Below are 69,179 nucleotides of genomic sequence, written 5' to 3'. Positions count from 1 at the left end.
ATTGAAGAAGTATCGCATATTTTAAGTAAATAAAACCAATTTTACTTCCAATGTAAAATGAAGGCTACTGCAAAAATGCTACGGCTACGGTAAACAAAAAACGAGTCTTGCATTGAGTTGCCAATTTAGAATTGAAAATTTTCAACAATAACATTCCATTAATTCTAAAATCAACTTTGCATTCAAAACAGACGCCATTGATGTTTTTCTGCACTTGCGAGAGATTTTCCAGACTTACAAGAGCTCGAGAGCAATTGCAAATTTTGCGAGGGAATTGGGTCTGAAGACAATCGCAATGTTACACTTGAATTCAAATTGGGGAAATAGCGATCGCAGCGGTGCATTGCGATCGGCCGTGTTTCACTTGAATCCCTGTGAATATCAATTGAGCACCTTTCCAACTCTAGAGTTCGTGCTTATATACGTAGAAAAACAACTACGCCACCTAGGTAATTTACATATTGTCGCACTTTCAGTTCGAATACTGTCATTCGGCCCCATCGGACTGAAAACTAAAAAAATAAATAACAGAACATAACACAAATTATAACTGTTCACCATACAACATGGTCAAGAATTTTTTATTACCTTTGATTTGTAAACGGCTTCGTAAAATAATCTGCACAATTTTTATCTGTTGATACAAATTTCAACTGAAAATATTTTTCCTTTAATAAATCTCTAAAGAAATGATACTTAATGTCAATATGACGAGTTCGTTTGTTTTCGATTGGAGAGTTTGCAAAATCAATCGCAGCAGTATTATCACAAAATAAAAGCGATTCATCAAATTGAATGTCCAAATTCGAAAGTTCCCTGCAAATTCTCGTAAACCACAATATTTCTTTAGCTGCTTCTACTAGAGCAATGTATTCCGACTCCATCGAGCTAGTAGCCACACATTTTTGTTTAGCAGTTCGCCAATTAACTGGTACATTATCCAAAAATATTATGTTACCACTGATTGATTTTCTATCATTTAAACATTGTGCATGTGCTGCGTCAGAATAACAACTTAAACGAAATTTTCTAGCTCTAGCCAAATCTAATCCTAACGATTCTGTGTCTAAGACATAATTAAATAACTTAACTAAACTTTTCCAATGATCCATTAAAGGATTCTGTTGATATTGAGAAAGTACATTCACAGCATACATTATGTCCGGCCTTGTGCGAGTCGCTAAAAAAGCCAAACACCCTAACAAATTACGATAAGGCAAATTTAATGCAACTTGTTCATCCAAATTCTGTTGATTCTTCGACAAAAATTCCTTTACCATAGGTAAACTTACAAAACTTCTATTAATCCAACTAAATCGTTCTTTTAAAATTTTAATATAACTTCTTTGATGTAAGATTAACTTATCATTCCGCTCGAATTCAATTCCTAACAATTTAGAAGTTTTACCTAAGTAATTTAAATCAAATTTTTGTTTCAATACATTTACAACATTGATAATATTTGATTTGCATTCACCAAATATAATTATATCGTCTACATAAACAAGTAACAATATATTTTTACTCTTCAGCATGTAAACACAATTACACCAATTTAATTTAACAAATCCAAAAGAAAGTATAACTGCATCAAATGTTTGAAACCATGCCCTTCCAGATTGATGTAACCCATAAATAGCTTTATTAAGTTTGCAAACCCAATCTGGTCGTTTTGAATTTACAAAGCCTGGGGGCTGTTTCATATAAATTTCATGCTTTAAGTCCGCATATAAGTACGCACTTTTGACATCTAGCTGGACATCTTTCCATTTTAAAATTACTACAAATATTGTGAAAAATAAACGTATAAGGGATATGTCCAGTACTGGGGAGAATACTTCTTCGTACGTTTCAGACCCCTGTGAGTACCCAAGTGCGACCAACCTACTTTTGAAAGACTTTGTTTCACCTTTACAATTAAACTTTTTAGTGTACACCCACCTACAACCAATTATTTTTACATTTTTATCTGGTGGTGGTACTAAGTCGTAAACTTTACGTTTTTCCATAATTTCAAGTTCATGCTGCATTGAACGTTCCCAATCTGCAGATTCTAGACAGTTTCTCGCTTCAATTACATTTTTAGGAATAAAAACTAAATTGACCTCTACTTCGTCTAAATTTCCAGTTGGCTTAAAATTAAAAAATTCTTTATCAAATAATATGTTATTTGTTTTACAAAATTTCCTCACATTTTTGATACAATTGAACTTATGATTATCATTTTCAAGTTTGTAAAACACATCTATTCGCGAATTATCTTTTCTAGGCTGTTCGAAACGGATCCATTTCCCCTTTACTTGATTTTTCAATTTCGATCTTTTTCGATTTTCTGAATCACCTGTACTTTCACTTTCCGATTCTTCAGAAGTTTGTTCCCGACTAGATAAATCTTCTGACTTAAATTTTGATTGTGAATGTTTTAATTCAATTTTTTCACTCTCACTATCACTTGAACAATCCGATTCATAATCGTTAAGTTTTATTTTTACATTAGTAACATTCTTTAAAGGTACAGAGTTTTTTATGCCCAGTATCGCGTCCATTGCTATTTTAGTCTCATCAAAGTTAACATGAATTGTCTCGATAACTTTACCATTAGAAGGAAAATAAATTCGATACCCCCTTGTGTTTACGGCATAACCAACCATAACACCCGGTTTTCCCTTAGGTGATAATTTATCCCTTTTTTGCTTAGGAATGTGAGCGTAAGCCAAACTACCAAATACTCTAAAATGTTTGACTGAAGGTACATTTCCATACCATAATTCAATAGGACTTTTGACTCTTTTTCCTACAGGAATTCGATTTCTTACATGAACGTAATGAAAAAGCGCTTCAAGCCAAAATTTCTTCGGTAACTTAGATTCGATTAACATTGCCCGAACGGCATCCATTGCGTAACCATTAAAGCTTTCGGCAAATGGATTCATTTCTGGCGTCATGATAACAGTTCTTTCATGTCTAATCCCTCTTTCTTCAAGAAATTTCCCAAATTCAATATGACAGAATTCAAGTCCGTTATCACTACGAACGCATTTTAATTTACAGTCAGATTGTTTTTCCGCTAATGAAATAAATAACTTAAACTTAGAAAACACCTCTGATTTTGCTTTTAAAGGATAGATCCACACACGACCTGAATATTCATCAATTATCGAAAGATAGTACACATACCCATTTTCTGTTTTAACAGGCGACTTTCCCCATACATCAGTGTGAACTCTTTCTAACACCTTTTGAGCCTTCACTGTGTTTGATTTTTTAAAAGATGAACGTTTAGATTTTGCTTCCTGACATACATCACAGATACTTATAAATTGGTATCTCTGGTAAATCCCTCACGGCCCCACTCTTTGAGATCTGGTTCAGTTTATGATAATTACAGTGTGCAAAACGTCTGTGCCAAAGTTCAATTTTCTCACTAGAAGTTACGTTTGCTGTAGGGTTTCTCAGACTATTTTCTTGCCAAATTGGTTCAATTTCATAGAATTGATCCCCTAATTTAAATTCAAACCACTTGCTACGATCCGCAGAATAAACGGTAGCTTTACCATTTCCACAAACAGTTTTATAACCATACTTATCTAGCATAAGTCCTGAAAATAAATTTCGCCTCAGATCTGGAGCATATAACACGTCTCTCAAATTAACTTCTACAAATTCCCCATCACATTTCACATGAAATTTTAACGTACCAACGCCTTTAATCGGCGCATGAGAATTTCTAGTTGCAACAGACATATTTTGTTCTTTAATTTCACGAAAGTCATTTAAATGAGTTTTATCGTTTACGAAGTGATTTGTGGCTCCAGAATCCAGGACAAAACCTGTTTTCAAGTCTTTTACAAATCCTACATTACAATCAGAATCTGAACATTTGTTATCATTTGATATTACACTCAGATTTACGTTAGATTCAGTAATGCAACCTTTAAAATTCGGTTTCAGACTTTTGTTCGATTTGTTTTTAGATTTAAATTTAAAACAATTTCGCTTTAAATGTCCATAAAGACCACATTCATGACATGGGCCTATTTTTAAAACATTATCTCGTTTTAAATTATTTTTCTCAAAAGTTAACTTTTGTGCGCTATTTTTACGGTTCTCATATTTTGTTACAAAAACAGAATTTTCATTTTTACCCTTGTCATAATCGATTAAATTTAACCTACTATTTTCTAGCAGCAAAGCTTCGGAGATTTTTTCAACAGTAAAATCTTTATCATCTACAGTATACAATTTCTGAACAATACCATTAAATTCATCAGGCAAGTCTCTTATTAATTGAAAGCATATGTATAAATCATCTATTTTATGATTACTTTCATTACAACGAGTAGCAGATTGTTTAACCCTCCTAATAAACATTCCAATATTTTCATTTTCGGAATTAAACTTAATACGAAAAAATTCGTCTAAATTTCTCACCAATCTTGCTCGGGACTGCATGTCGAAATTGTCCTTCAGAACTTTCCACGCTTCGTGTGAGCTTTCTGTGTCATCAATAAGTTCTTGGTATCTTTCTTCCAAACAACTGTAGATCAGAGAATACGCTTTCTCGTCTAGTCGCTGAAACTTGGCCATTTCCTTCGGATCCTTTCCATCAGGTTTCACTGAATCTCCTGTAACAATTTGCCAGCTTCCAACTCCCATAAGCGCCGCCCTCATTTTAGCTGCCCAACGTCTGTATTCACATCCGTTGAATTTCTCAACCTTTATCCGGATGTCTTCCGTGTCTCCAGCGAAGTCAGCCATTTTCCTTTTTTGACAAAACGGCAATAAAAAGTTCCAAGTAGATGTTTTTATTCTCGTCAATCTACTACTTTTGTCTCTGCTTGAAGATAACTATTATTGCGTTGCAATGGCCCCATAACCATTGGTAGATAACAGAGTAGCAAAGCAAGAGACATTAAGTTAAAAAACCATTTATTGGTTTATGTTACATTCAAAAATAAGAATATGCTCACTGAGCTGATAAATAAATCAAACTTATACATTTTGACCCTGCGTCAAATTTGACCAACAAACCATTAAATCAATTGAGCACCTTTCCAACTCTAGAGTTCGTGCTTATATACGTAGAAAAACAACTACGCCACCTAGGTAATTTACATATTGTCGCACTTTCAGTTCGAATACTGTCACGTTTTTTAGATTATCTATAACTGTTCTTTGTAACGTTACCTATAGCTATGGATATCGTCTATTATTGATCTAATTCCACCATTTTCCATCCATAGTAGTCGTCTTTTCGACGTGTACAAGACGATTTTCGACTGTTCTGAGGGGACGTTTCGACGAGTTAGAGATGGTTTTTAGATCAGTTATAGACGAGTGTTTGGACCAGATTCGACGACTTTTCAACGTCTATTCCACCAGTTTATGTTGGGTGGGCACCGATCATCCCGTGGCGTCGTTCGGTAGCGTGAACCGATGTCAGCCCTTCGGCTAATTACATTATCCCCGGGCCATCTTTTTCAAATACGCATCACAGTTGAGGCCAGGTTTCCCAGTAGATACAGATATATACTATACTTGTATTTGGCATTACATTGAATGCCTATGTTATAGATTAGATAAAATTCGATGGACTATTTCACACTTATGTGAAAGATTTTCCAGGAAATAATTCAATCGTCACCCCTTCCGAAAGACTCATATGACTTTCCTATTTTCCTTTTATTTTCTGCTAGCCCCCAGATAGGTTTTCTCTGTGTAATACCCATGAGAGCATATATGAAATCCGTTGAGAAACACTGATCTAGATAGCAGTATATAAATCATAAGATTTTCACTATGGGGGTTGGGGGAGGTAAAGGATATACTTAATGCAATTGAAGTTGCATATGTTAAATATATCCTTGGCTCACCCGCTCCCTTCGAAAAATTCGAAATAACTGTTTAGATAGGTTTTCTACCTTAGAAACCCCCGAAGAGCAACTCCTCCGGCTCAAGGGCGGATACAGAATAACACGAGGGCAAGGTTATTAAATAAACCCATAACTCACTTAATTTTTTTTAAAATTAGTTTATAAAGAAAATCATAACTTCATAACATATAAGTTTTACTGAAGAATTCACAAACTATTTCTGTTTGAATATCAAAACAGTTGCTGATTTGTTTTAAAGTCATACAGTTGAGAAAAAACATATTGATACTACATGCTATTTCCATTAAAAATCATGGTTTTTCCATGAAAGTACCATTTGATTTCTTTCATTTTGCATTTTTTTCTAAGCTGAAAAAGAAATCTATTATTTCGCAATTAGGTTCCTGGATCAAAATTACTCTCTTTTAGGTGCACTTACACATAAAAAAAAAAAAAAATGTTACTTATTGATTCCATCAACGAAGAATTAGTGGTCGAATCGCGATACGGTTCGTTGAATTCTAAACATGTGAGTTAAATGTATTCTGAAACTCTGGACCTCTGACTCCAGTAATACTTCTTTAGCAAACAAAAATGATTTTATTCAAAATATGCTGTGTGCTTTGTGTTCTTTTTAATTAATTACGTTACAAAAATGCAAAAGAAAGGTCAATTAAAAAGTAAAAAGTAAAACAGGGAAATTAATTCGGCCTTTTGGAGGGGGACACTATACTGCTCCCTCTTAGAAATTTCAGTGGCGCAGTCTGCGCCGTGACCCTCCTTCTGGTCCTTTGGTGACCACGCATCTCTAACGCCCTTTATTATACCAGTCTAGGAAGATTAGGCGCCGCATATTGGGCGCCGGTAACTTTGGGCGCCGAGCATTTTTGGCGCCAGGAACTTTGGGCGCCGGGAACTTTGGGCGCCGAGCATTTTGGGCGCCGGGAACTTTCGGCGCCGAGCATTTTGAGCGCCGGGAACTTTGGGCGCCGAGCACTTTGGGCGCCGGGAACTTTGGGCGCCGAGCATATTGTGCCCAGTATTCCCGGGGCCTAAAATGCTCGGGGCCCAGTGTTTCCGGCGTCCAAAATGTTCGGCGCCCAATGTTCCCGGCGGTGAATTTTGAAACGCTCTCAATGCTTACATTACGGTAGCTACCGGTTAGTTAACCACGTGACAGCTAATGATCACGTGCTCCAATCAACTGCTTAGAATGGTAACCGGTTGATCATAGAACGCTGGGGTTAGTAACCGGTCGACCGGTGAGGTTCGTCGAACGCAAGGAATGCTTGCGTTCGTCGAGCTCAACTGGTAGCTAACGGTTAATTTATCACGTGAATGCAGCGGTTAGCAACCGGTTACTCAGTGGTCGACCGGTTAGGATCGCCGAACAAAACCAATTACAGTACATTGGCGAAATGAGAAATAAAAACGAGCGCGTTCTATTAAACAGCATGGTAACCTGGATACGTTAAAGCAACCCCGAGTAAAATGTAAACAGAGCCACCCCTTTAAATTGTGAGGTAGAAATTGCAATGCGAAATATTGCTGTTTAAAGTTTTAGTTCGTTTTAATTTCACGATTTACTGTTTTTTGTGTTGTGAAATATTTCCGGTTTTGTAGGGTTTCTTCTGAATCTTAATTTACGTCTGTATTGTTTGTTATGTTTGGAAAATTCTGCTTTCTGTAAACATTCGCAATAAACTCACATTGAAAGAGACGCGGCAGAACAGATTTTAACAAGGTAGGTAATACATGCTGTTTCAAAATGAGTTTCATTGACTGTTGATTTTTTTTTATATCTTGAGAATAGTAATTGAAATACGATCTGAATGAGCTTCTCTTATGTTGTTGATGTTTTAATTTATTGGTTTTCTCTGAACAATATGTTGAAGATTTTGGTTAGTTCATAAAGTTTTTTAACAATAAAAATGTCGTGAGAAAATCTGTAAAAAATACTACCATTTAATGATCTAAGAAATACATTTTATCTTAGGAAAGAATATAATCCTTTTCATTTAATTTAATTTCACCTTCATCTGTCTCAGTTTTTAGTTTTATAAAAAAAATAATAAAAAGGGGAAAGGATGGGTGGGAAGATGTTGAGTCACTGCTCCTATGCTCTGTGGGGCTGGTGAGAATTTGAGCGACCAGTGTCAGCCTTTGCAACTCCCCCCCCCCCATTTCCTAGAAAAAATTAAAATGACACGTTTGGCTACCACCAACTACTCGCAATCAGTAGTCATTGGCCCCAGGAACTGTAAGCTTTTCCATTTCGATTGTTTTATGCTCCGAGCTTGTGTCACTCCATAACTGTACTAAATCATTATAGTCTAATAGGTGTGAGTTCATTTGTATGCTAATGATAATAATATATTCAGAGCTCTAAATTTTTTTTTTTTTTGGCCTTGTTAATTTTGCCTGAATGAACTGCTAATTGATAACAATTTGCAGATTGCACCAAAATCTTAATTATATTAAAATGTTCCCTATCAAAGAAGTTTACAGCAAATATTGTATAATTGACTTTGAATTCATAGCACCTGTGATAGTTAAGTTAGAGGGGGGAGGGGAGCCAAAGTGAGTACCCTTGGCTAGTGCATTCTTGCACCCTTTGAACTTATTCGTTTCCGTTTTTTTCCCTTAAATTCATGGCATGCGAAAAATCCGGAAAACTTGCAGAAGGAGTTGCTATTCACATTGTATTGTAATTAACTCTGAATTTGGAGCACTTCAGAAGTGATTGGTAGTTGGGGGAAAGGGTTCCAAACATAACAACAATACTGACGTAAATTAAGATTCAGAAGAAACCCTACGAAAACAGAAATATTTCACAACACAAAAAACAGTAAATTGTGAAATTAAAACGAACTAAAACTTTAAACAGCAATATTTTGCATTGCAATTTCTACCTCAGAATTTAAAGGGGCGGTTCTGTTTACATTTTACTCGGGGTTGCTTTAATGTATCCAGGTCACCATGCTGTTTATTAGAACGCGCTCGTTTTTATTTCTCATTTCGCCAATGTACTGTAATAGGGAAGTTTTCGATTTTCCAATTTTATTTTTATATGATAGAGTAACATGTATGAACATCATAGGTGAAAAAAATTTTGCGGTACGATAAGTAGTTTTTTTTTAAATTAATTTTTAAATATTTTAAGTTCATATGCTTGTGACGTCAAATGGCATAGGAAGTGACGTCATGCCCTCTTCCGATAGGGGAGAAGCCGAAGGTCAAGCATTCGACTTCGAAGGCGAAACGTAAAAGGCTTATCTCCTCGCATTTAACTCCTCGCCTTTCTGGAACATTAAACCTCTCATCCTCTCGGAAACATTCGAATATCATCATTGATGTTACATGAGGAAGATTATTTAGATTGTGCTTTAACGAATCCGATCTCCATAGTGTGTTCAAAAGGATTATTGAATTTCTAAAAAATTAAAATATCAGTGCGCTCAAAATGTCCCTAGCGAAGACAAGGGATCTTCGGCGGATGGCTTCACATTCGCGCCCTGTGACGTAGGCTCGTGACGTTTCAGAAGCGCGCACTTTTGCGCGTGGATTTTTAAAAATTCATTAAAAATCAACCACGGTGTTTTAAAATTCGGCGATGGTGAATTTTTTAGTTTTGAGGGTCAATTAACAATATCCAATAGCCAAAATATGAACATTTAATAGGTTGCAACTTCCCTATTGGTTTTGTTCGGCTATCCTAACCGGTCGACCACTGAGTAACCGCTTGCTAACCGCTGCGTGATCATTAGATGTCACGTGATCGATTAAACGGTAGCTACCAGTTGAGCTCGGCGAACGCAAGCATTCCTTGCGTTCGACGAACCTCACCGGTCGGCATGTTACTAACCGCAGCGTTCTATGATTAACCGGTTACCGTTCTAAGCAGTTGATTGGAGCACATGATCATTGGCTATCACTAGGTTAACTTAGAGTCCCTGAAAACTACGTTTTCATATAGGGACTCTAGGTTAACTAACCGGTAGCTACCGTAACGTAAGCATTGAGAGCGTTTGAAAATTCGCCGCCGGGAACATTATGGGCACCGAGCATTTTACGCCCCGGGAATACTGGGCACAATATGCTCGGGCCCAAAGTTCCCGGCGCCCAAAGTGCTCGGCGCCCAAAGTTCCCGGCGTCCAAAATGCTCGGCGCCCAAAGTTCCTGGCGCCCAAAATGCTCGGCGCCCAAAGTTCCTGGCGCCCAAAATGCTCGGCGCCCAAAGTTCCTGGCGCCCAATCTTCCCGTTTCGTTATTATACAACGCTACAAAGCAGTCGTTAACATTGAACATGAAATATCAAAGGCTCGTTGCCATACCGTAAGAACAAATGTTCCTCTAATTGAAATAGGCAAAGCCTACCTGACAGCAACCACAATATAAACAAATATGGGAACCACGTACCATTCGTCGTACAAACTCAAAAATAAATTAAATTAAAGAGTCTATTCAACTTTTTATTTACACAATATTCGAATGCATAAAATAATTCATGTTTTTCTTCTAGTCCTGTTCTTAAATAATGTCTCTGCATTCATTTAGACATCTATTTTTCACGACTTGGATTCTTGTTTACTTTTTCTGTGCGTTACATCTTTCTTTCGCTGTTTCACCAGAATTTGACGATAAAAATCGACGTAATTTTTTCAAACCTGCCGAAAATCTTACTTTCGGCCTTCAAAATGTACCTAGACGTAACAGGCAACTCGATGTTGATGTTGAAAGTAAATTTCGTATCAGTGCTAATACAATTATTCGTACCGGCGAGTCCAGATCCTTGGGTGCGAGATACATAAATGAAACCGTTCTTTCGTCAAATCGAGATTGTTTAACATGGTGTCTGGAAACCCCGAATTGCAATGCAGCTGTTTTTGAAGAACAGGTTATTTTTATACTATCCGATTATATAAACAGATTGAATTTCATTAATAGTTCTTCAAAGTTCTAAGTGTTTTTCATATAAACTCTTATTTTTTCCCTGTATTATTTTCACACATTTGTGATTTCTGTTCATTAGAGATTCATTGCTAAATCTGCTTTGTTTTCACAGAAAGTTCATAGCTGCTATCTCTTTGATTGTGGATCACCTGTTAACTTCTTGTGCAAGTTTACTAGTCATAATTTCTTCATCAGTTCTGTTTTGAGAGTCACACAACATTCCTATGAGCTCAGTCAATGGGGGAATCAGGTAAAGCATGAAAAAGAGCTCCAAGACCTGAGAAGTAACATTATTAGCTCCAGCAGCTCTACACCAGCCCTCCCAGTAGATTTGAAAACAGTTTCTGAAGTATCTGTCACACCATCTGCAATTACAAAACCAGGTATTTGTAAAATGGCATTTTTTTTCTTATGTCAGTGTTGTAACAGTTCACCATCAACAGGCTATAGCCTGTCTTTTCTGCTCCCTTGCGAAATTCAGTTATCCAATAGGAAACTTCATCCCACCATTCTCTCATCAGACAATGTTAAAATCAGTTGCATATTGTGCTTATACTACATTTGTTGTTTCCAAAATTTGTTATCTAAATAAGTTAAATATTTTCAGGGCTCGTTGGTTGCAGGAGACAAGTTGAACCGGTCTCAATAATTTTAATCCTATTAATATTTTTTATTTTAATTTATGGCTATCAAATAGCCCCCATAGTCCTATAAATTCTAATAAAATCACGCGGTAATGTTACATTCATACCTGCCAACCTCCGAGAAAAAAAATCCGGAAGATTTTTTTATTTTTATCCACAAGATTTTAACGCAAAATAAAATCAAACAGGACACCTACCCTCTTTACATAATTTAACAATATATTAGTTATGAATTTCATATCAATTGAAATTACTTTCGTTTAGTAAATATTACTTTTATTGCTTTCTTTAAAAGTTTGGAAATAACATTTGTTACTCATCTTAAAAAAAGAACAAAGCAAAAACAGCTCGAATTGAGAGAATGAGAAGATAATTGGCGCCGAAATTGTGCCCCTAGTTGCTCGCCGCGATGCTTGCTTTGATTGGATCCCGATGAAGTCATGCGCTGTATCACTCAGTGACGTCATAATCTTGCCTCGCTTCTTCTCGTGCCATTCTCTTACAGCAACCTTTCCTTGGCTACTTGGCCTAAAACGTGGTGCCGCGTTCCACAAAAGTATCGTTAGCGCCAAAATTGGCGAGATAATTATTTTTCCTACAAAACGTGAAAAATCCGGAAGATTTTGCTCATAACCGGAAAAACGGAAAAGGACATAAAAATCCATAAAACTTCCGGGAAATCCGGAAGGGTTGGCAGGTATGTACATTGAACAAATATTATTTCAATAATACATTTTGTTGTTATTTTTTCTGTTTAGTAATTTTCATGAGTCTGCAACTTTATTTTCTTAAATCATTTTTATGAAAAATTAAATAAAATTAACTACTCTCTTAAGGGGGTATTCTAGTCTAGAGGCTTAATTTTAAGGTGATTTTACAGGCGTAATAGGAAAAAAAAAAACAGCTAATTTCACTATCCATTTTTATCACTTCCTGGTTGATGTGATTCCAATCCTCCAGGTGATCTGAAACATAAAGTCAAGGTTAATTCTTATCAAACAATAATGTAGAATTGTCTGCACGTAGCCGATTTGAAAATATTTTTTTAAACAAAATGGCGTCTTTTTGAAAAAAAAGTTCATTTTTTGGCTCCTTTTTTCAACTTTTGGTATTTTTTTAAATAATAAAACTCAAAATTTTCAAAAATCCTTACATGGGGACAATTTTGATAGTACTAAGAAAGTCTGTATCGAATTTCAAGTAAATCGGTGTATTAGAACTTGAAATCTTGTCAACCGTATCAAAAAAAACTAGTTTTGAGAAAAACGCTTTTAAAGTTTGCAGTCTCATTTCAACAAAAGAGTTTATTTCAACTGCATTAACTGTAACTCCAAAAATAATTTGAATTTCCATAAATCCTCTTAGAAACTTATTCTTTAAGGTCTAAACTCTGAGAATATGAAGTCAATTTTCTTGAATTTCTAGACTAGAATACCCCCTTAAAGTAAGTTCTTTTAGTTCGTAATTATTTGTAGTTCCTCTATTTTTTGTTATAAAGAAAAAGGTTTTTGACAGCATTTCTTCAGACTAGGAACCCTAGTACTTTGGTCCACTATTAGAAAACCTTCAAAACATGAAAACTTATAGATGAATAATAAATGCAAAATTCTATTAATAGCAACAATGAAAACAGTGAAGTTGATTTGATGTTCTGATTCTTGAGAAAAGTAGATGGTAGATAAACCATCTCTCTATAAAACTCTGAATGAAAGAGTAAAGCTAGGACAAAGAAGATTTGTAATTACTATAGATAAAATAATCCAAGAAATGCATGGAATGTGCAACACAATAGTCATGTCTTCTTTTCTCCTGTTTCATATATTGGTGTAAAGAGTCAGGCTTGCATTTTTAAAGATTTATCTTTAATGTGCTTTTTATTGTTCTATTTTAGTGGTTACATGACCAGTAGGGTGGATCGAAAAAAAACGAAATTTTGAATCTTAATTTGGAATACCTGCCAAAAGCTGTGCATGTGTAAGTACAACACACATGTAAAATATTATCAAGTTTGAACAACTCTTTGAGGGTCCTACCAAGGCTTGAATTTCTCCAAAAATGGAAAAAAAGTTCAATTTTCCAAAATTTTTATGAAAATACTAGTGTTTAAAATTTTTGTTATAATACGGTTAAAATGCTTCCTTTGAACACTCTTTTCATGTATCTTCACAATTATTTACAGTGTTTGCACCACTAAGTTCACACATAAGCCGTTAAGTTTTGAGAAATTAACCAAAAATTGACTTTTTAAAAGCTTTTTTGCACATTGCAATATTTCTTCTTTTAAAGTTCAGTTTTCTTTTTTAAAACACCTGTACAGAATGCAGTTTTAAACGGAAGTGAAGTTAAACTATATTACATTAACAGTCCAGCATCCACTAAAAACAGGTGGCTGCATTTCAAGTTCCATTCTAACTTTTCCATCTGCTGAGCCACATGTATTAAGTATAACTTTATTACTCATTTTACGTTAGAAGTAAAGTATCAAAATGATTTAGTTATATTAACTAAAAAAATATAATTAGTTAATATACTGACAATATTAGTTAATATTGTCTGTACTAACCAATAGACAGAAGTACATTGGTTACAAAGAATGTATATTTACTCACACACAGTCGCTCTGACATATAAGCATCAATATTTCACAAAATGAGGGACTTGAAAAGTATCAGTCAGTTAAAGCCACAGAAAATATTCAGTTCATCACATCTATTCATGAAGCCTCTTTGAAATCATTTTTTGATTCAAACGATGACTTGATACTTCGATATTTGATTTTTTCCCTTATGAAGTCATCTCTTGCCGATTGACTAATCACAAACAAAAAAGCTTCTGTCACCATATTAGTGCAGCGTTCCACCACCTGAGTGTGACAAGAGAACTAAACGAACGCAAAATTGGCGTTGGTGTTTTTAATCTGTTGAAGACTTTCATTAGATATGCCAACTAAAATAGGAGAGGGGTGGCAGTTTTTGCACATTCTTGCCAGTTGATAACATCAGACTAGTCTGATGCATTAAAGTTAGTACTTGAATTATAAAATGCTCTGCCAACGTTATCAAGAGTGTGCTACCAGTACGGCATTTCTGACAGATGTGCGATGTGCTACAGCAATTGCTTCAGAAACATTACAGGATTTTGGTACTGTGTCAAATAATTGCCGATCTAAAGTTGTTGATAGGAATAAAATTCGAAGACAGCGACAGAAGTGTCACAGGTGTCACGAGACAAAGTACGTGCTTCTCTTCAAAACCTTCAACCTAGAAGTGAAAGGGTTTAAGTACATTTTTCGATAGCAGAAAAGACAATATTATGACAAAGAGAAATGGTTGGATACAGATACCAACCAAGAACCATAAGCGAGGAATCCATGGTTGAAAAATCCAATTCTCTTTATTTGGGTCATGTGACGCCAACTTCTGGAACAGGAAAACATGTCGCGACAGCAATGTGATTTTTGAACTGAAAATTTCTTTAAGCCTTAGGGATCTTTTAGCTTTTGGCTGTGATGGCACAGCCACGAATATACCAGAAAAAAGAACAGTGCAATTGCGGCCATAGAGAATAAAATTGGACATCCTGTCCCATGGTTAATTTGCGAACTGCATACGAGAAGCCTTCGCGTCACCTGTTCACATTACTTGATGGTGAAAATGCTGGTCCATGTGAATTTTCGCAGAACTATTAGGAAAATTGCTAGAGAGGTGCGACAATTTACCACTGGTCCAGTTTGAAGCAATTACGCTCCTTGTCGTAATTGCTGGGCTGTTAACATAATAAAGTATAATTTCATTTCCATTTAAAACTGCATTCTGAACAGTCATTGCAAAAAAAAAATTGAACTTTAAAAGAAAAATATTGCAATGTGTAAAAAGGCTTGAAAAAGTCAGTTTTTGGAAATTTTACGAACTTACGTGCGAACCTAATACTGCAAAGAATGTAAATATTTTTGGAGATACATGAAAAGTGTGTTAAAAGGAAACATTTTAATGGTATTAGAACAAAAATTTTGAACCTTATTATTTTCATAAAAATTTTGGAAAATTGACCTTTTTTCCTATTTTTGGAGAAATTCAAGCCTTGGTAGGACCCTCAAGGAGTTTTTCAAACTTGATAATATTTTACATGTGTATTGTTCTTACACATGCACAGCTTTTGGTGGGTATTCCAAATTAAGATTCAAAATTTCATTTTTTTCGATCCACCCTAATGACCAGGCCCATCACAGTTAATTGATGAATTGTTTAAATTAAAGTAAACAAAAAGTAACTTGAAGCTAAATACTTCTTTTTCATGATTAATTAATGCATAATATGTGGTGTTTGATCTATTGTATGTAGTGTGGATTTGTATAGTGAACAGGCCTGCACCAACTCAATCTATTATATTCAACTACCCAACTCATAAACTTAAAATAATAGCCTAAACTAACAAATGAACAGAGCCAAAGCAGCAAGCATGCAGATTTGGTTATCAATCAACATTTTTTTTGTAACATTTGCAAGATAAATTTTTTACAAAGAAAATAAATAGTAATATAATAATAATAAAAATTCTTAAAATTTTAATGTATTTACCTAGTTCTTATTTTGGTGACATTTTCTCCATCTTGAATGTCTTAGAGCTTATTGAATTCAGTTAACATAAATAAATAGAGTGCTAAAAGAATAAATTTGTTTAATAAATAAAACTTAAAAGACAAAATAATGAACTTATTAATATTGGTTTCAAAGTTTATCTATTGTTTTTTCCCCTTTTAACTTTTATCAATCAAACAAGTGCACATGTTTTTTATTCTATTTTCTTGTTGAAGGAAAGTTGATGTCTTATCTATGACATTCTGTTTAATGCATTAAAATGTTTTTCATGATGTATAATTTTAGCTTATTTTATTTTTTAAAAATGTGTAATGTGATTGCCTTAATGTGCTATTGAATAAAACTTTTAGATGTTATTGATCTAAAATTTATAAATATTAAAATTACTAATTATCCATTAAGTCAATAAAAGAAAAGAAAACAAGTATTTTTCATAACTTTTGGAAATTCTGTCTTTACTTTGTTAAAGTATGATAGATTATCTTAATGAGTAATATGAAATAAATTTTCTCCTAAAATTAAATTTTTTGTATTTTACTAAAACTTGTTCAGCATTTTATTTCAAATGTATGAAATGTTTCTTTTTTAAGGATTAATTATTGGTAAGGTAAATAATTCTCCATACTGTAAACAAATATTTTGAAACTGCAATGCATTGAAGCCTAATTATGTTTAATTTTTTTCAGTGAAAAATTAAAAAAGAAAATGTTTTCTGTTTAGTTATGAAATAAATAACAATATATTAGCATTTCATACTTCAGTGTTAAATGTTCACTAAATATGTCATTGATAAAAATTATATCATTTTCATTGAATGAACATTACAAATTTTAAGTTTTAATAATAAAGCTAGCTTTGCTGTATAATTGCTTCAGTAAAGGATGATTTTAAAGAAATTTATCATTTAGTACAGTCAAATCTTTTAACTCTTAATTAAAATGTAAATGAATTCTTAAAAAAGACAATCAAAATAATGATAATGAAATAAAATAAAAGTAAATAAATTTTATAAAATGCATTTTTGGAACAGGAAAATTAGAAGGTGCTAACCTGTGGTGACCTGTGAATATTATAATTAGTTCATGAATTTGTCATTCCTAATGAAATATTAATTGCACAGCAGTGAGTTATATTATATAGTGAGTTATATGTTCTTTTGTGAAATATTTATCAGTTGTGAATTTTACATTAAATACAGGGGCAAATCAAAAAGTCTTTGCGAATATTTTTATTCCCCAAAAACGGGTACATATAGGTATTTACAAATATACGTAGTGTACTACGTACCTTACATTATTTCTCCACATAGTCACCACATCAGTTCAGACATTTGTCCCATCACAGCACTAAATTCGAGATCCCCCTGTGATTAGTGATGTGGATTGGGTAAATACCCAGTGGGTAGGTAAATATTTTTTGGGTATTTACCCGGGTATTTACCCAAGGCCTGGGTAAATACCCAAAAACTGGGTATTTTACAAAAAAATGCAAAAAGTGAATGATAATTTTTTTTTAAATCTAAATATGAAATAATTGGTAAAACTGATACATACATATGTATTACACAGTTTATAATATTTTTTATCGAAAGATTTAATGAAATTATGAAAGAAACATATCACGAACCAAAGAATCTTTCTTTTCAATGCCATAATTGAAGATGTTTGCTTTTTTTTTTTGTAACCAGTTAAGCTTTTTACTTTTTGTAGACTTGCTTTTTATATGTGAAATTTGGCTATCAACATTGATTAGGCATATCCAACCAGGGTTGGCTTTTTGCCGGCAGAAACTGGTTTTTGCCCTGCCGGTGGCAGAAACTGGTTATAACCAGGGGCGGCAAATAGGGGGGTCAAGAGGGGGCGGTCGCACCCCCAAATTTTTTAAGCAGAATGATAGAAAATGGGTGAATTCAATTTATGTAAGTCGGAAATCAATGTTCATTAAAAAAATCTCGCTGGTTCTCAGTAACTATTTGATGAAGCTCGACACATTCCCAGACTAGAAAAGTGTTTTTCGTTATTTGGATGATAACTTAGAAATTCACGAAGTATTTTTCGGCCTTTTCTCGGCTAAATATTTCATACTTGTATGCCCAGTGTAATGATGGTATGTCCAATATGAGAGGCTCGTGTAAAGTGGTGTGGCTGCATGGTTTTCTCAAGAAAATTCCTTGATATTTTACATTCACTTTTACGCTCATTTTTTAAGTGTATATTTATTTAATGAGTGTTCATCGCTTTATTTTGCTAGAAACACGTTTCAGCTGCTCAATGCATTATCTGCTTTCATAGAAACTTCTTAAAAATGCATGTGCTTATTGAATTTTTAAAAAAAAACATATCAACAAATACCTTTTATGGGACTCAATAGTTATGCAATCTCGAAGTGACACAAGATGGTCTTCAAGAGTTAAAATCATAAAAACCTTTCTCTATAACTTCAAAGCAGTGATTTGACGACTGTGAGAATTATTGCAAAACGATTCTTTCAAAAGCTCATGCCCTTCAGCATGTATGACTTCGTTTGAATTTTTATTCAATTTGTTTCTATTGCGGAAAGTGTTTTAAAAATGCTTTACTCTATCAAAACATCTTCAATCCGCCACACTTAATTTTCGGACTATTCAAGCCACAGTTCAATCTACAATTGATCTGTGCGTTCATACTACCATAGTTCAATCTGCAATTGAAATTGAAAATAGATTTTACATAGATGCATATTTCAAACAAATGGTGAAACGTTTTCAAAAAAATTCTTCCTCCGAGCCAATTTGAAAAAGGCGCTAAAAAAAGAAAAATCCACATGATGATGTGAAGTCAAACACTGATTTTTTAATATTTTGTATGAAGTAATAGATTGTTTTTCGAATAAAATTAACACAAGATTTGATGATAATTATTTTTCTGCATGGTTGGCTCTATATTATCTGGATTGGATTTTTTGAAAACGAAAAATAAAATGTTTCAATTATGAGTAAAATTTTTAGCACTAGGCAAGAAAAATTACAGGCAATATACCGACAGACCAGTTATTACATCCAGAGACTGCAGTTCCGTCCTTGTTGTGGACTCTTCAGCCTGGAATAGTGAATAACAGAGCTGGTGGTAGATGACATCTCATTGAAGCTGAGAGCGCCCACGAGACTAGATTATTCAATGATGAAAAATTAAGCTCCTTGCAATTTTTTAAGTTGCCTGTGTGATTTTGAAGAGCAAGACATAAAAAGTGTTTTCATACATAACTTTGTTACTTCAATTATTTTTCGACTATTCCAATCAGCTCAGCTGGTAGAGAAAATTTTTTGTTAGGTTAGAGAAATATTTTCGAAGCACAATGAGCAAAAGAAAAAAAAAAGAAAGAAAAAACCTTTTCTATTTAGCTGTACTGGCAAAACAGCACGACACTGGATACTGATAGTAAGACGATTCCCTGCTCTTCTGAATTCCAAAAAACATGCATTAAAACTTTTCCAAAAGATATAAAAACTTCAGTATCGAGATGTTTTGTATGATAACTTATTAAAAAATGAATCAGAATTTTAATTGCGTATAAGCACTAATTTTTATTCATATTAAACCGATTTTATGACCACTTCTTGTTAGCTAATGTGTGTTTGTTACCGCACTGTGGTAATACATATTTAAGAAACTCGACCCCCCAAATGAAAAGTTGAAATGCCGCCCCTGGTTATAACCGGTAAAAACCGGCAGAAACTGGCAAAAACTAGAAAACGTTTTTAATAGCTTTAGTAATTACTTAATGACAGGCAATTAAGTAAAATAAAATATATAACCCATTTCGTCATTGCAAAACTTAATATAATAGTTATTTAATAATTAGTGTAAAAATATGTTAAATAACAAGACTGACATTTCTAAAGCAAAGTAAAATTTATCGTAGTTGAAATTGCTATGTGTTGGAAATTTTAGCCTTGTAATGTTGTAAGTAACAAATTTTTCAGTTTGTTTATAATTATTTTGTTTGCTTTTAATATAAAGTGTGATATATCAAATATTTAAATAAATACAGATTTTTTTTTATTTCATTAAATTCTAAAATTCATAAACTTGTCATTTTACACTTAATAATAACTGAATAAAGCTATTCTCAAAGAACAAAGAGCTCCCCCCCCATTTTGATTTCTATGGAAAGCTAATAATCCAATTATATAAGTACTAACACAGTCTTCAACTTTGCTGTATGTAAGAAACAATATAATTGGTTAGATTCACTGACTCATAAATGTAAAGAGTTTTATTGGTTGAAACTAGGGGTGCAACATGGATGTCGATGTTTTGGAAACATCGATTTTTTTGTTAAAACATCGATGTTTTACTTTCAATGTTTTTGGACTATCGATGTTTTGGTTTCGATGTTTTTTCGATGCTAATGTTTTTGCATTTTAATTGAAAATTATCATAAAATTTTGCTCCAATCTTCTCGCTAGGTAATTAAGTTTACTTATGGAGTTGCCAAAAAAAAATCATTTTTTGCACCCGTTTTATAAGAACAATTTTTCTGCGTAGAGGATGATTTTTGGGAAGATCACTACAAGATAGTAAAAGATTAACTAGAGAGTAAAAAAGAGATCAAAGCTATTGGAAGAACCTGACACTGGTAGTCTGGTGCCAGAACTTGCAGTCTATTTCAAGGCTCCAGTTCTTAAACTAAAGGAAAATCCTGTACGCATTTGATAGTGATGGAAACTTCTGTTCCATCGAAAGAGATGTTTCTCAGACTGGTGGGATAGTCTGCAAAAAGAGAAATGCCCTTCTTGGGGGACAAAGTAAGGAAACTTCTTTTTCTCCAAACTGTCAACACCAATATTCGGGCTTACTTATCAATTTCCTCCAACAAGTCGTCCGTCTATTACCTTAAATTTGTGTTTAATTATTAACTAACAGTACAACACATATTTCTTACTCTTAAAAATTATTGTTAGAGTTAATTATGTATTTTTAAAATAATTAGCACAACTTTTTTTTCATCATTCAACTGACGGTAAGTGCATGATGCATTTTTTCTTAGATTCTTTTTTGATGTAAATTTACTTTTAGTTTAATTCAGTTTGAAAATATTTCCTTATTACTATAACTAGATTGTATTAACCGGTGCTTGTCTTATTATAAATTTTGCCCAACTATAATACCAAGCTGTTGCGAAATTATTCTTATTAAATTATATTCATGATTTGAGGTTCAGTATTTTCAATATATTCGTCGGATACGTATTCTTTTGTATTGCTTAAATTAGTGTAGTATATTCAAAAATGTATGTTATACATTGATAAAAAGATCGATGTTTTAATTTCTAACATCGATGTTTTGATGGGTTTGAAAGAATCTTCTCAAATTTCTCCTTTGTGCACAACAAATTAAGAAATTGTTTAGGTTTAGAAACAGCGTCAAAACTTGTATTTTGTTACAGGCTGCTGCAGTGTGAAAACAATGTAAAATTTGATTTTGAATGGTGATAGTGTTGTAAATAATTATTTAAACACTAATAATATTTAATTATTTTTTATTGGGTTAATATTTAATTATTTTTCTTATACATTTTCTATTGTATGTCAGGAATTGCATTTATGTCATTTTTTGAGTTTCTGCCATAAATGTGGCAGAAAGGGGTTTTTGCCATGCCGGTTTTAACCGGTTTCTACCAGTGGTTTTTACCGCCTTGGCAGAAACCTGCAAACCCTGTATCCAACACATTTAATGTGAATATCATATTAGATTGCTGAGTTGTTTACCACAATAATTCTTTAAATATGTGATCAAAATACAAATTTTAGGAAAAAATTTATTGTTTTGTATATAGTTGGTTACACAAGGTGTTTCGTTTTAACCTGCAAGACCTTTATTTTTGCAACCGTTAGTCCTAGATGCTTACTTCCAATTGCAAAAATATTCAGATCCAGAGTAAAGATATTGGAAGTTTGAAGCAAAAATAAAAATGAGTCAAAAACTACAAAATTTAACTTTTTATATGGCTCTAGGTCCCTAACTTATATTTAGAGAAATGATCTGAATTTAAAACTTACTGACACAAAAAAACTTGACATTTGTGCAATGAAAACTCAAGGAGATATTCCATTTGAAAGTTTTAAGGGACCATGCAGAAGATGAGATTAGAACTTATTACCCTTTCAGAATAATAACAGGTTGGCAAAGTAAAAAACAAGGTATTACATTTTTCATTTCTACTCAAAAATTCATGCAAATGTTATGCCGTGATACGCAAAAAACGCTGCAAAACCTTGAACAATTTGAAAAATCACTCTGGACACATATAATTTTATATAAACACTCATTAACTGCTATATTTTCCCCCAAAAGATGTTACTGACGGCGAGTGTAAAACGGTGTAAGTTAGAAAACGCTGCGTTTCATATCTCAATGAATATTGGTCGTACTAATGTCAAACTTTTTTTGTAATTGTTTTTCAGTGGAGATTATTTCCCTAAATATCAATAAATCAGAGGATCTGGGGCCGGTGTAAAAAGTTAAAATTTGTATTTTTTTACTCATTTTTATTTTTACTTCAAATTTTCAATATCTTAAGTCTGCATCTGATTTTGAACATTTTTGCAATTGTAAGTATGCATCTAGGACTAACGGTTGCAAAAATAGAGGTCTTGAAGGTTAAAACAAAACACTCTATATATACATAGTGGAATACATACAGAAAAGTATTTTAGTTGAATATAAATTTTTGAAATAAATACCCGGGTAAATACCCATTTTGGGTATTTACCCAGGTATATACCCTGGGTATTTACCCTTAAAAATAAATACCCGGGTATTTTACATCACTACCTGTGATAGAATTCTTCCGGCCGTCTGTGGAATCACACTGTTCTTGGCTTCTTCATCATATGTGAATCTCTGTCCTGCCAGAAACTTCTTCAGTGGACCGAAAACCTAAAAACACTAGGGGCAAGGTTTGTACTGTAAGGTGTCTGTTCCATGGAAAACGAGTAACATTTCGCTGCTCATAAGCTGTGGACGTCTGAAATACAACCGCCACTTTAAATGACTAATAGCAGCGCCGCTCATCAGAGGAAAAGGCAGATACGGCTGGTACGGTTCAAGAAACGTTCACTGTTGGAATTGTATATGTTCGTTTTGTATTCACAAGCGTATTTTGGCTTTAAAAAAAATAGGCGCAGAGACTTTTTGATTTGCTCTAGTAGTTGCCTTTTGATCTATATTTTTAATTTCAAGAATTTCACTTAAAATTGTGATTTTTTTTACAGGTAACAAATGCCATCACTACCAATTTATGTGCTTAAATAACAGTGAATGTATTGCAATTTATAATGTATGTGATGGGATTCCTCAGTGTCCAGATGCGAGTGATGAGAGCATTGATATGAATTGTCCCAGTAAAGGTAGAGTATTATGTTTGTGCATTTTAGGTTCAAAACTTTAAATGTAAAAATAAATTAGTTATTTTTCATTGAGCAGTTAACTTATAAAATTCTGTGTACATTTCAAAAGTGTCCAGACAAACCTTATTATTGCAACACACAGATTTTTTGCCACTCCTGATGTAACATCACTTTTTCAAAGTCCGGAACTTATGGCGTATTATCTTAATGTTTTGTTAAGTGGATCTGCAGGGCCGGATTTAGGGGAGGGCAGGCGGGACTACTGCCTCGGGGACTCCACAACAAAGGGACCCCCACAATAAATTTTTTACAAAATATCCTAACTTTCACGGGTCGAAAAAATCGGATATATACATATATATATCAAAATATTCGGATATATATCAAAGTATTGGACGCAGTCGAGTCCCGACTTACGTGAGGAATGCGTTCCAAGACTCCTCACGTAAGTCGAAATTTCACGTTGTGGAAAAATATATGCATACACATTTTTTAAAGCATACCAAATACTTTTAGATACTTACAAACACCCTTCAAACTGCGCTAAAGCATTCCTTAACCATACACTACAGTTTCTTGTATAAAGAATAGAACATTTACTGTATTTAAAAAATAAAAAACTGTTATTCAAAATGAAATACTTTAAGATGAACAAAATTAATGACCAATGGGAATGAAAGACATAAAATAAAAAAACACGGTACGCTCAGCATGTAGTAAAATTTAAATGATGCACTATAATAGTACAGTAGATACAGTAATTATATTTAAGAGTTGAAAAATGAAAATAGTGATGATTTATGCTCCATGATCAGATTGTTATTCTTATCTAATACATTTTTAAATACGTTTGCTTCGCCTTTATAACATTTCAATTTGTGGCAACATCTCCTCTTTCTGATCTCTTCATTAATCCACAATATAAGAGCAGCTTCCATTTTCATAATATTTATTGCTAGACTTCTCTGCAATCTTCAATATTGAAACTAAGTTATGAACTTTTACGGATATCTTTTTGTTTTGACTTTTAATTGTACGTATGGAAGTTTCACTCATACTTATTGTTGCGCTATACCGTCGACGTTTTGCAGTTGTTCAAGCATCTTGAGAATCTTAGATTTTTTTTTCTTTTTTTAAAAATCAAAAACTTTCTTTTTCTTCCTATATTCACAAAGTTTAGATGAAGGTGACACTAAGGTGCCATTATATTTCATCAAATTTTATATTTGAAACGAAAAAGATAAATAAATAAAAGATGCTGAGTGGTTATTTGATGCACTAGACTAGTTTGATGTGGGAACTTTGGCTGTCAGTGATGCTTAAAGGGATGTAATAACATTGATGAAATCAATATTTAGTAGCCAATAACGGAACTGATACTTCCTTCCAAAAAATTCGTGTAGTGGGCGAAAAATTCGCGTTAGCTCTAAGGGCAGTTCTCAAAAGGTGGGAACAAAAAAATTAACTTTGAGCAATTTCAAAAATTTTCGAATTTGATATCAATTTTTCTTTTATTCTATAGTATGCATACCTAGAACACAAAATATGAACATGAAAAGACAGCAGGTATTTGTAAAAATTGTTAATTAGCAAATTAAATCAGCAATCTGTAGGTAACAGATTTTGGACATTGTTGTCATGTAGGTAACGGATTTTGGACATCATCATAATGTAAGTTTCACCATTTTTGACAACTGTTAATCTGATTTTTAACTTTTCCAATGAAAATTTTATTTTCTACTTTTTGAATTTTGCAATTTAATGATAAAGAGGATATTAATGAAATACTTGAATGGCTATACATACTGCTCTTTACATATAATAAAGTTTTGGAATGATTTTGAAGAAGTTGATGAAAGGTAGAAAAAAGCTTCATGGAAATAATTATACAAACTTGTAGTTTGATTTATTGGGACAAATAAGGAATAAAAATAGAAACAAATAAATACGACATATATATTTTTAAAGGAAAAATAAACAAAATATTCTTTAAGAAAGAATGTAAAAAATGACATCAGTTTTAATAACGAATATTTTTTCTAATGTCATAAGAATTAAAACGATGTCTAAAAAAATTATTGAAAAAAGAAATTCGTATTTCTATTTCGAGATCGTTAAATTATGTTTAAAAGAAAGAGAAAAAAAAAATTCTAAAATAATAAAAGCGGCGGGAAAAAAAATTGCTAGCGCAGCTGATAACGTCGCCAAAACTGGTGCAGCTGACGATTAACTACATTTGTTAAACTGGAATCCCCCTGTGGTAACCTTGAGCGTATGGTATACTGTGTTGTCGCCAATGTCGCCAGCGGAAGTTTGCTTGGCGATGTTAGCGCAAAATGGCTTTCGTTCGATCATAGAAAGCCATGTTACTACTGTAATTTATGCATTGTTCAATGTGTAACGTATTAATTATGCAAAATACCAATGGATTAAAGAAGATAACATTATAATAACCTTTTTTATTGAGGTTAGAAGACAGTGGATCATCAAAAATTATGAATAAACGGACAGAATTATCGGCATCAAGATCGTTACGCCATTTGGACATCTCACATGTATGTTTAAGAAAAATCATTTTTCTTCTAAGATACTGCATAAAAGCTTATGAAAACACTTTTGAACAATTAAAAATTGATTCTGAGGATCGATAAATACCTTTTAAAATGAAAACATCATATACTTAGTTCTCAAATAATAGCATTTTAAAGATCGCAACTTTTGGACATACTTCAAATTTCAAAGTTACGTTTTTTTTAAATCGTTTACAAAGTAAATAATCTATCTTTATTTTTGTTATCTGTGTAAAATATTAACAAAAAGTTATTCAGTGTAAGATTCATACCTTTAATTTTTTTTTGAAACGTATGGAAATAATTTAAAAAAATTTTTTTTTAATGGTACATTTGCTCAGTTAACGTTTTGGTATGTCCAAAATTGTGCTTTTTAGCAAAGAAAATATTTTTTTAAGGGCATTTGAAGAGCTTTTTTTCCATAATTTATGTCAATTCTTGTCTCTATACAGCATTATAATTTACCTCAAAAATTTTAGAGTTAATTAAAATGAAAGTTATTTGGTGTTGAAGCTTCAAAGTTGAAGTCTGTGTTTGTTCCCACCTTTTGAGAACTGCCCCTAAAATTCTCGTGAAAAATTAGCATTATAACCATTTTGCGTAAGTCGAATTGCGTTGTAGCGGGAATCGACTGTATTTTCAAAAATATGATGATCTTTTGGAACCCTGATTAGGGGCCTCCACTCCTTTGTTGCCCCGGGGCATTCACACTTCCAAATCCGGCCTTGTATTTTAGGACTGTGTTATGGTTTCAAAGTTGCCCAGGGGCGGATATAGGATTTCCTTTTAGAGGGGTTGGGGTCATGCTCAAGAATTTAATAGCATGTACAACAATTTTCTTGAACTTTGGTTTCTCTAGGTGTCACCAAAAGCACGAAATCGGCCATTAGTTGGTTGGTTGCAAACTTAATTATTTTAACTATCATAAATTAAATACTTAAATTATTATTAATTAAAATTAATTAGTAATAGTTCAACACATTAAAATGACCTAGTTATGTCATATTCTAATCTGTTTAGGCCAGTATTCATTCCAGCCAAGGCAATACAATAAATAAATACTATAAAAATCTTTAAAAAATTAAACGTTTTATGAACATTTAATTTTTATGAAATTTAGATATTGATTAAATATTAGCATAATACTCGACACAGGACACATATCCATTATTGATTATAAATTTACATGATACTCGACACATCCATCTTGTATGCAGAAAAATACAATAAAAGTTTACTCAATATGATATTAATAAATGCGGTGGAAATCATTTTTAAAATTATATATCTTATGAATATAATTTGGACCATTGATGAATACTCACCGATTCTTTTCAATTGTGGAAAAATCAGAGGCAAATGAATACATCGCAGTCTCAGAGTCTGATACAAGAACTCCGAATATGTTTCCATTGGTTTTGGGTTCATAAGTTTCTTTTCAACTTTTCAAAAAAGACAGCAATGTTTTGTCATCCAAACGCTTCATTGTTCTTGTTACAGGTAGTCTTTTTTCTAACAAATGCGACTTTTTCAGCACAGTTTCTGTCTAATACGATGGGCTAATTTACAAGAACCCTCGTATGACAAGGTTTTGGGCAAACACAATTCAAAAATTTTACATTTTTTGACACTAAGTCCAAATCACAACAGAAAATAATTAAAATCTGCAGAAACTTTACATAATGTGTTCTGTGGAAAGCGATCGGGAGGCAAACACTTCTTTTTTTCATTATACTAGTGCCTGAAGACAGACTGTCTCAAGCAAAGCTATGTTACTGTCTACTTATTAATAGAAAAGAGACATGTTATACCCCCAAAAAAGGGAATTCAAAAATTATTTATTACTCTTTTTTTGTGGTTTCAATCTTGTATTCTTTTCTTTCTTTTTCAAGCAATAATTTTCACTATTTAAATGCAATGAACCTTACAACAAATTAAAAAGTATTGTCTTAGATTGGAGGGGGGGGGGTCATGACTCCCATGACCCCCCCTCTTTGTATCCATCACTTCTTTAATGCTCTAAAAGAATGAATTCAAAATGACATTTACTTTTTCTCATGGTTTCTACATTTTTTCCCCAAGCAAACATTTAAATATTACCACTGGTTTGGGGGGGGGGGCATGTGCCCCCCCCCCCGCCACTGAAGTTGCCTCAAAGCAACATTAGGATGTCTCACTGTTATTTCTGGGATTAGATGTCTTACTGTTGCTCTGAGGCAACGATATATATATATATATATATATATATATATATATATATATATATATATATATATATATATATATATATATATATATTATATCTTGTGCAGAGAGTGACAAAAGTGAAACATCTTAGGCGGCGTCAGTAATAAAATATAGGTGCCAGACAAATTATTTCGTAATCTTTTGAAAGATTCTACTTCTGAAGGAGCTAGTCAACAAAGAATTTTTTTAGTTGTTTGGGTGACCTAGTGTCTAGGATTTGTGGAACCCTCTATATATATAATTAGGAGGAACGTTTAAAAACATTTTTTGGAAATCAGGGAATTTTATCTGATGTACTGTCACTACTTTGTTCCTCTGCTATTTTGAAAAAAATATGTGAAGTATTCATTGTTAAACTAGTTATTGGAATGCCTTCACACTTTTTCTACAATGCTTTAATCATTTATTTCCAGGCATTTTGAATACTGATTCCCACCATCCTTCACATCCTGAACCCGTTCAGCAGCCTTTTGAAAAAACTCAAGTTAAGAATGTCTTGCCACATTTGCCCCCACCTACAACCACCGCCAAAAATTCTCAAAAGATCCCGGGCTCTAATTTACATGATAAGCAGAAGGCAACGGGAAGGAAAGATAATGTGTCTCATAAGGAAGAATTAAAAGCAGTGTGGCCCAACCAGATTTCTGAGGGCCAAAACTCACAACTTGAATATTATCATCACTCTGATGGTAACCAAAGTTTTTTTTATGTAGCATCTTAATTGCTTATTTAGAACAAGTAAAAAAAATTTTTTTTCCAAAGTAAATTCCTAAAAAATATTGAAATGAAATCTGATTTTTATTCAGAGATGATAAAAACCAGATTGATAAGGAGGATTGTCATTTTTGTTCCTTTGAAATGTGTGAGCCTCGAATTTGAAAATGCTGTTTGTTTGGAGTTGAAGCACTTTAATTTAATTCAATCGTGCAGGAGCAGAAGAGGGTGATAAGCCCCTTAAGCAAAATGCACTAAGGAGCTATTTGAAAGGGTTAAAAATTAAGAATCTATTTTTAGGTTGCAAACCTTCTGTTTGCAACTTGCTTAAGTAATTTTCCTACTATTTTTTTTTTTCTGTGGAGAAATGTTGTTTTCATTGATTCTGTAATTATTTTGAAGGACAGTCTTAAGGGCTCTTCCTTCAGTTCTTTCCTAATTAGTTCAACGAGGAAAAACATGTGTTTAACTCTCATTCTAGTTGCTCCTTTCACCTATTATTTATTTTTTCTTAAACTGCTCAAGAATTTCTTAGCTTTCAAAAGTATGAAATACTTGATTCAACTGTTTTATCTTTCAGGGTCAGCTCCAAATGATGGGTTGGGTTCACCATTTGTTCATAAACATAGCCAGTTTGTTGCTGCTAATGATCCCCATGTGCAGAATCTCAATCGATGGTCTTCTGATTATGATCAATATCCCCAGCACTCCATTTCACTTGAGCAACAATATAATCCTTACGACAACAACTACCAGAGAATGGATGAGCAATACTTGCCTAACCAGTTGCCCCCAGAGTATGATTCGTTAAAACCATACAGTGGTTATAGACAAGATGATCTTTCATATTGGTCTAATCAAGATAATCCTGCTGATGGCCCATATGCTGTTGAGGGTAAATTTGAACTTTTAATGGCATTAGGATTTTTCTTACTTATAAGCTTCTATTTTATTTTAACAATGTTTTCCTAAGCAATGTTTAGTTGAAAACGTGAGCACAGGAAAGTGAAAAAAAAAAAAAAAAAACCTGTATGTGTACAATACTGAAAAGCCTTGTTTACTGGAGGGACTTAGGCGGTGCCTAGGTTCCACTAGGTCTTTTTTTTCATCAAGCTCATCACTGTATAAAAAAAGCCATCCATTTTTGAAATTTTCATGTATTTTGACTTATTTAATTATGTATAAAATGTGTTTTAAATTTTAAAGTAGGACAAGTATTGATTTTTAAAATCAATATGAAACTTCGTTTTCTTTCTTTTTTTTTTCACTTAGTCTAATAAGAAATATTGTCCTTAATAAATATGAATAGTGTGTATTACATTTAGATGTAATATATATGATAGTAGTCTTTCACTTATCCAGCAACTCGAAGGACCACACACACACACACGCAGAGAAAAAAAGAAAGAAAAGAAAAAAGTATAAATGAAAAAGGCACATAAGGAATTTTTCTAGAGATTAACTGATATTACATTGAAGCTGGAAAACTGTATAAGTTTTTTAAAAAAAAAAGGCACATGCACAATTTATTCTGATGTTTATCTACTATTCTAGTCATCAGGGCTGACAAGAGCCAAGGCGGGCAGTTTGGCCTGGCCCCCAACCCCCATAAAACTTGTTAAACTTATACTGCTGTGGTGATTTGCAGGGCCCTCCCAAAGGATGGGCCCCTAGTTTTTGACTAGTCACTGACATGACATCTTATCAGTCCCACTCACAATTGAATTTCTGATGAAATCTTAATTAGGTTGTAGGATTGTAATTAAAGTAATGTGATGGTATGGAGTAATATTTCGATTTTTTACTTTGAAATCTCCATTTTAATAGCTGTTTAATTTTACAGCAGAACTTCCACAACCAAGTCTTCATGCTTTGAATAAACAGCAAAACTATCGTGACAAAGAGAATCTTTACGCTCAGCAAATTTCTAGAACTATTGATCAATATCCAGAAATCAAGCATCGGGTTTTACAGTAAGAACTTTTGTCATTTTCTGTACAAGTAATAGACTTTCAAGGCGACTTTGAGCTAAAATTTTTATATTCCAAACTGTATCACTTATATTTTAATAGTTTTATTGTATTTTGTAAATATTATGGAAAAAATATTCATAAAGTACTGTATAGTTATTCAAAATTTAAATATAAAAATATTAAATATATTTAAAATGGATTGTTGGCCTTGGTTTTAGCTATCCTGTTATTTAGGGTACTTTGAGCCACGTCAGATAAGAGATGCAAAATAACTTATTTTAATAAACCTAGTGCAGCTTTAATGCAACAAAATAACATTTGAAAATGTTTAAAAACTCTCTCTTCATACATCACTCATACTATAATATTGCATAGAATATTACAATGTATGAAAAATGCTTTTAGCAACTTCAAAAATAGCTTCCAAGCACCCCATCAACCGCTACCGTCTCTACCCTGGTGAGGCTTTAGCCAGATGTTGTGTTGGGGGGGGGGGGGGGAGAATTAAATGAAGGAGTATGTTGTGAACTTTTTTTTTTTCTAACTTAAAGAGTAAAAAGCTTTTTTCATAACCTTGCCAGGGAGTGTGATACGCTGGGTAGAGAGTGCTGGGCCTTCTAGTTTCTCCTTTTCCTGAAAGTCAAATGTGTACTTAAACAGAAGTGGCTCAAAGTTTACCAGAAAGGGGTTAAGGGGTTTCTTATGCACACATAGGTCACCTTATAATTTTATTAACTTTTTGCGGAGATCTCGGAACACTTATTGGTTTATCACACAAATTGGAAAAAAAACTGGAACTTTGCTTTTTTTTTTGAAGGTATCATTAAAAGCTTAAAGATGTTTCAAGATTTTGAACCCAATGCAATCTAAGCCAGAGTGTTGGCCCTTGCTGATTTTAGAAAAAATAAACTAACCATGAGTATCTTGCAGGAAACTTTTAGACGATCCTTTCTAAAAAGTAACCTTTTAAAAGCATCTGCAAATGAATTTATTCATTCTTTCAAAACTAAACTGGGTCTTATGCTTTCAAACAAATAAGTACATAATGATAATGAAAAGATGATAGGAGTACACATTCTGGAAATAATGATAATTATAAATAAAAGTTATTTCCAGATATTTGTAATTTGTGTTCAAATCCAAATGAAATTTCTTTTTAAAAGATTACATTTTCTTCTGCAAAATATTTCTTGCTTTAAAGTATGCTTTATTAAATAGTTTCTTATTAAAATCGTGTCAGGATATTCAAATAATTTATTCAGTATAAATGAAGAGCTTATAAAAAATTACAATAATGAATAACATTTAAAGTTTAAAAAAAGTTTCAAAATCCCCAACCTCAAGACTATAAAACTATATATAGACCCCAACCTCAAGACTATGCATATTGACCAAAAAGAGCTAATCACTTTTCTTTTTTGACTTTTTAAGTCTGAATTATAATTTTGGTAAATGTAATTAGTTTACATTTTCATCATTTTATTTTAGAACATGTATGTAACATTCAATATTAAACATTAATTAATGTAGGTAAAAGTATAAGAATGATCTAACAAATACAGTTCATTCTTTATTTCAGTGAAACTTTGTTTAAAATTAAAGTACTTAAAGTAAAAATTGAATGGAATGTTATTTTTTTAATGTAAAATATAAAAATACAAATGATGCACTTTTTTGAAAAAATCTAGGAAGCCTATGGATTCATTACCATCTATTCCTCAAAGTCAAGTTTCTGATATGGACGAATACAAAAGAAGAAGATTCCCTTCTCAAAAATCTCAACCATATCCAGGTTATGACGAGTCCTTACAAAGACAATACTTTCCTGACTCAAAATCAAGAAATTATGAAGCTTCAGAGAACATGGATGATTCAATGTACAGTAACGATGATCTTATTAGAGCTAGCATAGTTAGTCAACTTCCAAATCAAGGTTAGTTAGTTTATGATTGTTGAGTAGAATATTAGTTGAGGTCTGATTCTTAGAACTGTTCATTTAAATTGAAGTCTAAAAGTTTTGCATTATAATTTTTTTCCTAGAAGAAATTCATCATTTTCATGAAGTTAATGGTGATCATGCTTTTACTCACATTGAAAGAACAACTCCAAGCCATTCTATGACACTTACAAGTGATGGATCAGATGGTACTTTTCTTTGGAACATCTTTTCAGTATCTTTATGTGTTCTGATATGCTTATAATTTTAGTCTCTTTATCGTAGATTCTTCTTTATCGTTATAAATTAATGCCTAATTATTTTTCACTCTCATTAAAAATTACTATTGGTTTGTGATAATTTATTAAACATAGAAAATTGGATTTTGCAAGGCATTTTGTTAATGAGCATATATTTTAAGTTTTAAAATAATTCTTTTACTCTATCCTCAAACACTTATCTTTTGCAAGATAATTTTATTTAGGGCTCAAAACGTTCATTAGAAAGTTATTCCTTTACAAGTCCAAGTTTGGGTGTTGACATTTGGGATTGCTTCTTGTTGCAAACATTTTAGAGAGGTGAAAATGAATCAAATTGATTTTGCAATTGTAAAAAAAAAAAAAAAATGAATAAATTAATATTTTTCAGTTTAAGTTATCAGCATTTTTGCAGGGAAAGAAGTGACATTTGCCAACAAAAATATAGGAAAATATAGGAATTTTCTGAAAAAAATATAGGAATTCGATGGAAAATATAGGAATTTTCTGAAAACAATATAGGAATTTTTTGAAATAATAAAGGAATATTTTGAAAAAAAAAAAGATATACAGGAATTTCGATAACAAAGCTCGCCAGTATGACATTTTTTTTCAAAATGCAATACTACTATTCGATTAAAAACATGTAATTACACTACCTGACATAAGTGCAATACATACGCATAAATAACTCTAAAAATACACACAAAATCAATTTTACAAACAGTAAAAGAGTGGAAAACTGTAATTTGTACTAAATAACATATTAAGGCATACTTCTTTAAAAAAAAAAAAATAGACGAAACTTTTTGTAGATGAACGCAAATCTTTCTTAAAATAGTTGTGTCACTAATCTAATTTTTAATGAAAGATTTTGCATGATCCGATACTGCGATGGGCAAGCTGTGCTCTAGAATGAAATTCGTGAATAAAAGTTCTGTTCTAATTATGTTATCACTTGACAATGCAGTAAAAGCCAAACTTAAAGTTTTATAAGTTGTTGAAAAATGTGCTATGCTGAAATCAAAGTCACATGTCAGCATGTCACACAGTAATATCAGGGGTCAATCCAGGTTTCATTTTTTAAGTCCCCGTTCTGCGAAAAAGCAAAATAGTTTTTGTGAATTTTCTTTATTTTTGTGAAAAAGAAATTATTGTGAATTTCCTTTTCTTTTCTAGAAAAAAGTGTTCCGGTAAAAATTTAAATGTCTGCAAATTAAAAATTTAAATGTATACTGTATGTTTTTTTTTCAGAAAAATCTCTGATATGATACTTTATGACCATTTTTCCCCCTGAAAATCCTGACTTTTCAGTACCAAATTCGATCATAGTTGAAATCCATGATTTCCCATGACTTTCAAGGACACCCAGTAAAATATATATTTGATTTAGAAATATTTGGTCATTAAAGCAAAATAATCCAGACCTAAAAAACTTTGTGGCCACCACTGTCCCAAAGTTTTAAAGTACAAAAAGTGAGGGGGGGGGGGTTAGTTTTTACTACTTTCATAAAAAAATTAATAATTAAAACCTTGCACTTGTTTACAAAAACATTCATTTTGGAAAATTTAAGTTAAAATAGGTTTTTAAATTACTTCAAAATAAATAAATGAGAAGTCGTTAGGAAACTACATTTTAATAATCAAAATTGTTTCTTTAAGTTCATACCAAAGCCTCCAAATCAATGAGGATCGAATGCAATTGTGCAGATAAAATTTCACTTTTCTAGAAACTAATGCAGGGCTCCCAACACATTTTAGTTTTAGAAAAGGGTAAAAGAGGACCAATTTCAATCAAAAAGAGGACTAAAGTGGACCAGTTAGGATTAAAAAGAGGATCTTGAGAGGACCATTCATTTAAACCCAAGGAAGCATCAAAAGGCAAATTAGCTGCCTGCTGCTAAATCCCTGAAAATAATTTGTTAATTAACCATAATACTGATTTTTAATGATACAATTCCTTTATCACCTTCTGCACAACTGATCTTTTTATCCATTGAATAATATTATTTACACAAACATTTGGATGGGAGTGGGGGGGGGGGGAGGCACTTAGCGCAGCACTTAAGGCAGCCTCCATAGAACTAAATGGGCGTAATGATACATTTTGAATTGAACCAGGGATGCTGGTAGTCTCACTGAAGGATAGATGAAGCTGTGCTTCATCTTTCTATAGTTTAAAATTATTTTTGCGTTTTTCTGTATTGTAATGCTTCTTAATAGCATTATATCCCTTCTCCACCGATATGAATCTATCACACACCAAACAGATCTACTGTATTGAAAGTTTCCCTAAAAATGTCTGAAATTCTCAATCACAAAGAGAAGCAGATCACATGAGGCATAGTTTTGCAATTTTCATATTCAAAGTATATTTTCAAGAATCATAAAGCTTACATTAAAAAAAAATAATCCATGATTGCAGGGCCATGAGTGCTTTGAACTTTTATGGGGGGGGGAAACAAATTCCCCCCTTTAGCAGGCATCATGCCGCCTGCCTTGTCTAGTGGTCAGAGAAGTCTGACTGAAACAGGAAGGTCCGGGTTCGAATCCCGGCTCGGGCATGGACGTACTTTCTCTCTCCTATCCTTGTCCCCTATAAACGGGTCCTTATGGCATGTGTATACTGTAGAAGTCGGACTTCACACCAAATTACTCTACAGTTGGAAAAGTGAAGCAGTGCACCCCAAATTGCCAGCCTAGCTGGCACAGGACAACAACAGCAGCAGGCATCATGACAATGAAATGATGTACAAATTCAATTTCATATAATTACATAATTCAACTTTGTTTCATATACAGACGCTACTTTAAAATGTTATGTGCTCAATTGTTTAAATTTAATACCCCTCCCCCTCCCACAAAAAAAAAAAAAAAAAAAAAACCCCAGTAATAACCGAAAATAAGCTAATGATAATCAAAATTAAGTTTGGAAAACTAAATAAACTTGAATTAAACAACACAAAAAATATTAATTTTTTAGTTATTTAAGTAAAAATTTAATCAAGTTAATCTGACGTAGCATGTCAAAATAACTTCTAATTGCCATAAATATCAAAATATTTATAAGATACAAAACGATTGAAAGCTCAGAGAAGCAAATTTTCACGAACCAAGTTAAATGTTGGCATGCTTCCCATAAAATAAATTTATTTATTTTTTACTAAATTAAACCTAAAACATGCTAATCTAAGTTGGAATATGGGAAAATAACATTCGATTGGGCAAAATATTTTAATATTTACATGATTCAAAAAGATTGAAATTTCAAACATTAAAAGCAATTTTCCGCGAAGTCCGAGTAAGTTCAATGTTACCATGGTTTCCAAAATAATTCCTTCGTTAATTATTGAAATTAAACGAAAAATAAGCTAATCTATAGTAGCATATGTCAAAATAACTTCCAATTGTCAAAAACATCAAAATGTTTACAAGGTGCAAAAGGATTGAAACTATTTTCCGCGAATTCCGAATAAGCTCAATGTTGTTATGGTTTTCAAAATATTTCCTTCGTTAATTATTGAAATTAAACAAAAAATAAGCTAAACTAAGGTAGCATATGTCAAAATAACTTCCAATTGTGGAAAACATCAAAATATTTACAAGACGCAAAAGGATTAAAATTTCCAACGCGAGAAGCATTTTTCCGCGAAATCCGAGTAAGTTCAATGTTGCCATGGCTTCCAAAATAATTCCTTCGTTAACTATTGAAACTAAACGAAAAATAAGCCAATCTATAGAAACATACGTCAAAATAACTTCAAATTGCCAAAAACATCAAAATGTTCACAAGATGCAAAAGGATTGAAATTTCAAACGCGAGATGCAATTTTCCGCGAAGTCCGAATAAGCTCAATGTTATTGTTATGGTTTCCAAAATATTTCCTTCGTTAATTATTAAAATCAAACGAAAAATAAGCTAAACTAAAGTAGCATATGCTAAAATAACTTCTAATTGTGGAAAACATCAACATATTTACAAGATGCAAAAGGATTGAAATTTCAAAAGCGAGAAGCATTTTTCCGCGTCCGAGCCGAGTAAGTTCAATGTTGCCATGGTTTCCAAAATAATTCCTTCATTAATTATTGAAATTAAACGAAAAATAAGCTAAGCTAAGGTAAGCACATGTCAAAATCACTTTGGATTGTAAAAAGAATCAAAATATTAACAAGATGCAAAAGGATTGAAACCTCAAACACGAAAGCAATTTTTCGCGATAAATCATATCGAATATATATGTTCAGAAAATTGCACTAATGAAATATTTTTTAAAGAATTACAAGCACAATCCAAACAATAAATAAATTCAAGCAATAAAGAAACTTTTTATACTTTTTCAAGGTTTTCAAACACTAGAAAATGTGTGTGTGTGACCTCTTTTTTCCCCCCCCAAGAACTTTTCAAGGTTTTTCATGGGCGTACGAACTTTGTTTAACACGCGCTGCGGCGGCGTGCTTGGGAGAACAGTAACTTTTAACGAAATGAAAAACTTTTAAAATCTGATATTTAAGTAAAAACAGTATAAAAGCGAACTAATCAGACCATAATGTTAAGAGTCTAAAGCGGACTTTGCCATAAAACACGGACTTTGGTGGGAAAAGCGAACCATTTGGGAGCCCTGCACAGTAAGAAAGATAAAATGGCGGCTGCACGTGGATCGCGGAAAAGGCGGGTAGCCAAAAGTCGAGGGGAAAAGTAAAAAAAAAAAAAAGGAATCGGAAATTGAAAATATAGGAAAATATAGGAATTATAGGAAAATAGGAACTTTTTCAGAAATATAGGAAAATATAGGAATATAAGAACGCTGCGATGCCTGATTTTTGTGACTGAACTACTGTTAAACAAAACATTTCTGTATGTTACTCTTCTTTATGATGCTTGTCCTATGATGCAATTGATACTAGAACTGGTTGTAGTTTTTTTTTTTTTTTTTTTTGTATTAGTGTATTTACATAATGTCAGTTTAATTCTCTATATTAAATAGATAATAGGATCTAAGTTGCTAGAATTTTTAAAATTTTAATGCAAGCTTGAAAAACTCCTCACAAAGCTTTTTTTTTTTTTTTTTCAAGAAGTAAGAAAGAAAAGCTTTGAACGTCACTGACAGGAAAAACTTATTTATGCATTGTATCATATTTGCTTAGCATTTCAGCCGTATCTTTTAAAGCAGAATTTGATTTTCAAGTTGAACCACATTAAACTTGAACACTCATGGGTGCCCATGGGGGGGGGGGCAAGTGGGGGCTCAAGCCCCCTCCTAAAAATAAGAACTTTCTTGCTTTAAGCACTTATTTCTTTGCAAAAAATGTAAAAAACATTTCTTCTCCTGCCATTAATGATTAAGTTATTAAAAAAGTCAAATTTCAATAACTCTAATCTGCACTGATATTGGTTTCCATGGGGAAAATATCCTGCTAAATCACGAGGAAAATATCTGAGCCTCCTCTTAAAATTTTGCATATTGATGCACATGTTCATATCTACTTTTTGAAGAATCACTTGAATCTTATTTCAACAGTATAACACTCAACAAGGTGTTTTTACTCTCCTTTTGGCTGCTTTTTTTCTACTTCAGCAATTTTCTCTTAATATCTCCTCAAAAAGTTCAACACATTAAAGAAATATCCAAAATGTGTCTCTTGGAGTATTAAATGGCTAGGTTCCTTAACACGAGAGAGATTGTCACAGTGATGAAAGAGTTGGGCGGGGTGACTGGATCACCCCAGTCCATTTTATCAAAAAATTTCTATAAATCATCATTTTCTATCTTTTCATAATCCTAAAGTTTACGTTTGCACTCTATTATTCAGAATACAAAGCAGTATAATTGCAAAGAGAAAGAGCTAGAGAACGCAAAACTACGCTGCTTAGAATGAGAAATTTGGAAGCAGTAACAGTTGCATGGATAGAGTGAGTCTCCCCATTCCCACTTGAATTCCAAGAAATGATTGCTTCACGTACAAAGAAAAGTAAAAATAATACTTCACCTACCAAGAAGACTGTTAGATAGGAGGATATTGAAAGGGTGATTGATTACAGATAAATATTTACCCTGCGACAGGTGTTTGGAGAAGAAAGGTGTGACTGTGTGCCATGCACGATCTCTCTCAGATTCAATGCTCATACAAGAAAGTTATTCAAAAATTCATAAATATGTTTTAAATATTGGCTGCCTCAAATGATAAGAATTATCCTGAATTTTATAACATAAGAATGTACCAGCCTTTTAAACTAATTTTTCAAAAATTTTGAAATCATTTAATTAAAAATAAATTGTGCTTTTTCTCACAAGTTTTTTTTTCAACAGGGAAAGAGCCAATTACAGATGATTCTTTAATTATTGTAAAACCCACGGCATATGCCAAACCGGTCCAACGTAGTGTCCTTGATTTCAAAATGTCTGTCACAGAACTCTACCAGTCAACTACTACTCATTCACGTGAGATTAATAGTGCTATTCTTGCACTTGTTTTGGGCCTCATCATAACAGTTTTGCTGATGATTCTTCTGGCATGTCGAATGAAAACACTACGTCGTAGAATGTCACGTAAGGGACGTGGTCTGGCCCATGATGCTGATTATTTAGTCAACGGAATGTATTTATAAAATATTCCACTACTTATTTTATTTATTGTTAACGTTAATTGTTTTGCATTTTCCTGACATTTCCATTTTTATGCATTTTTGTTACATGAAAGTTTATTTATATATTTAATTATGTTATATTTTGTTTTTGTGTCCAGCTCTTTATATATTAATATAAAATATACAGAGTATTTTATCTTTAATTACATAGCATAACATGACTTATCCAATTGAACAATTTTATGGAAAAAATTGAAATGTGAGAAGCAATTCTAGTCATTTTTGTATGTACATGTTACATGTGTAATAGTACCTTTGCATGTATGTATATTGTACAATTGGTATTTCTGTATCCTATTTTGATAAAATATTGTTTTTCTTTCATGAAAATATTAAATAAGCATTACACACACACACACACACACACACACACATATATGCACTTGTGAGGTGCAATACTATGTTTTTTAAAATTTATTTTAAAAAAATAATAATAAATTACGAAAAGTTGGAGGTTTTATGAACAGGATAAAAAATTAAATTGTTTTTTACTAATGAATAAACAAATAAACAAAAATGCAGTTCCAAATATTATCAATAGAGGGCATGAACAAGAAAATATGAAACAATTTTATGCACATCAAGCTATGATTGCCAAACCAAATGTTGTTGGAAAGTACATGAAAAGTGAATCAGCTGACATTGCTTTGCTTAAGTTTCACAGAGAAGGATCGAAAGACCTAGGAACATGTCCTAGTGTTTTGAAATTTGTCTGCAACATTGATGGAACTGTGTAATTTAGAGGATCATTCATACAGTAGTAGCTGTGCCAGAACTGGAGGGAGCAAACCGGACCCTTTCCCGGTGCTGCATATTCACCCAATTTCTTTCTTTTTTGTTGAAACCCGATATTAAATCTTGAAATAAGATTGGTAAGGGTGGCAGTTCTTTAATTTGCTCCAGCTCATAAAATCAAAGATCCGTCACTGAGTAGTAGCCCATCTTTGACGAAGATAATGATGATGTTGTAGGGCAAGCAGTTACATAGAGCAGGTGTTCTCAAACTTTTTTGACTTGCGGCACCCTTTGAAGAATTAGGCTAGGGTGCCATGAGAAAGTTCTATCTGTATTATATAATATAAGTGTGCAAATAAGACCATTCTAAGGTTCAAAACCTAATATCTCGCTCATTTATGATTGAATTGTCTCCAGCTTTTGATATTAATCAGATGACTTGTAAAAAAAAGTGAACATTTAAGTTTTAATTTTAGTGTTTGGCAGTTTTAACAAGGAAAGGCGATTTGGCTTCATTAAGTAAATGTGTCTCTAATAAGGCCAACTTTAAGCGAGGATAATTTCTCGCAGAGTTGAAGATAAAGGAAAAAAAAAGGTACAATCAAACAAAAAGAATTGAAAAATTCGTAATACAAAAACATATAAAACCACATTTGATAATATCAGAAACATTACCAAAAACTCCATGCATACTTCCATGGAAAAGAGAAAGATCAAACGTCACATTCGGGGCAACTGATAAACTTGTTTCTTTCTGCTCTTTTTTTTTTAACCCCTGCTAGTAGTTTGTGCACTTATATGCAGCAAAGGATCATATCCTCCACCCGATGCTCTGGTGTCATGTTATAAGGACATTGGAGAATCTAATTGGGCGAACCATGGTTTTATTGGGCTACAAAATACTTTTCTAGGTTATCAAATCACAGGTAAAGATGATAGTTCACAACATTTTTCTTTTTGAATTCCAAAACTATATTAGGTAGGCTTCAAGAAGAATAAAAAACGTTTTTTTGTAGTAAATACAATGAACATGTAGAAAGAAAACTTACCGTAAAATAAGATCAAGTAATTTGCCTGGTAAATAAAAACTGACGATCTATCAAATTTTTATTGTGATACATTAAAAAATAGGGAGAAGGGTCTAATTTGTCTATATGGCTTTATTTGGTGCATCTCGCATATAGTATTGATACCATGGAGACTTCGCGACACCCCTCTCCTCTTCTTACAGTACCCCAGTGTGCCACGCACCTATTTTGAGAACCCCTGATATAAAACAAAAAGGTTAAAAATGGCAAATAAAAGAATTAAAGTAAAATAATTTCAGAACTGCAGTATAACATGTCTAAATGATAAGCATCATCTATAATTACTGATATTATTGCCAAGAAATTTAAGTAAGGAAAAGGGGGGGGGGAGGTCTTACCTTAACATGAAAACATGGGATGCGTCACCATGAAGCGAGCGTCAACCTTTCAGTGGTTAATTTATGAGCCGGACAACACCACAAAACCTAGACTTGAATCCATTCATTTTCGATTTGGACGTTTGTGTTGCCACCAACATTGTCCTAAATACTTTATAGTGAAAAAAAATTGATTCACAATTTTATGTTTCATTATCCTTATTTTGTTTAGAAAAATAATATTTTCTTAAAATACCAGAATTCAGGTACTTTTGAAGATGAAAATACCAGAACTCAACCACTCCTGAGTGTAGTTTTGTTGTATCTTTCTCCTTATTTCCCTTTTTAAATAGATTGTATAGTACTAAATGACTGTGGAACTTTATTTACATTGTGGAGAGAATTCATATTGCAGAAAAGAGATGAGGTTTTTCAGTAACCTTCACACATGTGCTACTTTGCATGCTGCTTGTTCACAGAAATCATTCCTTCTGGACATTCACTATGCAATAATTAATTGGTGGTGTAAGATCAGCCTACTATCACCACACCTCTTGTAGCAGATTTTTGGATGTTAGGTCACCCGTGAAAATCGTCAAAACAGCAAAGTTTAGAAACATCAATGTTTTGTCATCAATGTTGCTTCATTCTATTCATACATGCATGCATACACCCTAGAGATGCAAGACAGGTACCCCATTACCTGTCATGGATAGTACTTAAATGGTTTGATGAGCAGTGCCAACAAAAAGCCATGTCAGCCTAGTCAGAAACTAGGGGCTTGGAACGAGAGTTGTGCAAATTTTATAAGTTTTATGGGGGAAGGGGGATCTGGCGACCAAACTGATAATAGGCCGGCCTGGGCTCTTAGCAGCCCTGTTGATGAGTCTTTGAGGAGATATTTGTTCAACATTTTGAAGGTTTGCACAGAGTATGAGAATGGTCCTACCATGCAGGGTTGGATGAAAGCATTACGATAAATAAGAATAATAACAGTTCCAAAATGTCACATTGGTTGTCACAATATATTGATACAGCAAATTTGAATGATATAAGTATGACACATGAACAGTAGCTTTACCATGCAGAATAAGAGGAAATATTTATTCCATACACTCTGGTGGAAGTCATGCTGAACTTTTGTAGCTGGAATAAAACTATAGAAAGCTGAGTTTTCTTGGTATTGTCTTCCTATTCTTTGCTTCTATAAAAAGCAGATCTGCCATAGCTCAGATTAACCATTTGATAGTCTCCATTCAGATTCATATAAATCTGATTGATATTTTATGTTGGCCCCTCTGTTGATTACATTTGGAACTACAGCCTTTTTTTTTTATGATCAGTTCTTTTTTATTATTCATTATAATTGTTATTAAATTTTTTAACACAGCTTTGTTGATGATTTTATATAGCATGTGTGTTTGGTTTTAAAAGGGAAGTTTTGCATCATGAATCACTAACTACAATTCAATAATCTTGCCTGTCAAATAAATAGTTTTTGTTTTAAATTTGATTTATTTTGGAAACAATTAAGAGTTCAAAAATAATTGGAGCATTTAAAAACTATTTATGTTTTGAATGTTAACTCACCAAGATAAAAACTTAGATATAACAGAATAAAACATTTTAGTAAAAATAAATTTATGTACAGTTGAATTGTTAATTCAGAAGTACATTAAATCATTTTTTATTTCTCCAATTTTATTTTATTATTTTGAGGTGAGATCACCAAAATTTGCTGCTGAGGTCATCCTGAAACAACATGAAAGAAATTTCTCTGAACATAAAATTGCATCTTAAGGGGGGAAAAAAAAGAAGAAAAAAACAACAACAATTCTTTACCAAAAAAAGATGAGACTTTAAATGGTAAGATAAACAAGCGAAAATCTTATAAGAAACAACATGATGCTGACCATTTCAAACATGAAAGTGAAAGCACTTGCATCTTTTAATGTGCTAGAACTTAATTTTTGTAAAGACAGAGAAACAAATGAATAAGAATAATTATGCTTTTATTTTTTTAAAGTGCAGATTTCATTATAATTTTTGATGATAGCATCACCCAACCGAAAAGACATTTGATGCAACATATCTTTTCTTTTAAATTGTGTTAATGTGAATTGTCTTGTTGAGTTGCTCATTATTTATCCTCAGCTTGGAATGGTACTTTTGCTAACAATATTTCACATCCTTTTGTAACATCAAGCTTATTTTCAGAAAATGTTGTAATTTTTAAAACTTTGTTTTTCAAAATTGCAAAACTTGTCCATGAAACAAATAAGCAAGGAATCAATTAAATGTTCAACGTTTTCTCGATTGTGCATAACTAAAAATGAATTGTAATTACGGATTTTCTGAAAATTTTACTGTTTATTTTCCAATAAATTTTTTTAGTTAATAAACTGTATAATGTCTTATTCAATAATTTGGCTAACAAATTCTTATTTCCTACAAATAACTCAAGAAGATTGATTTAATGCAAGTTTTTTTTTAATGATAACAAAACAATAGAAATATTCAAAAATTTGGAGGTTTGCTCATAAAGTACCTAAAGAAAACCAATATGTTTGAAAAAATTACTAAAATAATTATCATAGCTTGGGACATTTTTGGCTATCATGTATAAGTACTGTTTGACCATGTATCGTATGTAATTCTGCAATCAGCCAAGTAAAGACGATTCCATCTGAATGAATCGAGCAGGGGAGAAGGGAAATAACGATGGGATAGTGATACATACGTTTTATAATGTCACTAGTGCCTTATTCATTTATTCCATTCTCTAAAATAAAATGAGGGGAAAGAAAAATAGTTTGCTATGGAAACAACAAAATCATTTCATTTTGTTTGGGAATTTAAAGGCAAAATGGTAAGCTCAAAACTATGTTGTGAATAAATAAATCAATTAATTTTTGTAGTGAGAATATAAATTGAATATACTTTAGATTAAAAAAATATTGCCATGAGCAAATTTTTATTTTTACAAAATTAGGGCTAAATAATAGAGTGGCAAAAGTGCAGATCTGTTACAAACCAACACCCCTATGAACTAATAGATGCTCCCATTTCTGCCTATAAACTAGATATTAGGCTTTCCATATAATCGATGGTCAGACAGTAAATACTTGTGTGCCTAGAAATAACAGGAAATAACCAACGTTTTAATTAACATGCCATAAAAAAATGGGTATTTCCTGTTATCATTTGAAACTCTGAAAACTGCAATTCTGTCAATAAGATAAATAAAATTGAATGTGTAATTGAAATTCGGAAACATTAAATGCATTAATCATGGTGAAGTCACCCTTACAGTAACTTGATTCAACTCCATTGTGAAATCAGTTAATAGTTACTAATTGATTGTAATTAAAAAAAAATCATCCATGTCCTCCCTCTCCCTGCGACGTACATACCCAGATGACTTCCTAGAAAAGTCATTCAGGAAATTTTGTCTGTTGAAGTAGCAAATTTGAGATACTATTGCAACATTGCAATTTTTAAAAATACTTATTTAATGAAGCCTAATGTCTCAGAGAAAAACGGATTTCTCATTCCTTACATTGGAATTTCTACTCTCAAAAGTTTCTTAGGGGCTCTTCTTGACATAAATTTTATCACTTTCCATATATTGTTTTTTGTAAACTTCTTTTCATGACTCCTCAATGATTCTGCATGAAATAAATGAAATTTAATAATGTACCAGTTTTGTTGGTACAGAAAATGATGTGTGGTGTCATAAATGTCGCAATTGCAAAAGATACCAATGACATGAGGACCTTTAATTGGTCCTCAAGTTGGAACATGAAACTAATATGTACCACCCATCACTTTTCAGGAGCTTTGAAGGGCAGGAGCACCCAAATTATTGTTTGTAAGGGAGGAGCAGACCTAGGAGTATTTTAAATATTTTGAAATACATGCCAAACTGACACTAGGTTCGGATTCTCATTTTAGACGCAATTTCAAAAGACATTATTTAAAAATGCAATTTCAGGCTATATTTGGTAGTAACACAAGGAAAAGGTTTCGATTCGTGGACGCTCCCCTGGAAATTTTTGAAACCTTAAAAACGCATTTGGGGCTGATCCCGGTAAAATTTTGTTATTGAAGTTTTAAAAACGCAATTTTTGGATACTTGTTGACATGTTAGGGAGGAGGTGGTAGCTCTAACTCGGAAAGTTTTCGAAATTATAAGGTCTACGATTGATGAGGCTGGATGGAGAAGAGGAGGTTTAGGAAGCACTCAAATTTCTGACAAAAAGACTTTAAAATTGCCATTAGAAATTTTCTTTGGATGAGTTTACGGGAAGGAGATGGAAATTTAAGAGCTTTCCCTTTTTAAAACACATTTTAGAGTTCTCTTTGGTAACGTTAGACAAGGGAAAGAGGTTCCCCAGGGAAAATTGTTTGCAATCAAAGTCCAAGAAAGATGATTTTCAATTATGCTTGGTACGATGGCATAAGGGGCGGGTAAGCAGCTGCCGTCCTCCCATAAATTTTAGAAATAAAAATTCTGAAAATGCAATTTTAAGTTACCTTTAGTGATATTAGGGAGGATAGCATTGATGGGGACTCTGATCTGAAAATTTTCCAAAATTAAGAGCCTAAAAACCTAATTTTGGACTGTCTTTGGTCTTGTCAAAAGGGTTAAAACCCTCTTTTGGATCAGTGGTAAGTATTAGAAGTTTCTGCCGCGGCATGGTCCGACTCTCGGGTCCATTCCAAAGTCAAAAATAAATAGGTGTATGAAATTGAAGACCTCTTTTTTATATCAAATGTGTCTTAAATACAGGGGCTTCTGCCCCAGAAAGTTTAAGGATTTGTAGTCTTGAAAATGCATTTTTGACGGTCTTTGGTAATGTTAGAGGGAGAAGAGGTATGAGGGTAATTTTGTAAAAAACCGCAATTGTTATATCTCTTCTTATGTTAATAAAAGGGCGGTTTGGGAGCTCGCCAATTAAATTTTTTAAACAAAATTGTAGCTCTAAAAACGCAGTTTTAGAAGATTTTTGGTGATGTTAAGAGAAGGAGAGAATCCAGGGCCCCGACACTACACATAGTCTGAATTTGTAGTTTCAAACATGCATTTCAGACAACTTTTGGTAATGTTAAGAGAGGTTCAGTGTCCTTTTTTTGAAATTTTAGCTTTTAAAATGCAATTGTTAATCATCACCTATTATGCTACAAGAAGGGGGGTTTGGGAACCACTCCCCCGAAATTTTTCAAAATTATAGTCGCAAAACGCAGTTTTAAATTATCTCTGGTAATGTTAAGGGGAAGAGAGATTCGGTGTCAATCGCTGGGAATTTTGTTCAATACTGAAATCTTCAGAATGCAATTGTAAGGCCATCTTTGGTAACGTTAAGGGGACCGCAATCTTTCCCAATTGAAGCTCCAAAAACGTAATTTTGGTTGACTTTAAATGATGTTAGAGGGAGGAGTTTTCAGAAACTCTCCTCCAGAAAAATTCAAAAGTTAAGCCATGAAAACTAAATTAAAGACTATCTTTAATAATTTTGGGGAGACAAGGGGGGAGGGGGGGTGCAGAGAGACATTCCTCCAAAAATTTTGAAGTTAGCCTTAATATGCAGGTTTTGAACACCTTCGGTAATGTTAGTGGGAGGAGAGTACTTTTTGGGAGCACTTCAACGGAATTTTTTTCTAACTTGAAGCTCTAAAAACGAAAGTTTAGACGATTTTTGGTGATATTGTGATGAGGGGGAGTCTGAACCCCCCCTCTAACTATGGCCTTGATAATCCAGGGTGACCACCCAGATCCCCGCATTGATTCATTACTATTGGCAAGCTGAGATACTGATAAGAAACAACTTTTTAATATGCCTGTTTTTTAAGTAGCTTCTAGTAGGTATCAACTTCTGGAGAGAGGAGGCTATCCCAAACAAGGCAATCTCCATGTTAGCTTCCTCCCATAATTCCTCTGCACTGGGTTATTTGACGTCAAATCGACTAATGCCATGTGTCGTCATGTCTCCTATTTTGTCTATTATTTTTTTACAAATAAATATCTATGAGACCAGCCCCAATCAATTTTTTCAGATTTTTTGAATGAAAATTATACTTTGAAGAATTTTTTCAAAAATTCGATTTTTGATCATTTTTTGGAGTTGACGTATTGGCATGAACTTAGAAAATTCTCTGTAATTTATTGTTCAATCAATTAAGCTGAAACTGGTATCAATTTCAAGCTAATACTTTCCTCTTTCAGTGTAAATAACAGAAAGTATTCTGTGAATAGTTGGGTGTTGCCACTCCTTATCTAAAGTCAGTTTTTATGCTTTTTAATTGGGACATTAAATAAGTCATATCTCCTAAGTATCAAGTATGATCTGCACCAAACTTTTTTTGTAGCACGTTTAAATCATCCTCTTGCTATGTAAAAAAAATTATAAGGGTGTTTTTTTGTTGTTTTGAAATAAAAAAATAAAGTTTGCTTTGCAGAAAATTCAAGTTTTCTATTACTTTAAAGCCCTTTTAAGCTTAAAAAAGCACAAAAACTTTTCAGAACAATTAATACTGCACTGTCAAAGGATAAAATAGATTTGAAACAATAGTTATTAGTTAGTAAGAATTGTGCAAAACCCCCCACTTTTGATTGAAAGTAGACTAAATATTAAGAATAATAATTAGAAGAATAGTGCAAAAAAATATTTCTCATGACATTTTTTTCGACATTAAAAGATAAAAAAAGAATTACTATTGAAAAGTTTTCCTAGAATAAACTTGTTTGGATTATGTAACCCTTGACAATGCAAAGGAAATGTGTTCAATCTGCTATCTTTTTAAAAAGATCAAACAGAAAGTATTGAAGGAAATTTTGTAAGTTGTTCTGCAATAAAGTAAAAAAAAGTGTGAGATGATTTTGAATTTAATTAAGAAATAGAGTAAATTTTTTAAATAAATGCAGTGGGCATAAGCATCCCTTTCATTTAACATTTTATAATTGACTAAAGCTATATGTCGATTCACTTTCAAAGCATAAGAAGAATGATGTGTAAATTGACCTACAAGTTGTGTTGCTTGCATTATGAAAGAATCCAAACAACTGTTTGCATTGGTACCATGTACAAATCTGGTCATTTTTTAACGGTGGCAAAATCATTATTAGTTCAGAGGTTTCATTTAGTTTTGAAATGGCTACATTGTTACTTAAATGATCCGATTCACACTTGTTGCCTTAAAAATTGATTTATTATGACTACTTGGAGGAAAAATTAGAAAATTCTTTTTGGTAAGAAGTACGTAATTTGTGAACTAGTAGTAATTTTGGTACGAGTACAGGCAATTGTTTATGTTATGTTAATAATGCAAAAAGTACTGTTGTACACACATTATACAAACATTGTACGCATCATTCTTCTTGTGCTTTGAAAGTGAAACAACACATAGCTTTCGTCGATTGTAAAATGTGAAATGAAAGGTATGCTTGTGCGGACTGCATTTATTTTAAAAATTTACTCCATTTCTTAATTCAATTCAAAATTAACTTTTTTTTCTTCATTGCAGAATAACTTACAAAATTTCCTTCGATACCTTCCTTCTGTTTGATCTTCTTAAAAGGTATTATGCAATAATCTGAGAACATGCATTTTATTTATCATAGCAGTACCCGCACAGCCATGGTCAAGCTAAAAATTAAATGTAAGTCCGTTGAATAAAAAAAAATGATCCCCCTTCCCCCTCTGATGTGAAATGATCATTTTTCTTTGTATAAAATGCGTACACACCTTTTCAAAAAAAAAAACTATTAAAGTTTCTTTGGAATTTAAAACTTTTTGTCAAATCACTAAATTAGATTTACAGTTGCTTTAAAATTCTATTTAGCAAGTGAAGCGGTTTTTACTGCAATTTAAAATATTTTGCCAAATAAACAAAAAGACATCAAATAATATCTTTCAAATGTAAAAATAGTTCCGCAACTCTTGTTTATTGCCAAACTCGCCCAGCAACCACTCTATCATAATCTATCCGTCTAACAAAAAAAAAAAAAAAAAAAATCCAGTGCAGAACATTCAAAAATCATTGTCAGAAAAAAAGAAGAAAATGTCCTACATTTCACTAGGATAAAAAAAAAATCAAGTTTCTTTTCTTTCAAAACAAATCGCCAAAACAATGAATTACATTTACGGTTGCTTTAAAACAATAATCCTAGACTGAACTGCTCAGCGCCTAACGCGCCAAGTGACCATGCTACCGGAACCCAGCCCTTTTGCCAGTGAAGCGGATGTTTGTTCTTTGGCAATAATAAATGTTTCGTGAAACAAACAAAAAAGTATAAAATCACATTAACAGCAGCTTTCAAATCTTTAAATATTAAGAGCTGCGTTGCTTGACTTTGCGTGGTCTACCTTGAGAATAAAAATTGTGTCAAGTGATATTTAATCAACAATCAGGCTTAGATAAAAAGAAAAAATACCATGTAAAATTACCTTTCCAAGCACTGACGACAGATATTAAAATACTTTTAAGAAATTAAAATGCGAAAGACGGATTTCAAAAGTGTAACCATGGAAACATGAAATAAAATAAGTTTAAGAAATTAAATGCAAAATAAGGAAGTAAACAATGGATTCAAAAAGTAAAACCAAAGTGTAACCAGTGTTTCATTAAAAATAAAATGGTTGACAACCTGAATCAAAATGACATTTTTTAAATTTGATTTAAAAACTCTTGTAACTTTTTTCCTTTGAAGATAGAAGCTAAGTTTTTCGACGGTAGGTCGAGAGAGATCTGGAGTAAAAAAAAAATTGCTTTTTCCAATGATGTCAAAAAAAAAAAAAAAAAAAAAAAAACTATGGGACAATTCCTTCACTTTTTATTGATTCACTTCTTTCTTCATTAAATCTAAATATCTGCTAAGCCCAAAAAAGTTTGTGCTAAAAACGCAAATTACTCCCACCATAATTAAGTTAGAGCATTGAAACAAATTGTTTAGAACGCGGAAAATTCTAACCTTTTCAACGATATATAATATTAATATGTGCAAGTAATATTTCACTCCCATATTTGTGAATTTATGTGAAATTTGGGCCTAAATTTGAATTAAAAAAGAACTATTTATCGAATTTTTTTGAATTATAGCCTATGTCACTCAGTAAGAAAGCACCTTTCATATAGTGAAGGAATTTTTCAAATAGGTGCAGTGGTTACGGAGATTACCACGAACATACAAACACACAAAAATTCACCCTCTCTCTTTATATTAGTATAGATAGTACATTCAGTTATAATTTCACTGCCTTTTTTTTTCTTTGATAAAAGGAGGACCCCACAAGAGCTAGGACTTCCATTGATATTATTCTGTTAAATGTATTTCAAAATTACTAGTATTCAACCAAAATATAATCACTTTAATATTAACAGAATCAAATCTGCTTTAACCACTGAATAAGAAAAAACCCAACCTGTTTCAGAATTACTTTAGTTGAGGTTTGAGTAGGTGGGAGTAACGCTATAAATGTATCTGATAAATCAAGGGTTATGTGGAATTCAGTATCATTACTTTTTTTTTTTTGTAAGGTAGTTAATCAGCAATACTCTCAAAGATTGTTTAAAATATAAAACCAAGAAGATTCAAGTGTTGTAAAAAAGAACAAGAGAGTTAGTTATATGAAAGAGAACAAGCTCTTGTGTAAAAACTTTTAATTTAGCTTATTTCATAAAACTATATTTTGTGACAGATTCATTTTAAACAGTAAGAAATCATAAATCACTTTTGCATTAGAAATTAAATATAATTTTTCACTCTATTAATGAGAAACAAATTCAATTTGAAACAAAATTCATATTAAAATATATTAACAGAGGAAAAAAACCATCATAATATTTCTATTGATTAACACAGAAACATTTGAGAGTTCATTCCATGCAAAATCTTTTTTCCAGCTTTTAAGTACTGGAAAAGAAAGCCTGAAATCAAACATTCAATTTCAATAAGATGAAATTAATGATGGATTAAATACAAAATGAAAAATGTTAATAAGCAGTCAAAAGAGTTGCATTTTACAGCATGTTTTTAATTTTTTCATTAAATTCTACCGAAAATCCTAATATAATATTTTTATGTATAGGAGTTCAATACTGCTACGTTAAGTCTAAACATTCTTTACTTCTTATTTTCCTGAGATAAAAACTAACTATTTAAAAAAGAAAATACTTTTGCACAAACTTTAATAGAATGAATTTTGCTAAATTTAATTGCTGTGCTTTCTAGATAATATTTTTTTTTCCAATTAAGTGAAAGTCATTAACATAATAATACTTTAACTGCATTAAAGTATTTCTTCAATTTATTAGAATATTTTAAATTTTCAATATATTACATTGAAATCCAGCTGAATTTATGGGTAATTAGAACATAACGCAAAAAACAATAGAAAGCTTTATTTTTTCAGAAAAGTAGTACCTAAAGTAGCTTTCCGGCACCAAATCATCCAATGTATGTGTATATATATATATATATATATATATATATATATATATATATAAATTACCTCATATCTCAGGAACAATGTAAAGTTTCAAGTAATATAGAGACAATGCTTTCGTTGAAATCAACATAACAGGCTATGATAAAATGTTGTAAATGATTTATTTTATAAAACAGTGCACATTAAAACAATTTTAAATGATGTGATGATAACAATAGAGAGACATGTTTATATAAATGCAACAGCTCTAGCGTTTTTTTTTTTGAACATATTAATATTTGAAAAACTTCTAAATGCAGTATGGAAATCTTTTCACAAAACTCAAGAATTACTAAAAGCACAGCAATTTTTTAGCATAGGAAAAAATGTATTTTCCCATTCCAGACTTTCACATAAAATGTCAATGCTAGAAGATAATAAATGTCAGTAATGAATAAAAGGAACAGTTTACCAATCAAAAACTTTTAACTAACCCATATAGAAATCATGTGAGTAAAATATCCCAGGAAAAAAAAATCATATCTAAAAATAAGAATGCGTTCACAATTATGATAAACACTGCATTATGAATTTTCCAAGAACACGAGAAAAGTTTAAAACATGCTGTCCTATACAACACTTGTGAAAAAACATTTAAAGCTGAGTTTGTTTGAACTCAAAAATCAACATGAGTTGAAGAAAAATAAATTAAAAAGAAACTGGAATTTTAAATTGAAGGATCAATACATAAATACAACGTCATGAGATTCTAAGATCATTAACAATGGAAATAGTTTTACATATTATAACAAGTCTTAAGACTATGTTTCAGGTACTTAGGCAATTAAATATTTTTGTTATATGGCAACAAAAAGTATGTTTGGAGAATGACAGAAAATATAAACACACAGTACCAACACAAAAATATGGCTAGTTTTATTTCTGAAAAGCATACCACCTATCTACAGAAATTTATCAAAATAAATTGAGCAATAAAAATATTTAAATTTTTGATTTTTTAAGCCAGGCATCTGTTAAAAAAAAAGAAGCAAATTTTAAGATAGGATAGGGTTTGAGAGTGTCTTTAATATTTAGTAGGAAAAGGAATGAAGAGAAGACAAAGAATGGCAACATATTTTGAGTCTAGTAATCAATATGAACAAAAATTATACTGTAGTTAAAGAAAGGACAAATTTAAATTATTTAGTGAAATTGTTTTATTTGATATTTTCCGATATATTCCTAAAACCCTATTTTTACTTTAAAGTTGCTTATTGTGTATTTGTGTGTATGTGGGGGGGGGGGGGGGGGAGGGAGAGGATGAGTTCAATTTAGAGATCTCTATTTTAAGATTCTGCTGCTCAGAATGAAATGCAGTCTTTGGTTCCACACTAAAAACTGCGCCTTTTAGCAGGTACACAGGTATGCCCCCTTTTGCTTTGTTATGCCCTCTTTGAAATATCTGCATGGCTAATTCATTGAGATACAATAAACATCATGTAAATCAAAAGTTTAACATGGCACTGATGTAGAAATTTTATTTCTTAAACTGGGGGGAGGGAGGGGGGTGTGGAGAGAATATTTTTTATGTGGAAGCAATTAGAGAAGGATAATTTCATACATTTAGAGGTAGCTTTTATTTTAATTATATGAGAAATAATTATTTTCATTAAGCAAGCATTAATAACAGATGGAAAATATCTCATTGGAAAAGAATAATTTGATCAAAATATTCATTCTTAAAACTGTACACATTTGGAAATCATAATTGTTTTCCCCATTCATTAGTTTTTTTTTTTTTAATAGTTCATTATTGATGTAATAAGATCACAAGTCATGCTTTATAGTATACAAATTTATACAATATGTTAAATGTAATACATGTTATATACCTCATATATAAACCACTCTAGCATAGTTTATGCAATACTAATACACTATCTTTTCTTTAAAAATGTATTTTAATGTATGTAAGGCACATTAAATAAATTGCAGGGCTCCATATGTTTTAAAAATGTGTTATGGGAAGAACTGTTTAAATAAATAAACTTATCTGTGCTCAACAAACAAACACATGCCACATTATTATTAAAAAAATATCCTTTTGGGACATTTAAGGAACCCATACAACATTTTTCCTTTTTACATGATAAAACATTTATTACACATCATAAAAACAAAATCTATCTTTGATTTACACAGCAAAACAAAATTCCAAACTTATAACTCAACTTTACATTCAATCACACAGCTTAGTAAATTTGCAACAAGCCTGCATTTTGTGGACTTAAAAATGGCTAAATTGGGATTTTTTTTTTCAATGAGTTGCAGCTTGAATCTTCACAGATCAAAGCATATAAATCAGATGAAATTTACTTGTTTTAGACATCTAGTGTTCTTCATTTCATAATTTTTTAATTAATTTTTATATAAAATATCTTTGCAATAAAAAATGTAAAGGAAAAACTAAATATCACACCGGCTTTAAAAACAAAATATAAAACATCACACACAATAAAAACAAATATTTAAAACTTAGATTTTGCTTCATAAACAAACATTTTGACTCACATAAGCAAAATCTGAAAAAGCAAAAACAGACATATGAACAACTCTAAAAACTATACGACCGATGCAGTAGTTCTTATAGCTTTCACAATGCAAACATGCAGACAGCTAACAATCTGCTGTTCATTTCAACAACACTGGCTTGATTTTTTTTTTAAATTAGTAAATAAAACAATGTTATTTAAATTAAAACAACACATAAAATTAACAACTTTAACAAGTGATTAGCAGTTTCACAGTTTAAAAAATTCTGAATTTGCAGAAATATGTACAAAAATGTCTTTAAAAAGATATGTACACAATATTTCACATTAAGCCATAATCACTTTTGTCATTCTTCATACAAGGCAATGATGCACTTGCCGACTTAGACAGGCCACATATCACATAACTGCTGATATGACACTGAAACTGGCACTTTTCAATATAAATTAGTATTAGGCTACAGCATTCATAACTGTATCCATAATGCTCTTCCTTTTAGAGCAGAGGACTGATCTAAAATTCAAACAAGAGAGGAAACCATAAATACAGGATTAGTTTACATAGAGCTGCCTGACAATTCAAGAATATTTTCAGTTTTGACACAAATATGGTCTGCCATTTACAGTGTTTCCAGCATATATTCTGTGGTCTAAAACTGATCGGATCAACAACGTCTCCAAACAACCTTGCCTTAGGAAGAACTCAATTCTAGATGACTTGAGTGATGAAATTTGGCAATTAAGTGGAGCTAATAAAATATTTATGAATCTCAGATGTTTCAACCAGTGAAACAAAGGATTCCATCATTTGTACCTGAACCTAAATGTTCGAGGAGTTCCTTTTTGCATAACAGTTGCAAACCATGCAGCAACATCAACATTCGCCTTTTCATACCTTTTCACGAAGTTATGTTCCTGCAAAAGCACAAAATACGAAATTTAAAACCACTCCGTAAAAATATGTACCAAATGAAAACGTATAAAGCATGTTAGTCCCATATATAAGCCCTGTTTAACCTGCAAGATCTTTTTTTTTGTTATAGTTAGTCCTAGATGCATACATCCAATTGCAATGTAAAGACCTGCTTAACCTGCAAGACTTTCATTTTCATAACCATTAGTTCCAGATGCATACATCCGATTGCAAAAATGGTGAAAACAAGATGGAGAGTTGGAAGATATTCAAAAGTTTGAAGGAAAAAAAAAAATAATAAAAATAAATAAAATAAACTAAACTAAAATAAATAAATAAAATAAAAAAATAAATAAAAAAAGAGTGAATCAAACTTTTTTATATGATTCCTCAATCCTCATAATTATATTTAGTGAAATAACCTCCACTGAAAAATAATAGTAACATGAGTCAATCCACGCCAACTGACATTTTTCAAATCGTCCTCACTCGACCATCTCCCAATCAGATGACATTTTATAGAGGTCGAAACTAACCTATGTAAATTTTCAGCTTTCGAGATCCAAATCCTGAGGACCTAGAACCTCCTAAAGAAATGACCCAAAATGGCGGATAAGCTTTTTGTGACAAATTGCTTTTTTTTAGCAGGGTTGGCAAAAACCCGGGTTTTTTAAAAAGCCCATGGATCCAGGTTTTTTGTTTTAAATAAAACCAAAAAAAAAAAAAAAAACCCAACTAAAGCTGGGTTTTTTTAAAAAAGAATGTGGGGTTTTTTTTTTTTTTTTTGTCTTTTTTAGGGAAAATGTGGGGTACTTGTAGCATATTGTAGTGTAAGTATATGTACAAAGCACAAAAATTGTCTTGGGGTAAAAAAACCTGGAAAATTCAGCGTTTTCTGAAGAAAAGTATAAAAGATGATGAAATCCAAGAATGGTGAAGTTTCAGATTTTGTAGTTTCCATGATTACCAACAGTTAAGGCAAAGTTACTTCTCGAGTGATAAAATCTTTTGTTCGTTTTTAATTACTGCATTTTTTTTTTTTTGCATTTTACTTTATTGTATTTCATTTTGTTATGCAAAATTACTGTAGAACCTCAAGTAGTTTAAATCCCTTCTTACTGAATTCCAGCTTAATCAAGAGAATTCTTTGAATTTTATGTTGCCTGTTTTTCTATTTCTGTGTACAGAGTAAGAAATATTAATCTTTTTCGTAAGTTAATGAAAATATTGTACATCCTATTCTGTTTTCTGTCCGACCCTTTGTAAAACCTGTTAATTTCTAAAAAAATATCTTGTTTATTCGAGATTTGTGACGTGTTGGTTTGCAGAAAATAATTCGTATGAAAGCCTTTTAGCTAGAGTAGTTTCCTCTGTACAATCTACAAATATTGAGAAAATCAGACGTGACAGGACTTAGTCAAGATAATTTGAGTTATTTATTGACCAGTTAAAGAAAAAAGTTAAATGTATTTATTTAAAATCTTTGAAGTATTTTTTTTAATGCCGTTAAGAGTTAAGAAATACTATTAAAGTTCAAAATTCATTTTTTATGTTAATTGTCTGTGGCGAAGGACAAATAAAAAGTTTAAATTGTGAAAGTATTTAAATTAATTAATTTTTTTAAAAACATCTCAGAAAATTTTAAAAAACCCAAAAGTGGGCTAAATAATGGGTTTTCTTAGATGGGTTTTCAAAAAGAAAACCCATTGGATCCAATCTGGCCAACCCTGCTTTTTAGCCAAAGTTTGCAGAAAAATTTTCAGCCTGAAATTTTCGGAGCATAAAACACAATTGGCTGTTAATACACTCATGTATTCTTGTGAATTTGAGCTCATTAAAATTCTTACAGCACGCCTGTAAACTCGTGGAAAAGCGCGTTGGGGAAATTTTTTCCTGGATTTTAGGTTGTCATAGAATCTGAACAAAAATAATTCAAAGGCTCCTACTTAAGGATTACACTGTAAAAACACTTGTTTTTAATGGGTTACATTTGCAGAGCTTAAATATCTATTTTTTAAGAGATATTGTCATCTTAAGTGGCTATCAAAACCGTTCAAAGAAAAATAGCCTATTTTCAAAGCTCTGTAGCTCAAGTTTGCCACCTTGTATCTTCTTTTCGTTTATACAATTAGAAGGAGCATATTTTTTCCTATAAAAATAAATTTTCTTTCCGATGGTGTTCTTTCAGGTAAGCATGAAAAAATGAACTTGAAATACTATTTGTCGTTTACAAGAAAATCTTGTTCTACAATGAATGAAGAATGGTGATTGCCATCGAAACTGGTGTATAAGTGATTTTACAACTGTAATTAGTCAGAAAGTTTTTTTTTTCTCTTTAAAAGAAATATTTTTCAAATTAAATATGATAGAAAAAAAACCATCCTGTTCTAGAAACAGACTGTTACATCAGACAGAACAAGATGTTTTTCGGTTTCTAAAATATTTCATTTGCAAAATGAGTTTTAAAAAAATAAAAAACAATTTCTGTCTACTAAAAGTTGCAAATTCACAAAAGTCGGTTTCCATGGCAATCACCATTCTTTCTTCATTGTAGAACGAGATTTTCTGGTAAGTTTAATAAGTTCAGTTTTTCAAGCTTATCTGAGAAAACACTACCAGAAAGAAAATTTATTTTGATAGGAAAAAAATATGTTCTTTTTAATGATATAAATGAAAAGATGCAAGGTGACTAACTTGAGCTATAGCGAATTGAAAATGGGCTATGTTTCATATGAACAATTTCGACAGTCACTTTGGATTGCAATATCTTTAAAAAAATTTATATTTACGCTCTGACACCTTTACTCATCAAAACAATGTATATTTATAATATTACTAAGTATGAGCTTTTGAGTTATTTTTGTTCAGAGTTAATGACATTTTAAAATCCAGGAAAAGTTTCCTCACTGTGTTTCGTCAAGATTTTGCATGCGTGCTACACAAATGTTAATGAACTCAAACTCACAAAAATACTAGAACATATTGACAATCAAAAGTACTTTAACCCATTAAGCGCCGCTATATGAACCACACTGAAAATACTTAAGTTTTCATGTGTTTTGATATTCAATACACATCTCTAATCATATGTAGCTGAAATTTCGCAAAAATATTTATTAGGTTAGGAGATATGGTATGGTCCCAAAATGGGAGACTTGGCGTTTAATGGGGACAACATACATATCCCTGCCACTATGTTGATACTTGAATAATTTCTGTCTAAATCCAAATAGAAAGCCCTAAAATCGTTTTTATGTAATTAATATGGCTAGGTATTGGTATTTTATGTACATATTTAACATATTCAAGCTTTAAAATGCAGAACTTTTAAGTTTTCATGACACCCAAAGCTATACATTTTGGGCCCCCTTGCAACAAAAGCTGTGGAGGCCAGCCCCAGAGACTAGCAGTGTATATTTTCATTATTAATAAGCAATAGTATGCTAGTTATTTTCAATTTCTTGAGCCGTTGGGGCCCTTAAGAACGTCTCCCCCCCTCCCTCTGCCCGTACATCACTCTGTGTCTGGTTTCCATTCTTGTTGCATTCCTTTTTCTTATACATTTTTGTACAAAACGGAACTTTTCCCACACATTTTACTACCTTTTAGCAAAAAGCCTTAGGATTTTCATACACAAAAAAAGAGGTAGCTTTTTTCTATTAACCATGTAGGGGGATCGAGCAATGGTAAATGACAATGACATGAAGCACTATATAAAATGTATCTTATAAAATGGAACTAAGATATTTTTGGGCTCCTTGATGGTGTAATTGTGTTATTATAAGCAAGGGTTTTTTTTGCAGTCAACATTTCGGTTGCTTCACAACATGTTTGATGACATGATTTATTCATCATCATAATGTTTTTAGAGATAAATATCTAGCATGCTTCGCATTGAGGAATTATCAACGGTCATAGTTTCTCCGATTTCATCAAACAAATTACGATAAATGGTAAAAATGTAGAGTGAGACAGTTATAGCATTGTCTGTGATCTAAACGATTTCTATTACAGTTTTTTTTTCTCTCAACTATCTGAAAAGAATTTGGCGATTCACAAACAAGTGATACTGCACTCATCTTCTTGTTTTGAACTAAAATATATTATTTTAATAGTGTTTGAAGCTCGTAGCAAAGTCAAAAGTTCTTACTACATTTTTGATTTCAAAAAAAAAGAAAAAAAAAAAGGTGAAGAAATTTCTCTATTGAAATTCAACTTCCCTAATTGAAGGGGCCCTCAAGGGGGAGGGGAGCATGGAGCTGACTGAGATACAAAATATTTTTATAGAGGGGGGAGGAATAGTTTTAAAGGGAATTTGAACTCCTTTTACGGAAATCTCTTTCGTGATCTGCAGAAATTCAAAGAGATGCGTCATCCTGCTTAGGGAGGATTGGCACCCCTGTTTTTCGAGAACTTTCTTCTAAAGGAATTAAACAAATGGAATGTTACTTGTTTTGATAAAAGCACCTGCTCTTGACCTTGAACAACAAAAGAGTGTTTACAATGAGAAACTACAAAGGGGGCTGTGGGAAAAAAGGGGAGAGTTCATTCATGCAAAATGGGTGAAGACGATTTCTACTGGGCATGACTTGCTCTGCTAATCCGAACACGCCAAGTCTCCCATTTTGGGACTTCAGTAAATAAAGTCCTCTAAAACTCCTTTAAATTATTTTTCTTGACCCCTGTTTGTTGTGATTTGAAAAAAGGTCTATTGAGCTTCATATTCCATGTTCCTAATTTCCTGCATTTGCATTTATTATTTTTAGGGAATTTTTTCCCCGTGTAATGCAAAAACAAGAAATTTTCGCAAAATTAAAAATTTTTTCAAAAAAGAATTTACATTCCAAACCTTTTTGAAAAAATTACCAGTAAAGTTTGGTTTTCTATCATTCATTTAAAAAAATTTCAAAATGATATCTTAATTACTTGATGAAGAAAAAAATCTTAGTTGAAGGTTCCCAAAATGGGAGACTTGGCGCTTAATGGGTTAAGTTCTTAAAATTTCAAACTTCCAGTGTGATAAGATTTTCCACAACCTGACCTTAAAGGTTGCAATTTGTTACGACAGACAGAATTTCAAGCTTTTTTTTTTCCTTTTTCGAAAGATCAGCATTGAGAAAAAAATTTATTTTGATAGGAAAAAACGTGTTCTTTCTAATGGTATAAATGAGAAGAGCATGCGAGGTGACAAACATGAACTACAGCACTTTTGACTATTTTTCACTTGAAAGGTTTTGATAGCCAATTTGGATGACAAAATCTTTTAGAAAATAAATATTTCAGTTCTGCAAATATAACCCTTTAAAAGCAATACAAAGTATGAGCCTTTGGATTATTTTTGTTCAGATTTTATGACAACCTAAAATTCAGGAAAAAATTTTCCCACCGCGCTTTTTAGCAAGTTTACATGCGTACTATAAAAAATCTAACAAACTCAAATTCACAAAAATAAATGAGTGAATTAACAGCCAATTGTATTTTAAGCTCCTAAATTTTCAGACTTCCAGGGTGATATATTTTTCTGCAAACTTTGGCTAAAGCTGGCAATCCGACACAAAAAGCTGCTCCGCCGTTTTGGATCACATTTTTCGGAGATCCTAGATCCTCAGGATTTGGATCTAGGAAACTGAAAATTTGCATACCTTAATTTCAAAGGCACCTCTACACCTCTATAAAATTTCATCCAAATCCGAGATGGTCGAGTGGGGACCACTAGGTCATTTGACATGGAATAACTCACATAAAAAATTAAAAACATTTGGCACCAAAATTGAAGGAGATATTAGAGTTAAAATTAGTAGGAACTGTGCAAAAGATGAGATTGGAACATATTGCCTTTTACGAAGAATGACATGTTGCTGAAGTAAAAAAACAAAATAAATTTTTTATTGCCATTGAAAAATTAATGATAATGTTACTTTACAAGGGGTAGGAGTCGTCTTAATATTCCTAAAAATTCCTAACTTTTTAAAAATTCTTCTAAAGCTCATGATTTTAAAATTTGTCTTAAAATATCCAAAACTTTTCATATATATCCCAAACCATATTTTTGCAGAAAAAAAAAGTTCCAGTTAAATTGATTCAAACTTCTATCATACCCACTTGTTTTCTTTTCTAATTTTCATGACAATGAGAGCTGCTGTTGTATTATTAAAATACATTTTCTGAGACCACTTAAAACAAATGGCCACAGGAATTGCAGCAGCAAATTCAAAAACCATTTCAGATGAGAACAGCTGCATAAGAATTTGGAAAGGAAAACGTTTCAAAGATTACCCATTTGCCAGGGTCCAAACCAAGGGCGCCCATATGCAAAATTTAAGAGGGGGGGGGGGGGGGCTCAGATATTTTCCCCATAAAAACTCGTTTCAGTACAGATTTAGAGTTATTAAAATTTGACACTTTTAATAACTTATTCATGAATTGCTGGAGAAGAAATGTTTTTACATTTTTGCAAAGAAAAAAGTACTAAAAGCAAGGAAGTTCTAATTTCAAAGGGGGAGGGGGGACTTGAGCCCCCTCTTGCCCCCCCCCATATGGGCGCCTTTGGTCCAAACTAACTCACATGAAATTTTACAGCTGTAAGTGCTAAAAGATTCCTAAGTATAGCAAAACACCATTTTGTTACTTTGAAAAGTTTTCAAACTCAGCAAAATTTTGCTCTTTAGCTTCGGACAAATTGAGTTTCGCCAAGGACTTTTGTTAAAATAGAAACCTTTGTATCTGCTGTTCTAATTAATTGAAAAATTTTTAATAAGCTTGATCTGATGCAGAAAAAAAAAGCTCTTTAGAATGACATGAATGTTAAGAGGTGTGGGAAAATTTTACATTCCTTTAGCAGGTGATTTATGTTAAATTTTAGCTAAAAAAATTCCAAATTTAAAAAATGCTTATAGGTGCGAACTTCTGGGGCTCCTAGTAATTTTGTATCAATTTCAAGGCTAAAGGTACTGTTGGGTCTCCAGGATATGGGCTCGCCACGCACATCTTTTCAGAATTTCTTTGAAGTTACTTTTTAAAATAGATATAGAGAAAATCTGCTAAAAACCCTACCACAGTCTTCACTTAAATTTCTCAAACGCACTACACAAACACTTGCATTGTCATTTATTAGTACATATAAAAAGAAAAGGTATTAAATATTATGTCCAGTTAACAATTATGTATACTGGAATGTAGTAAGTAATATACTTACAAGTAATTCTCTGTACTTGGGCCTCTTTCTGTAATCTTTTGTCAAACTATACAAAATTAAAACCATAAGCCTTCATAAGTAAAAATTTTTTTCTAGAAATGCTGAAAGAAACAGCACGAAAGTTTCACTTACCATACTTGAACAAATGAGCAGAAATCAAGGGAAAACGCTGAATTTGAAGGCAACCTTGGAGGGTCTTCCTGCAAAACTTTGCTCAAAACTTCAAAATCTGTTTTACAATCCTGATAAGGAAATTTACCAGTAGCAAGTTCCACCTGCAAAGAAATAAAGACAATTCAGGCTATTACAAACGAAATGAAATAAATAAACAAAAAATAACATAAAAAACAATGAATACAATAGATTAGAATTAAAAAAATATTTTAATACATTAATTGCAGTCCATATATTTTATAGCATGCAGAGGCTATGTTAGTAATATTTTTGCACACTTGGCAACTACAGGTAATCAAGGAAAAATGAAATTTCAAAGGATTAAGTTTAAAAATCGATTACTTAATGCAAAACCGAAATTAAGGATGTTAATCTTTTAAAGTGAATAAAGAAGGATAAAATAATCAAATTTTTAATTACAAGTAGGTTGATACGGCCAGAAATCTGGTATAGTAGGGTGGTTGGAAAAAACCTTTTTTTCTAATTTCCACGATCGGTAGTGTGGAAAAAGTGCCATTGGTGGAGCAAAATGGAAAACAGGAAATTGCCAAAACTTCTACACATTTGTGGAAAAGGAAGGAATCATACCATTTGCCTCAAAATGTTTATGGGGATTAACTGCCACCAATGGTACCTTTTCTGCACTCCCCATCGTTGAAAATAGATATTTTTTTTAAAACTAATTTTGCTAAAAACATAAAGAAACATTTGGTTGAAGCTGCAACTAGTTGCAGGATATCAAGAAATCGTCCAATGAAAAATTCTTTTTTGTGCACTTTGCTTGACTAATGACACCTTTTCTGCACTACCCATTATAAAAATTTGAGAGAAAGAAAGGATTTTTCGGCCCACCCAAATGATACGGACAAATTTTATATCCCGGTTACCAACAGCAGGGTTCCTACACTTGTGGTTAAAAAAAATTCCCCGACTTTTCCAGGTTTTTCAAGGTTGTTTTTAAAAAAAATCCATGTTACTCGCTTAATTCAAAATTGTTTAAAGTAGCAATGCGTAAGAACTGAAAATTTTCCCATTTCAGATTTAAAGAAAAAAAAAAAAATCTTTTTATTTCTTTTTCTCTCTCAAAATTTAAGTTAAAAAAAAACAAACATTTTATTTTAAATTGTTTTCATTTGTTTACTACTTGTTGAAAACAAAGTACTTTTAATTTGTTTTAGCATTTCTTTGATGCCATGTGTCAATCATATTAGCGTTTTTTCACAATCGTGCAGCAATCATTTAGCATCCGCATTTGGTTTACAATTTTTTTTTTTCCTCTAAGTATATAAGACAAAATGTAGAGAGTAAAATACAAAGCTATTTTTCAGTATAAATTGTTAAACTTGTTGCATCAATTGGCAACCATATAAAAACAAAAATCAACATCCGCCGATCATAGGCCAATGCCAATACTTATTTTTTCCTTTGCATATTAAAGGATGCTTACATTAAAACTAAAAATTTTCTTTTACAGAAAATAATGAATTTAAAAATTTATAATTAATTGCACATTTACTTTTAATAGTTTACATTGAGACAAACAACCAATTCTGTTTTTGTAAATTTACGTTTACTTCCATCTCGCAAACGACCAAATATGGCTACTAAGTGAAAAATTTAAGATAACTAGAAGATTTTTGCAGCATAAAAGTAGTTATAAATAATTAATAATCCTTAATAAACTACAATCAGGACAAAATAGTCAGTTTTTAGCACATAAGTGTCTAAAAAAATGTTCTGAAGAAAAAATTTCGCACTTTTCCAGAAAATAATTACGAATTATCCGAAAACAAGGGTACATTTTGTGTTGTTATCAATAGTTTGCACTGCAATAAACACCCAATGCCGTTTTCGGAAACTTAAAAAAGGCACTTAAAAGGTCTTGTGTACTGCCATCTTGGGAATGGCCAAATATGGTGGCTACACCAAAAGTTAAAAAATAATTTTTTGAATTTGAAGCATGAAAACAATTTAAAAATAATAAATCTTCATGACACTACAATTCAGTTGAAAAGTTTTAGCACATTTGGGTCCAAAGCAATGAGGATAAGATTAAGTTTTAAGAACAAAATTTTTCATTTTTCAACAAAATTACATATTTAAAATAAAACAACTCACAGCACATTTTGCTACATTTTCCTTTGTTTGCAGTTAAAGAAAACATCGAATTCTGCTTTATTTTTGGAAACTTAGGTATTAAAGCATAGTGTCTACTTCCATCTTGTGAATGACCGAAAATGGCGACCTACATTTAACACGTAGCTGAAACGACATTCAGATCAAAAAACCATTTTCCTTGATCCTCGGACTTATGCTTCCGAAGCAGTAAAGTCGTCTCCCCTACTGAATTTGTGCATAATTCCTGTTCATCTGAGGGATTTTTTGCTTGGGAACAATTGAGGGGCAAAAATTGAGACTGTGGAAGTTTTTTTTTTTTTGAGTCTTCACTTTTTATTTGCAGCGTCATTTTGCCTCAAAATTGTTACAATTTTTTTAACTGGAAACATCAACAAAACTAAAGATTAGATCTCATGGTACAAAATTCCCTGGGAAATTTTTTTTTTTGGGGAGCAAAACTGGAAAATTCTACGACTTTTCCAATTTTGTAATTTTCTTCGACGATTCCAGGTACGCATAAACCCTGCAACAGTTTAATACAGTGAAATCCCAGTTGCAACAAACTTTAAGGGAGTACAAATTTTGTTCGCTGTAACGGGAATTTCTTTGCAACGGAAATCAAGCAATGTAACAGCAACTACATTGAGGCTGAAAATTTATTTTATTGTATCGGTATTCATTGTAATGGGATTTCACTGTACTCTCGACGCTCATTATAGCAAATACATTATAAAGACCATTCCATTATAACGACCTGTGGCAAAAGCCCCAACTTTGTCCCTATGAGCTCTATGTTAATTTGCTTTCAGTATAACGACCGTTCTATATTGTCTAATGCAATGCAGTGACCGAGTTCAGTAGACACTTTTTCCAGTATTTTTTTCCAATAAAACAAATTTTTAACTTGAAACAGGGTTCATACTCTATTTGGCAGGGTTGGGTTTTGGACTGTCCAAAACTGGTTTAGGACAGGACAGATGGTTTTTACTGTCCAAAACTGTCTAAAACTGTCCAAAAGTGTCCGAAACTGTCTTAAACTGTCCAAAACTATGCTAAAGCTAAAGAGGTGTTATCTAATCAATTCGTATTTACTGCAATATTCGTAATGCATAATTATAAATAATAATGAGGTTTAATTAATGAATATTTGGTAATATTTTTCTCCAAAATGTTAATTAAAAATATTTTACTTAAAAAAATTGCCAATAACTATTACATAAAAACTTTCTTATGTAACAGTTGGTAGAGTTATGAAAGGAAAATCACAACACAACCAAGACAACTAATTTCAGTTCCATCTATAACTCAAAGGAATATTACAAAATGTGCAATATTTAGGAGCCAAAGAAAAAAAAAATTAAATGGTTTTTTCAAATAAGTTTTACATGATGGTTTAACGAAAATTATTTTTTAAATCATAGATGAAAGAACAAGAAATTGATGATGAAACACTTATGTTATAAAGCTAGTGCTATTCTTTTTTTGTTCATATTTTTAATATAATACATTCTGTAACTATAAAAAAAATTGTAATTTATTGCATTTAAGTCAGTTATAGCACCATATTTTGAACACTTTCTTTTGCATACATGCATAAATGTTGAAAAATTTGGTTTGTGGGGAAAAAAAACAAACAATGCATGCTAATTGAAATTTTTAATGTAGAATTTAATTTCTATGTAACTAGATTACAATCAGCTACATAAATAAGTTACACACACACACACACACACACACACACACACACACACACACACACACACACACACATATATATATATATATATATACTTGAATGTTGAATAAATATATTAAATGGTCAAAAATATAATTTTGATACATTTTGTTCTGTTTTTGATATTTTCTCACAAAATCTCAAAAAGTAGTTTTGGACACAATGGTTTTGAACAGGATGATAAAAACCTTGCTTTTATTTGCCCACCTGCATAAACATAGGGAAATTCGGTTACTAATATGAAAAAGCTAAATAAAATCATGCATACAAATTGAAATTTTAATCAAGAATTCAACTTCTATATAACTAGTTTTAAACCAGCTGCATAAATAAGTTGAATGTTCTCATTGAATAAATTTTCTATCTAAAACATTACTTTGATACATTTCATTCTGTTTTTGATGTTTTCTAACAGAATACAATTTTTCTAAAAATATAGTTTTGGACACTTTTGGACAGGACGGTAAAAACCAGGGTTTTTACCGTAGTGTCCAAAACCTTGCCAACCCTGCTATTTGGATGAAAAAATTCCATGACTTTTCCAAGACTTTTTCATGACTTCATAAAAATTTTCATGACCTTGTTACATGAAGACAAGTTTGATATTATTATACTATTTAATATCAAACTTGCCAATTTTTGGAATTGAGCACTAGCAGAACTTCTACTCTTGAATACCACTACCTCATCAAATCACCTACTTGTAATTGAAAAAATATCAGCGTACACCTAAAAAACTTAACTATTCCTAGAAATAAGTTACAGCCCAAGTCGGTGCTACATGTAATATACCAACCTACGTGCAATATTTTTGGATGTGATAACCGTACTGTCTGATATATTGCATGTAAACTATTCTTATTCATCTTCATACAAGTTTAAATAAAATAAAAATGCAGTGAATGGAATATAATGATGCTTAAAGCCCCACCCCCCTCCTTTTTTTTATATAAACAGGCAGGATAATAATGAATGCGTCAAAGATTGAATGAGTCATTACTAAGTTTCAATAAATTTGCTTCAAAAGTTGCCTTTTAATGTCAACAGTGCATTTATCATCCAGATAATTTGACAGTATTTTGATTCTTTAAAGTAAAGCCACGTTCTTTAGTTATTTCATGTTTCTAGTTTCTACACCAGATATTTAAAAAAAAAAAAAAATCAGTAAGTAGTGAATAAATCTTCTGATCCAAATGTACTTGTTTACTTATTTGCACACTTTCAAATGCATATATTAGTTTAAATTAATAGGTTCAGAAATTCTAGAAAATAGTGTTTGATTCCTGACATTGAAAGTAGCTTTGAATTGCATGAATCAGTTTTGCGGGCCGAATGCTGGGCAGAGTATTAGAATTCCCCTATTTCAGTATGCTATTGTCTGACTACAGATATTCATCTTCTAAAACCTTCAACAAATAAAGATAAACTTTGATAAATTTAATAATCACGTTTTTATGAGTGATGGAAACTAACTCGGATGCAATGGAATTGCGTTTTTTTGGGTGGGCGAAATCAAGAACGTGCAAGTTCACTACTACAGAATATAAAAAGTGCTAAAAATAATAGTAAATTCAAAATGAGTGATGTCGAAGCACTAAAATAACACTGCAAAAAAAAAAAAAAAAAAAAAAAAAAAAAAAAAAAAAAAAAAAAAAAAAAAAAAAACGAGCGGCTACCACAGAAGTGGATGCAATGAGATTTTAAAATTCAGATTTGTTTTCAGGATAGTTCAATTTTCCAGTTTTAACAATTTCTATGTGCAATACTGTTGAATCACTCAAGATTTCAAATGCTCTTTTAGTTATTGTTTTTTTAACTTTGCCCAGGACATTTTTCCATGACCTAAAATAAATTTCCATGACTTTGTATGAAAATTTCAAATTTCCATGACTTTTCCAGGTCTGAAATTTGCTTATTTTTTTTCCATGACTTTCCAGGATTTCCATGACCAGTACGAACCCTGTTGAAATGACCTTGATTATTGTTTACGGACAAGCTGCATGGAATTTTCAGTGTTCAGTCTAACTTTAAAGTGGGGGGGGGGGATAATTACCCCTCTCAAAAGCACAAAAAAAAAAAAAAAAAAAAAGAGAGGAGAAGCGTGAAATTTCCAAATTCCTGTGG

The 69,179-nt window shown here is 32.0% G+C and overlaps 2 protein-coding genes across 2 annotated transcripts in view; one reads left to right on the top strand and one right to left on the bottom strand.

The window, feature by feature from the left end:
- The first annotated feature begins 10,410 nt into the window (after positions 1–10,410).
- Positions 10,411–42,921, top strand: LOC129222539 (uncharacterized). Its single transcript, XM_054857083.1, has 11 exons — positions 10,411–10,770; positions 10,939–11,209; positions 23,324–23,458; positions 28,689–28,964; positions 29,570–29,884; positions 30,833–30,962; positions 32,651–32,895; positions 33,003–33,107; positions 39,464–39,752; positions 40,343–40,534; positions 42,681–42,921. The coding sequence occupies exons 1-11, from the start codon at positions 10,411–10,413 to the stop codon at positions 42,919–42,921; spliced, it is 2,559 nt and encodes an 852-aa protein (XP_054713058.1).
- A 12,538-nt stretch (positions 42,922–55,459) lies between these two features.
- LOC129234607 (dual specificity mitogen-activated protein kinase kinase 7-like) overlaps positions 55,460–69,179 on the bottom strand; it is a 55,395-nt gene continuing 41,675 nt past the window's right edge. Inside the window, exons 8-10 of the mRNA XM_054868636.1 lie at positions 63,161–63,303; positions 63,029–63,074; positions 55,460–55,835 (exon numbers count right to left, since the gene is read on the bottom strand). Coding sequence (XP_054724611.1) covers positions 55,725–55,835; positions 63,029–63,074; positions 63,161–63,303 — 300 coding nt within the window. The 3' untranslated portion in view covers positions 55,460–55,724. The remainder of the gene's footprint in view (positions 55,836–63,028; positions 63,075–63,160; positions 63,304–69,179) is intronic.

Source organism: Uloborus diversus, chromosome 1 (genome assembly GCF_026930045.1).
Source record: "Uloborus diversus isolate 005 chromosome 1, Udiv.v.3.1, whole genome shotgun sequence".
Lineage (NCBI taxonomy): Eukaryota > Metazoa > Arthropoda > Arachnida > Araneae > Uloboridae > Uloborus > Uloborus diversus.
The sequence above is the reverse complement of the archived record's forward strand: the minus strand, read 5'-3'. Positions and strand labels throughout refer to the sequence as shown.

What these genes read in the sequence shown, in the direction of transcription:
- LOC129222539 (XM_054857083.1), top strand. Translation starts at nt 10,411, where the DNA reads ATGTCTCTGCATTCATTTAGACATCTATTTTTCACGACTTGGATTCTT. An exon ending in ATCTGCAATTACAAAACCAG is followed by an intron (nt 11,210 to 23,323) that starts GTATTTGTAAAA and finishes TTTTTTTTACAG; the next exon opens with GTAACAAATGCCATCACTAC. An exon ending in TGCAACATTGATGGAACTGT is followed by an intron (nt 40,535 to 42,680) that starts GTAATTTAGAGG and finishes TTTGATGAGCAG; the next exon opens with TGCCAACAAAAAGCCATGTC.